At 35.3% G+C, this 60948-nt stretch overlaps 3 protein-coding genes across 3 annotated transcripts; 1 reads left to right on the top strand and 2 right to left on the bottom strand.

Annotated features, from left to right (window-relative positions):
- Positions 1-15623: 15623 nt before the first annotated feature.
- On the top strand, positions 15624-22003 carry LOC142530884 (zeta-carotene desaturase, chloroplastic/chromoplastic). Its single transcript, XM_075636782.1, has 14 exons — positions 15624-15912; positions 16306-16430; positions 16649-16783; positions 16991-17063; positions 17205-17278; positions 18171-18275; positions 18799-19043; positions 19143-19230; positions 19869-19911; positions 19994-20150; positions 20250-20378; positions 20546-20618; positions 21151-21315; positions 21661-22003. The coding sequence occupies exons 1-14, from the start codon at positions 15756-15758 to the stop codon at positions 21826-21828; spliced, it is 1737 nt and encodes a 578-aa protein (XP_075492897.1). The 5' UTR covers positions 15624-15755; the 3' UTR covers positions 21829-22003.
- A 5452-nt stretch (positions 22004-27455) lies between these two features.
- LOC142530597 (uncharacterized) lies at positions 27456-28517 on the bottom strand. Its single transcript, XM_075636421.1, has 2 exons — positions 27993-28517; positions 27456-27896 (listed from the first exon to the last, which is right to left on the bottom strand). Exons 1-2 carry the CDS (start codon positions 28515-28517, stop codon positions 27456-27458), a joined length of 966 nt encoding a protein of 321 aa, XP_075492536.1.
- A 19066-nt stretch (positions 28518-47583) lies between these two features.
- LOC142531282 (DNA damage-repair/toleration protein DRT102) lies at positions 47584-48920 on the bottom strand. The gene has a single exon (XM_075637378.1). The coding sequence runs from the start codon at positions 48854-48856 to the stop codon at positions 47912-47914; it is 945 nt and encodes a 314-aa protein (XP_075493493.1). The 5' UTR covers positions 48857-48920; the 3' UTR covers positions 47584-47911.
- Positions 48921-60948: the final 12028 nt, after the last annotated feature.

Below are 60948 nucleotides of genomic sequence, written 5' to 3'. Positions count from 1 at the left end.
TAGTTATCCTTCTTCTTTTATAATTTTCAAAATTTCAAAAATATAGGGGGAGAACTCATTGTAATTTTAATGGAGTTATTATTTTTAAATATTGAGGGGGAGAAAATTTTGTTTAAAATGTTTTGAAAATATGACTTTTTGATTCACACAAAAAGGGGGAGAAATATGTTAGTTGAGTTGATTGTTTATCCAAGTTTTGTGATCATCAAAAAGGGGGAGATTGTTGGAACTTTTCAAGTTCGCAATCTTGATTTTGATGTTAACAAAACTTGTTATTGTGTTTCTAACATATTTACTCAAGTGTGAAGTTGCAAACACAAGAAGCAAGCTGAAACTGAATTTTGCACAAACTGAATTTCTGGCGAGCTTCGGTATTTTGATGATATTTCTCAACTGGATTATCCAAATGACAATCCGCCAACTGGACTGATTAGAAACTCAATTTGGAACAAATCGTATCTCCCGTCAGTTGGGCAAAATCGGATGTTATCATGATCTAACTGATCGCTCAATTACCGAACTGATCACACGAAAACAGCAATAAGTTGAGTTTGAGCAGCTGCGGTATTTTGGTCATATCTCTCAGCTCGGTTATCGAAATGAAGCGATTCAGTATGCGTTGGAAAGATAAGACGATGATCTACAAATCATCTTCAGAAGTCAAAGTCTGAATCAGAGCTTAAGATGCTGATAAATGACGATGAAGTTACTGGTTCTGCACAAACTGAAATCAGCTAGGCTGATTTCAGCACACCAGCTGCTGACCAACTGCTGACCAGCTGACCAACCAACTGAACTGAACCAGCTGCTGACCAACTGAAACTGAACCAAACCAGCTGAAGACCAGCTGAACCTGACCAGCTGAACTGAACTAGCTGAAACTAAACCAGACCAGCTGAAGACCAGTTGAACCAGTCCAGCTGAACCAGTTGAACTGAACCAGACCAACTGAACCAGTTGAATTGATTGACCAGTTGACCAGAGTTGACCAGTCGAGAAAATGTCCAGCAAGATGAATTTGACCATTGCAATTCCAGAAACAGTACAGAAACTTTCCAACGGTCATATTCTTGTGTCTAACATATATATCAATGTTGGAGCCTATAAATACAACATATTGAAGATCAAACAATAGCTTTTGAAGTGGATTCAAAGCATGGGCAGTTAGCATGAAGATATCAGCTAGTTGAGAGCACAAGCCCTTGTGTGAGGATACATTTGATATATACACTGTAAATGATAAATTTCTCACACACAATCACTCACACATATACAAGAGAGTTGAACTTCAAAGATTAGTTGAGTGAGTCTTGCACAAAGACAATAAACTTGTGTATGTAGTCTTTGCATATGAGACATTAATCAATATGCTGATTGTGAGGTGCTGCCTACAATCTTGAGTGCTAGGAATTCTAGTTGGGTGCTGCCCTTCCGGAATGGGTTTGTACAAGTAGTTGTATAAATCAAAGTCTTCTAGTGGATCCTTCCCAAGGGGAAGAAGGGGTGACGTAGGAGTGTTTGAAATCTCCGAACATCCATAAAAAAATTCGTGTCTATTTGTTTATTGCATTTACTTATCATTTTCACTGTTTTTAAAGATGCATTGTTGAAGTATTTTATGTCTTCTTCAAATACCAAAATATTGTATACCAAGTATTTGATAAAATGCTTCAACTGAATATTTTAACTCATTCAACGTGCATATATTTTAAATGGTTTACAAAATATTTATTCGGTTTCTACGAAGGATTATTTCGAATATTTTTCGCTTGGTTTGAACACCAAACTCGATTTAATTCATCGGTGTTCAATATTTCAAGAACCGAGCTATTGTAGCTCAACGATTACCCCCCTAATCGATCCTATCATACTTCAATTTATAGCCAAAACATTTTGGATAAGAAATCTAGATCAATGGTTTAAATTAAATGATATCTGATCTGATAGTAGAGATTTAAAATTAGATTGATTTGTTCTGGGATACGAAATTTGACTGAAACGTGTCAACCCACCCTTAGTTGGATTTTAGTGGAAATACATAGCTTATGACAGCTGGTATATAGACAAGAGTTGACAAATGAGTCGTCTCTGATTGCAACTAGACACCCGTGCCAGCTGACTGCAACGTGACAACCCTTCAGTTGGCTTTTAGTGGAAATGCATAGCCCGTGACAGCTGGTATATAGACAAGAGCTGACAGATGAGTTGTCTCTGATTGCAACTAGACTACATGTGACAGCTGACTGCAACTAGACATCCCTTAGTTGGCTTTTAGTGGAAATGCATAGCCTGTGACAAAAAATGTGGAAATGTATAGCCCGTGGCTTTATTGAAATGCTTTTAATGGAAATGCTTTCAATGGAAATGCATAGCCCGTGGCTTTATTGAAATGCTTTTATTGAAATGCTTTTAGTGGAAATACATAGTCCGTGGCTTTATTGAAATGCTTTTAGTGGAAATGCATAGCCCGTGGCTTTATTGAAATACACAACCCGTGACAAAAAAAATGAGTTGGCTTTTATTCTATATAATATTTAAAAGAAATTAAAATATCTAAAATAACTAAAATAAAAAATGTCATCACTTATTTAAAGACCAATGGATTCTTCATAATTTACTCATCTTGCTCAAAAATGAATTTTCATGAGGGAGGTCCTTCAAGTTTTTCTTTCTACGCATCTTCGTCGTCATCTGACGGCGAAGATCAACCTAGTGCCAACATAAAGAATGAGTTAAATCGCATTGACGAACAACAAACTATTTTAAGCCAACTCATAAACAGTGCTACCGTTGTCTCCAATTACTTCCAAGAATGTGATAATTTGCACCGTCGAGGCTCGATCCCTGGCCATGTTGTGATTAATCGAGACAGATTAGCCGCTGAACAACGCTTGTACAATGAATATTTTTCTGAGTCTCCAATGTACAATGAATCAATGTTCAAGCGACGTTTTTGAATGTCTCGTCGGCTATTCTTGCGAATTATGGAATCAATTCAACAACATGATAATTACTTCGTACAGAAAGTAGATGCGTTGGGAAGGCCCGGGTTGTCCCCATACCAGAAGATAACATCCGCAATGCGTATCTTAGCATACGGTGTGGCGGCAGATTCAACGGATGAATATATTAAAATAGGGGAATCTACTGCGATTGAAAGTTTAAAAAGATTTTGCCGGGCTGTGGTGGAGGTGTTTGGTGACTGGTATCTTCGGTCTCCCAATGTTGAGGACATTAAAAAGATTCTCCTTATTGGAAAACAACGTGGATTCCCGGGGATGTTGGGAAGCCTAGATTGTATGCATTGGAAGTGAAAAAACTGTCCAACAGGTTGGGCTGGACAATATGCTGGTCGTAGCGGAAAACCAACAATCATTTTGGAGGCCGTAGCAGATTACGAGTTGTGAATATGGCATGCATACTTCGGTTTGCCAGGTTCAAACAATGACATTAACGTGTTGTCAAAATCTCATCTCTCTAAAATTTAGCCAATGGGGTAGCTCCCACCGCTAACTATGTCATACAAGGAAAAGAATACACCATGGGATACTACCTGGCAGATGGTATATATCCAAAGCGGGTCACTCTAGTGCAAACAATTCACAATCCACAAGGTCCAAAGAAGAAATATTTTGCAGAACGCCAAAAAAGTTGCAGAAAAGATGTTGAACGAGCATTTGGAGTATTGCAATCAAAGTGAGCGATAATCACCGGACCTGCACGAGTTTGGAGCAAACAAGTGCTGCATGATATCATGACAACATGCATTACAATGCATAATATGATTATTGAAGATGAAAGGGAATTGAATGTGCCAGTCACAGATTATCGCGAGGCACTCATCCCAGATGTTGAAATGGCACGTGATGAGCATGCCCGATTTCAAGAGTTTCTTGCACGCCATCAAAAAATAAAAGATAAATCGGCTCACTATGCACTCCGAGATGCTCTTATTGACCATTTGTGGGAGGAGTACAGTGATTCAGAATATTAATAATGTTAATGGTCAATTGTGTGTTGTTCTTTAAATCATATGTGTCGTTTATGTTTGTCTTGATATCTATTTTATGTCCGTATGATGAATGTTGTCTCTTGTTTGCAATTTGATGAAAAAATAAATGTATTGTTTTAAATATATCGAGTCGAATACACATGTAGTTGTGTCATGTTTAGCGAATTAATTAAGTTTAGTTAAATAATTTATTATGAAATTAATTAATTATATGTGTGTGTATGTGTATTCGAAAATGAAATAAATTAAAAAAAAAGTATTTGGTAATATTTAGAGGATATGGATTGAAAATGAAATGAATTAAAGAAATAGAGTATTTGGTAATATTTAGAGGATATGTGTTGAAAATGAAATAAATTAAATAAATAGAGTATTTGGTAATATTTAGAGGATATGGGTTGGAGAAGGTTTTTGAAAGTAGAGATCATGAATCTCTATTTTGGATGATAGAGGATGAAAAATAGAGAATATAGATTGGAGATGGCCTAATAAAAAAACTCCCCATTCTAATTTCTACTTCTTCAAGCAACTATGATCCAACACTTGCCCCAATTATCGCTCTCAACTCCCGGTATTTTTTTTACTTATATGACTCCTCAGCCAACTAGATGCCGATTACACCCTCTATTCGCCTTTTCTGGTAGATTCGAATCATACACTTCACTCTTATGTCAACTGTGTACCACCTACCCGGTTGTTCGTGGCCCCCAATGCTACCACATATTTATTTGTTTGTGCCAACAAAGTCACATTTGAGACACCACTTCAACAAACTTGCTCCCACCATTTTCGATTGACTTGCTTCTCTTTCAAAAACGACGAACTTCCATCCTGCTTGTTCATGTTCTTTATTCTCAACTTATGGGACATCGTTTTCTCTTGGGATTTCTATCCATGCGTCATATGTGTTATGTCCAGTAAAACGATAAGTTCTCACATTTTTCTAGAGTCTTCTTTGGCCAATTCCATCTCTGCTATGATTTTCCATCCAGTTGCTACCCTTACTGTTGTTATTCCAGCAGCCAAGCGACTCCCCTTGCTAATTCTGTTGTGTCGGTGCTATGTACAGCAATTTGAGATAATAAAGATTAAAATGAAATATAAAACTGGACACCGAGATTTACGTGAAAAACTCCTAAAATTTATTAAGGTAAAAAACACGGGCAAGATGAAAAGAATTTCACTATAGTATTTTATGGTGTACAATCACTCACTATGTTTCCAAAGAGAATACATACTCTCTTAATATAAAAGAACAAACACTTCATAAATATTATAGAACTAAGCACTCAAATGCTATAAAATGAGAGAGAATTCGATGAAGGGATGATTTCAGAATGAGTAGAAGGAGCTTTATTTATAGAGCTCTCCCCGTCAGTGTGAAGTCTTCCGTCTGAGAATTCTGCTGCATCCAAATTTGACTAACATATGCCCACATTTGTTGACTAAATGAATGCATTAATTTTGCCAACTTTGTGCAAATTTCAACAAAGCCTGCCTTCCGCCATTAATGCATTTAATGCGTGTGTGTTGTCATTCTTTGCCGACATTTCTCTCGCTTGGAGATTTGATTGAGAATCAAACGCATCTTCACGCATCATTTCAATCTTGTCATTCTCAGCTGGTTACGTTTCCACTAGAACTCTTGAGAATATACTCCACTCAAACTTCTCAATATTCATTTGCTTGATCAGAACATCAGTTATGTTATTTTTTATATGGATTTTCTGCATATCAACACTTCTTACTTCTACTACTCCTTGAACAAAATGAAATTGAACTCCAATGTTTTTAGTCCTGGAATGAAAGACTTGATTTCTTGCGATGTGCAAGGCACTTTGACTGTCACAAAATAAAGGAACATTCTCATGTTTGTGCTCGATCTCCTCCGATAACTTTTTAATCCATATTGCCTCCTTACATGCTTGAATAGCTGCCATATATTCTACTTCCGTCGTAGATAATGTCACAACTATTTTCAGTTTTGAAACTCAACTTATTACTCCCTCTGCTAGTGTAAACACATAACCAGTAGTAGATTTTCTCTTATCAGGATCACCTACATAATCAGTATCGACATAACTTTTGAGTGTAAAATCTGATCATCCATAACATAATGCAGCATTTAAGATACTCTTAATGTATCTAAGGATCCTCTTAGTCGTACTCCAATGCTCTCTTCCAGAATTCTCCATATACCGACTAACTGTTCCCACTGCTTGAGCAATGTCCGGTCTTGTACAGATCATAGCGAACATCAAACTTCCCATTGCCGATGTATATGGTACTCGAGATATCTCCATCATCTTTGCTTCACTGCTAGGACACATCTTGGAGGATAACTTGAAGTTAACAGGAAGATGGGTCGAAAATGGCTTACTATCTTGCATGTTGAAGTGTTGCAAGACTTTCTTCAAATAATTTTTCTGTTACTTCTGTCTCGGTGAACTTGTATCCCTGATACATCATATTTAAACCAGTCGTTCATGTCAGACTATTTCATAACCATATCACACAACAAAGAACAAGAACCCCATTGTGTTTCATCCTCCTGTGTTTATGATGTTTGATTGTGGGCTTGGCTTTTGTCGGTCTCTGCTCTATTCTGATGCAATATTTTTTCTTTATTTTCAACTGTGTCAACTAGTGCAAAAATTCCATAGCTTCTCATATTGCTACACTTCTTTCTTGAAACTAGAGAAGCACCGAAAAAACCACTGACCAAAATTTCTTGGCCTAAAAGATGACTACCAAACATGGATTAAGAACTTTCAAGATGTCGAGACGACCCAGAGTGTCTAGCTAACTGGGAGAAGCTTTGTGGCCTTTTGTTGATGTTTGTGGACTTTACTTGTTGACTATAAATAGTGCATTTTGCATCAACTTGAGTCCCCTTCCTAGAATGCATGCTTGTTCATTTCATTTGGTCCCCTTGCCTAACATCCATAGTTGTGTATTTTGCTTGACTTGGGTCGTTTTCCAAATACATGTTATGTGCATTATACTTCACTTGCGTCTCTTTCCAACATAAATTTATGTGCATTACATGAGCTGTGGTGGCTTCTCTTTATATATTATGATTGTGGGTATTACTTATAACATTTTGTCGAGTTGGATGTTGGAATATTTTGTTGTTGGACATTGTTTGGGAATCGATGATGAATTTGTCTATGGTGTTTGATGATTAGGGAGTGTTGATAAGATATTTGTGCTCATTTCTTTAGAGCTAACCAAATAGCTCAACTCCCTGCATCTTTAATCTGATGCCATGTCCTTAAGTGGCCTGTAAGCCTATTTTACACAAATTTTGGATTTTCAAAACTCCACCGAGTATTAATTTTCCTAGATTTTTTACACTCCATGCCAGCTATCTTTAATTTGTGATGATGCCATCACCAACTCCGCATTTTGTATTTTATCATTTTTAGTCTTCTCCTAAAATACATTTTTAGCACCATCTGTATTGAACTCATGTCCCTTTTATTTTTTCCAAACTTGATGCACATGACCTTTCAACATGCCGGAGCAGCTACCACCAATTCAATTGTAATATCTTTACCAATAAATTCTATTGATGGCCGGTCCATGAGGCGCAATGACCATTTTTTGATAAAATTCGAAAATACCATAGTATCACAATCAACAGAGATTAAGATCTGCCCAATTTTTAAAGTGATATTACTTTCTATATTAGCTTCATTTTCAGCTGATAAATCATCATATTTTTTTTTATCTTCAATGACCAATCTCCCTCCCAAACTTTATCTTGCATTCTTTCTTGCTATTAAATTATTCTCTTTTCATGGCTGCTTGCCATCTCAACACTATTCTTTTCTGATTTTTGGTAAGTGGCTTTGAAATTTTTTGTGTCCAGCCACTTGTTATTCGTCACCAATTTCACCTCTAGGGGAAATTAAAAAAATTTGTTATTCGCTCCATGTTTTTCTTGCATTCTTTTCTCTAGCAGATTATTATTCACATGCCCAAGATCTCTGCCCAAATATGATGACCTTCTCAAGTGTTCTGATCTTTTAGACCCGGAGTAAAATGGATCCCTGTTGTAAGAATAACTCCCAAGTTTCTGGTGAGATGACTCTCTGGAGAACCATTGTTTCTTTTTTACTGGAAAAATGGTCTAACACCCATTAGTTATGAACTTACTGTTCTCTTTGAAAAATGTTGGTTCTTTGGTCCTAAGACAACAGACTCGCTCGTGTAAAGATGATTATTTAAGCCCTCGCAAGACAACACTCAAAACACCATTTACTCTCTTTAATTTGATAAGATGATTTAATAGTGAAAAATTTGATTCCTTGACCGTGAAGAAACCAATCATTTTTGGAATTGTTGGTTCCTCGGCTCAAAGGTCGTGCACTCCCTACATCTCTATAGTGACTCCCTTTGTTTTGGTATTTATTCCGCCATTCTGTTGAGCCAACCTCGGGTTTCCCAGTTTAAAATGAGATTACTCCCCGAGGCACAAATGATATCCAATTCTGGTGAGTTAACATCCCGGGGTAACGTCGACTTCCCTTGGTTTGCTAAGAGGATCTTATAGAAACATCTTGTGTCCCATTTGCTTGGAATTCACCATATTTTATAGACTAGAAGACATGTACGTGCGTTGCACGTGTGGAACATACAACAACCGTAATTTCTGAATTTCTCATTATATATTTTAAAATTATAAAGTTCTATACATAAATCATATTATTGAAAAAGTAGCTACAAGTTCAACAAGTATTCATCGAATCGAAAGAAAAAAATTAAGATAATTGTAATATTTTTTAAAAAATTTATTTTTCGAGCCAAAAAAATATTTAAAAAACATAAGAAAAATTTTAAAATCTTATAAAATTATTTTAAGTAACTATAGATATAAGACTAATTTGTTTCACATAAAAAAAAATATGAATTCATTCTTATTCCTCATTTTCTATCACTTTGATGTATATAAGAGTAATTATTACACGTCAAACCAATTTAAACTCATTTTCATTCTTTTGAAGTGTTCTCTCATGGCACCAAACAATTATTTGGGTTTGACATGCATAAATTTTTACAGTTTGGCCCATTGACACCCACGCCAGTGCAATTCTCATTATGTTCATAATTAGCTTTGCATATGGCACGATGTATCACAATTATAAGAAATAAAAGTCTTGTCTTGGGTAACAAATATAACATTTGACTTGAAGATCAAGAAATGTTTGAATTAAAAGATTAATCTTTCACTATCATTCAGTTTTGTTAGATTAAGCGTGCATGACTGAGAGTAATACTGAGATTGATGAACTCTTAGGAAGTTCTTGTGCGTACTCCTGGCATCATGTCGCTTATTTTAAATTCCATTAAAGATATAATTTTTTCTAAAAAAATGGACTGTAAATTTTATTCCAAAATAAAATTTTTTTTTTCTTTTATTTATTGTAAAATTCATTAATACCCGAAAAACAAAAAATAACGTGTATTTATTAATACTATTTAACAAAAATAAGGACATACATGTAAATTCACATAATTTACGTTATTCATGGATGTTAATTTACTTAAGTTAAAAATAAAAATTGGCACAAAAACTCATTTGAGGCTGTTTCACAGGTCAAATTTGTGAAACATGTCTCCTACCGACTCGAATCGTGAAAAACATTGTTTTTCACTCCGAAAACGGACCGGGTCAACATATCTCAGATATATATCCATGATACCAGCTCACAAAATACCTACTCAAAAATTAGAAAACTATAAAATTTTGAACAAAAGTGTATACTTCATTTTCATTTGATTTATTTTAAATTCATTAATTAATGAAAAAATCAAACAAAGATGACATCCAAAAATAATTAAGATAGAGTTCATAAATCAAAAACAAGAAGAGAAAAATCAAACAAAAAGAATTATTTTTTAAATAGGATATAATTCATTTTTAAAAAATAGAGCATAAATTTTATTATTCTTTTATTTATTTTAAATACTATTAAATATATAGTTTTTCTTAAAAATAGAGTATAAATTCTATTTCAAAAAATGTTGTTAAGTTTATTTTTTCAAATTATATTAGAATTCATTAATAGCTTAGAAAAACAAACAATAAAGCATGTATTTATTTTTATTATTTTAAATTTCATTATTTATATATTTAACGAAATAGAGTGTAAATTTCATTCCAAAAAATGAAAGCTAAATTTAAATTTCATTCCAAAAAATGGTTGATAAATTTCATTTTTCTTCAATTTATTTTAGAATTTATTAATTAATTGATGTAAAAAAAAAACAAATAAACAAACAAATAGATATGTATTAATTAATATTATTATTTACATTATTCATGGATGTTAATTTACTCAAGTTAAAAATAAATTAGCACAGAAACTCTTATGAGGCTGTTTCGTGAGCAATTTTGTGAAACATGTTTCATATCCAACCCGAATTATGAAAAACCATTGTTTTTCAATATGGCAATGACTGGATCAACCCGTATCAAGGATATATATCTATGAAACCGTCTCACAAAAGACTTACTAAAAAATTAGAGAAGTATAAAATTTTGACAAGTGTATAAACTTCATTTTTCTTTGATTTATTTTAAATGAATTAACATTAACTAATAAAAAATATCAACTCATCTTTGAGATATATTTACTTGATACCGTCTTACAAAAGACTGTTGGGTGTGCAATAATTGTCCCTGCTGGAAGAACGATCGAACCGTTGTGCTTGAGCTGCATTACGGTTTAAAAGATTTGAGTTGCACCATTAACACCAGCTATAGCTTTTGGTAAAGCAATAAGCACTCGGTCCTACAATTGGTATCAGAGCCAAGGTCATGGGTTCGATTCCCATTGATTGCAAGGAGTGCAATTATTGGGAGGGAGATTGTTGGGTGCAATAATTGTCCCTGCTGGAAGGGCGATCGAACCGTGGTACTTGAGCAGCTGTGCGGTTTAAAAGATTTGAGTTGCACCATTACCATCAGTTATAAATTTTGGTAAAGCGATAAGCACTCGGTCCTACAAAGACCTGCTAAAATATTGGAGAATTATAAAATTTTGAACAAAAACGTAAACTTCAATTTTATTCTAACAAAAAAAATGAGATAATATAGGACCGAGCGTTTGTCGCTTTACGAAAAGCTATAGCTAGTGGTAATGGTGCAACTCAAATCTTTTTAAACCGCACAGCAGCTCAAGCACCACGGTTCGATGGCTCTACCAAGCAAGGACAATTATTGCACCCAACAATCTTCCTCCCAATAATTGTACTTATTGCAATCAATGGGAATCGAACCCGTGACCTTAGCTATGATACCAATTGTAGGACCGAGCGCTCGCCATTTATCAAAAGCTATAGCTAGTGGTAATAGTGCAACTCAAATCTTTTTAAACCGCACAGCAGCTCAAGCACCATGTTTCGATGGCTCTACCAAGTAGGGACAATTATTGCACCCAACAGATAAATAGAACAAAAATAATTATTTTTAAAATAAGAAAATAGTTCGTTTTTTTTTAATGGAATGTAAATTTCATTATTGTTTTATTTATTTTAAATTTCATTAAAGATTAAAGATATAGTTTTTTTTTAAAAAAAATAAAACATAGAGTGTAAATTTCATTCCAATAAGTGGTGGTTTGATTTTATTTTTCTTCAATTTATTTTAAAATCCAATAATAGATGGGAAAAAACCAAAACATATATTTATTATTCCTATTATTTTAAATTTTATTAAAGATATATATTTTTTATAAAAAAATTTAGTGCAAATTTCATTCCAAAAATAGAAGATAAATTTAAATTTCATTCTAAAAAATGATAGTCAAATTTTTCATTCTAAAAAATGGCAGCTAAATTTCATTTTTTTCAATTTATTTTAGGATTCAAGAATAGCTAGGAAAAAAACAAACAAAAAACATATATTTATTATTGTTATCATTTTGAATTTCATTAAAGGTATAAATTTTTTTTAAAAATGGTGTGCAAATTTCATCACAAAATTTTATACATTATCATATAAGATTTTTTATGCATCTTAAGATCGATAAATTCACTAAAAATTTATTGATTTATATTTTAATTATGGTTACCACATAATTCTGGTTTCACCCCAGACTTTATGTATTCGTTTGCTTGAATTTATTGTTCCTCATTTGGCCAAGACTCATAACATGTCAAAAATGAAAGTGAATATCAATTTAAAGAGAGGATAATATTTATATATTGTAATAAATGTGTTTATCCCTCACGATACTGAAAAAATAAATTAAAAATAATATGTTGACAAACATATTTTCAGGAATCCAAAAACACAATTCAAATGTTTCAATTTTCAGTGATTACCAAAATATCTCAATAACAATAATTTGTGTACAAGATAGTAACATCACAATTTAAAAAAACAAATAAAAAACATATATTTATTATTGTTATCATTTCGAATTTAATTAAAGAGAGCAGAACTGACTCAGACCAAAACTGAAGTATCTCTTATCAGTTTATCAGTTTTTATCATTCGGTTTAAATAACATCACGTTGCAGCAAAGGGCTAAACTAATTTTTGGATAAGTTTTTATGTACCTCACTGACACATCCAAAATAGACATTCGTAGGGATGTAAAGAATGATGACCTGGACAAAAGACGCAGTGTTGGGTGCAATAATTGTCCCTGCTTGGTAGAATGATCGAACTGTGGTGCTTGAGCTGCTGTGTGGTTTAAAATATTTGAGTTGCACCATTACCATCAGCTATAGCTTTTGGTAAAGCGACAAGTGCTCGGTCCTAAAATTGGTATAAGAGCCAAGGTCGCGGGTTCGATTCCCATTGATTACAAGGAGTACAATTATTGGAAGGGAGATTGTTGAGTGCAATAATTGTCCCTACTTTGTAGAACGATCGAACCGTAGTGGTTGAGCTGCTGTGCGGTTTAAAAAATTTGAGTTGTACCATTACCACCAGTTATAGCTTTTGGTAAAGCGGCAAGCGCTCGGTCCTACACGCAACAACAACTACATTATTTGGAACTAATATTTTTTAAGTTTGTGACAGTTGTAGTTCAAAAACTATAAATAAAGATGCAGTTCAGTTGGCAAGCAGTTACCCAGTCACAAGGTTATTAGTTACGAAGTTACAACCAAGTTTCTAGCTTCAAGTTCAAGCAAAAACTGCTCATAAACTAAGACACTCTTTACAAAATATTGTATCTGATCATGGAAGATCATTAAGTGCTAGGAATTATTTGTAATTCATTGTATTCGAAAACAGTTCATATATTGTTTCTTCGTTCAATTGTGTAGACTAAGAGTTTCAGTTTTGACGGTGTTAAGTCCAAACTGAACTGGGTTTTTGCATATTGCTTGTAAAGATCAAACTCTTCTACTGTGAGCCTTCCTAAAAAGAAGTGGTGACATAGAAGCTTGAGTTACTTCCAATTTACCATTCAGTTTACATAATCTAGCCATTATTTGAAGTGTTCTGATATGTTAGTTTGGTTTCTTTCCGTACATATTTTGTTAGTCAACTAACATCCACAAAAGAGAATGTCTAATTCAGTTTCTAACCAGACTGAATTATTTTTGAACAAAGAAATTTTAGAAAGTGCTTATTCAACTCTCTTCTAAACATTTCAACCAATCATATTACTTCGACACATTCTTTTCAATTATATTTTGAATAGAAAATTATTGTGCAGTTTTTTCAATAATCTCTTCTTCAAAGTTCGGTAGAACTTATGCTCCACTTCCTTTCTCAAAATTTATTCTGGTCTTTGGCGGCATGTTTCTCAATGTGCGGGCCAAATTTTTTTGCACAAAATTTAGTAGATTGTGGGAGTGCTACGTGTAGTAAGTACACTGAATTTTGTAATACATACACCAAATTATGTAAAAATAGTGAAAATCTAACTTTTAAAAACAAAACGATAGTGAATTTTAATTTGATCGTTATTTATGATCTCTTAAGTTAATATGCACACACAAAAAATGAAAAAAAATGTTGAAAATTTAACAAATTCCTAAACACGATTTATATATATACCAAACCATTAGGAATTCTAAAAACATAAAAATTTCATTCGTCGTTGGTCATTCTCACTGACCAATCTCTGTTCAACATATGCCGAACCAATTTCACATTTCATATATTTTAACTTTAAATTAAATATTATGCTACATTGCACTTAATCCATCTATACTATTCAATTTATTGATTGATTTTGAATATTTAACATTCGTTCTAAAGTATTTTTTAAAGTTTGATTCTACTCTACAATGGTGTATTGTCTTCATTGCTGATCCAAAGAGCCACACTCATATAAAAAATAATATACGTGCCTCATTATGGATCATTGGATTGCCCCACTATCCGTTTACTTATTGTGAGATCTGTGAATGCTTCCACATCTTTTCCAAAACTACCATTCAAATTTAAAAAAAATTCAGCATCTTTAAGGGAAAAAATATAAAACAAAGATCGCAAAAATAGACAAAAAAAATAAAAAAATCTATCTTTAAAATCCTTATTTAATAAAGAATAGAAACACTAAATAAACTTGCAAAGTCTAATTTATTAACTATAAAAAAAACCATTATTCTAATTTTTTTTTAAAAAAACAAAAACTTGTGTGAGACGGGTCGTATTTTGTGAGTCGAATTTCTTATTTGGGTCATCCATGAAAAAATATTACTTTTTATACTAAAGAATAGTTTGGTAATAAGAGAGTGATTGATAAATAATACTCATTATCCCACGTTTGATACCTTTTTAGAAAGCCAATTATACATTTTTAGAAAGCCCATGATATTGATAAATAATTTTATACAGGGATAAAATATCTATTTTATGAGATTTGATAATTTTAATTTAATGATGAAAAACACCACAAATGACTTAATTACCCTCAATATATAAAAATCTAAAATATTTCATATATATCTCATTATTTCCAATAAAAACATATGATATTGTCCTATTTTTGCCATATATCAATAATTTAGTTTTTTTTTTTTTAAAAAAAAGAAACATCTAGGTCAATTTATCAAATTTGACGATTCATAATGGAAATTTTATCTAACTCCCACAATTTTATATTTTATATAATATACTTATAATAAGTGTACATTAATTTTAATTAATTCAGTAACTCTATCTAATACATAACTTGACATGAAATATATTTAGTGTTTTTTATGTTAAATAATATTAATAAACCTATATTTTTTATTCCAGGTTATGACATATTTAATTTTTTTACTTTCAAAATTATAATTGACTACAAGTTTTATGCTTTTGAATTTAAAAAAAAAATATTTTAAAATTCGAAGTATTGCATAAATCTGTCTTGTTTATATTTAATTTTTTTTATATTTAATTAGATTTGGACAATCTAATTTTGAAAATATTTAAAAAAATATTTATAAAATCTGAAAATAACTCAAACAACAACTTTGAAATTATAAAATTTATTATGATAATGTTAATTTTTTCATTACAATCTAATATATAAATTCATTCACTGTTATTAAAACCATACCAAATATTAAATATAATATCTTAAATCTTATTTAAATAAAATAATAATATTATGATTAGTGCTTGTTGGAATGCGATGAAATTGATAAAATTCCGGCCAAACAAACAAATTTGGCACGCTCAGCATCTCTTTGCTGCAGATACCCCCTCTTCACTATCTTCTTCTTCTTCTTCTCATGTCCTGATTCTACAATTTTCACAGCCGAAATTGGAGCTGCCTGCATGGCTGCTTCTGCTTCTCTTTGTTTCCCGGCCTACAGCAACCGAGGTGGGCTTGCGGGATTCAGCAGTGGCCGCCGTGTGTCGACTCAGATGACACCTCGGGGACTCACAGTTCGTTCGGATTTGGATTCGAATGTCTCTGACATGAGTGTCAATGGTAATTTTGCTAACAACTTCATTGATAGGCGTGGTTCCTGTCTTTCTTTTTTGTTGTTTTACCTGCGCATGTTTCTTGAGTTCTTGAGTTTTTAATCCGAAAGTCGGATGAACTTTTATTGATTGAATTGATTTAAGTTGCTTTATATTTCGAATTGTTACGTTCTGCGGCTTTGTCAGGGTGTTTACTAGGATTGTAACTGGGGGGCCAGGGAGACGGATTAAATGTATTTGTTGTTTTTTCCCATTTGAGTTTAGTGCCCCCTTCGCCCATGACTACTATGATAGTTCATCAGAGATCATTCAGTTTTCAAACTGAAAAGGGGCCTTTTTGTTTGGTTTGCTTGAAATCCGTTGTGGGTTTTTCAATATAAATGAATTATCTGCGTTGCAGCCCCAAAGGGTTTGTTTCCACCGGAACCAGAACACTATCGTGGACCCAAGCTGAAGGTGGCCATCATAGGAGCTGGGCTCGCAGGCATGTCCACGGCAGTCGAGCTTCTGGATCAAGGCCACGAGGTAACTAGTGCTTTTGTTTCTTGACATCCAGAGTATTATAACTATGATTTATTTACCAAATGATCGATGCATTGGTTCTCTCTTTCCTGAAATGGTGTTGATTGGCAGGTCTGAATTGTAAATTTATTTTCTTTATTCATCTATTTCTGGTGAGGATGAGTCCTTTTTATCGTTCAGCATGTGAAAATGTATGATGTTCATCGCTTTGGTGCTTGCAGGTTGATATCTATGAATCGAGGTCATTCATTGGTGGAAAAGTAGGTTCCTTTGTTGACAGGAAGGGAAACCACATTGAGATGGGGCTGCATGTTTTTTTTGGTTGCTATAATAATCTCTTTCGCTTGATGAAAAAGGTAGAAATTTTTTTATTAAAAATTTCAGATTATAATTTGTATATGTCAGCATCTAGAGAATATTTTCCTAATATCAGAATAGTTTAATAAGTCAATTTCTCTGTTTTTTCTCATGAATTGCTGAGATATGGCATGATACTTTATGAATTCGGCTGATTTTGGAATGTAAATTATGTCTAATTATTTTCTGCACTCTACCAAATCCAGGTGGGCGCTGATAAAAATCTCCTTGTGAAGGAACATTCTCACACTTTTGTTAACAAAGGGGGTGAAATTGGCGGTATGATGAATACTTGATTTGAAAGTTCTCTGAAGAATGTCTGCTAATTGCTTTTGGCATAACGCTTGAACAAAAATGTTGTTTGTGAAGAGTTGATTTAATCAACAGTGAATACCTATTGACATCTTTATTTAATTCCAGAACTTGATTTTCGTTTTCCGGTCGGAGCACCACTACATGGAATCCGTGCATTTCTGACAACAAATCAGCTCAAGGTACTTATAATTTTACTCTTTATTTACTTATGCATGCTGCTAAGTTATTATTTCTTTATTTTCGTTTGATGATGGATACAAGAACCAGAGCGATTCAACTTCTGTTTTGCCCTTCAAGCATGCTGATTTCATCAATGAAGTGATTTTTCGAACTGCAGTTTGATTATCTTGCAACCTGAGAAAGACTGAAAGAAAATGCAGTCCTCGGTCTTGGTCATAATGTTATACTTTCAGTGACTTGAATTAATTCTTTTTATTTGAATGGGCATTTTATTTCATTTTCATTTTGGATTATTCTTTTGTATTCATTGTTCAAGGCGAAAGCCTTTACTAGCTATAGCATGTTTTTTGGGTTTTATCACGACATAGTTATGAGTTACTTATTTTTGTTCAACTTTTTTCTGATTCACTTCGTCAACTTGTTTGAGCTTTTGAGATTGTGATGATGTTAACTTTCAATAAAATTATAAATTTGCATTAGCTAGTATGTGAATAAAGTATGGACCTTCCACCACCGCTGCAACTATTTGAAACCTTGGACAGGGATTTTGGAGAAAGCTAACATCCTCTCTTTTCATTGTCCGCAGTGAATCTATTTTTGCAGCGAAAAATTGAAATGCTGATTCTTGTGCTATGAAAGAATAAATTGCGGCTAAGTCCATAATCTCACCCCATTTTTTGTGTTCATAGAATCATAATCTTTGTAATAAATTTGTTTTTGACATTATAACATATTTTCAAGATTAATTTGTTATTTCGCGTGATGTAGAAGAAATAAAAGTTGAGCACTATCTCTCTATTATAGTTGTCTATTTTGATGTTTAAACCGGCTAAAAGATTAATACTTAAAAGAATTAGATTTTCTGAATGCATTCTACTTTGTTGTTTGCAGACTTATGATAAAGCAAGAAACGCTGTGGCTCTTGCTCTTAGTCCCGTTGTGAGGGCCCTTGTTGATCCCAATGGAGCAATGAATGACATACGTAACCTGGATAATGTTTGTGTTCTCTCTCATATTTTCTTTCTTCCGTTCCAGTTTATCACTGAATCTAAATTGGTAGCGGAGCCGAGTGGACAGATAAAATGTTTTGGAGATCATGGTACTTTTAGTACCACCTAAAAATGGAATGCCTTTACCTGTACTTGTAGCAAACCCCGTCTTTAAATACTCTTATTTCCATGATTACCTTTATTGAACAAATCTTATGAAATTTCTCCTAGATCCATTTCAAAGACGTCTTGTCAATTCAACCGGACCCACCTCCTTCTATCATGCTTTTTATCTCAATTCTCAACAATCAGCCCACTTCTAAGATTTATATCATGATTTGAGACTAACTAAAGTGACTTTAAGACCTTGAGCGGATTCTCTCTTAGAATAATGGGTTGCTCGTTGAGTATGAAAACACCTTGCAACCAGCTAAGTGTGCTAGTTTGTGATGTACTTTAATGAGGAAAATGACCTGTGCTTTATGTAAGATGTTTTCTTGTGTTAATAACATTTTCTGTATTTGCAACAGATAAGCTTCTCTGATTGGTTCTTGTCCAAAGGAGGGACACGCATGAGTATCCAGAGGATGTGGGATCCTGTTGCTTATGCTTTGGGTTTCATCGACTGTGATAATATTAGTGCTCGTTGTATGCTGACTATATTTTCCCTTTTTGCTACTAAGACTGAGGCTTCCCTACTACGCATGCTTAAAGGTTCCCCAGATGTTTATTTGAGTGGCCCCATCAAAAAGTATATCATGGACAAGGGAGGAAGGTATGACAAATTATGGGATGAACTGTACATGAAAATATGTTTATATTTCACTTGACATGGAGATTAATTTATATTTCTTTTTTATCTTTGCTAGCACAGGTTCCATCTAAGATGGGGGTGCAGGGAAGTTCTTTATGATAGATTGCCTGATGAAGGTGTCTATGTAACAGGCCTTGCCGTGTCTAAGGTACTTGTCCCAACTACTTTCTCTGTGACGATTCATGTCTTGCCGTGATGAAAATTGGCCGCAAGCTCAGCCTATTTGTTTACACAATATTTATATTTGGGGCTTGGTATCCTACATTTGTGATGTTAATGTCTTTGAAGGCTACGGATGTGTTCGTTCACCTTTAATATCAAAGCATTTTCCAACCACAGCCTCTTGCGTTGCTTCCTCATACAAAATTTTCCTCAGTGTCTATTCAGAGTCTTTTCTTTTGTCAAAATACATCAAGTTTGAGGGAGATTTTTGTTCACCGTTGATCACCCACCACTTGTACATTAGATAGAAATATGGCTTAATAATTGTCTTGTGAACGGAAAAGATAGAAATGAAGTGATTCATGGTTTAAATCTTTGTGGGTTTGTGGTGCATACGCCTAAGAAGTGTTTGAATTTTTTTCCACCTTTTAATTATAATATATTTGAAGTAAAAGATCATACTTTCATGCATTTGGAACTCTGAAATCAATATCTGGTTGTTGTAAGGAACTATTACTCGGTGATTCTATGTATATTTGTTTTCAAATTTATATTTGTTTGTTAATGTGATAATAGCAGACCAGCAGGCAGTCATGAGAACTAATGATGAGTGCTATTTTTCAGGCTACTCAAAAGAAAATTGTAAAAGCTGATGCTTATGTTGTAGGTTTGTGACTTAAAATTACCTGCACATTTTCTCCTTCCCTCCCAAATGATTGACTCAAAGTTCTGCATATATGTGATTGTAGCTTGTGATGTCCCTGGAATTAAAAGATTAGTTCCTCGGAATTGGAGGGAATGGGAATTCTTTGATAATATCTTTAAACTGGTTGGAGTGCCTGTCGTCACAGTTCAGCTTCGATATAATGGATGGGTTACAGAGTTGAGGGACTTGGAACGTGCAAGGTTAGCAGGCACTATCTTAGCATAGGGAGTTTTGCTCCAATCTTTTAACTCAGGCAACTCTGCTCGAGTATCGAATTACAGTCACTCTTTGATGGTCAGGCAACTAAGGCAAGCAGCAGGATTGGACAATCTCCTTTACACTCCAGATGCAGACTTCTCTTGCTTTGCAGACCTTGCACTCACATCTCCTGAAGATTATTATCTTGAGGGCCAAGGATCGTTGCTCCAGTGAGAAATTTTTTTCTTGTTTTCATTTGTTCTTTTTCACCTTTCGACCATTAAGGATACGTCGTTTAGTGAATGACCTTTCACTTACGAGGTGGAAAACAAGCATAAAATGCACGATTCCCTATTTTGTTTCTATCTGAACATTCTTGTTTTGTGGTCTTTCACAGATGTGTACTCACACCTGGGGATCCTTACATGCCCCTGCTAAATGATGAAATTATAAAAAGGGTTTCAAAGCAGGTTAGTTTGGCTTCTGCACACCTTGGCTCTTCAATAAAACTCTTGCGGTATAAATTGAAGCGACAATTTCAGCAACCAGAGATCTTGATTAAAGTTGATACGCACTAAAGAAATAGAAAAGGTCATCACTATCTGCCTAGAAAATAAAATAAGACCAGGAAGGTGATCTTAACATTCCTAGCATAAAACTCCTGATATTGAACCAATTGCGTGATAAATATATTCTCTGAGATCGTGTTAATCTGTATCTGGTGACAATCATTTACAATCTGTAGAAAAGGCTTGCGAAAAATCAGCTAGCAAATGAACTAGCTATAGTAGACACTTGTATCGTCGTAGAGAGGAGAACAAAAGGCAATGTATTGTTGGAAGGACATTGAGTGAACAAAAAGCAATGAAATTACTATTCGAAGCATCAGTTGCTAATGAATACATCCGATAAATCCATCTGGCAAAATTTTCATGCATGTCTTGTCCCATTGTTGTTGACTTTTTTATCTTGTTTTCATATTACTGACGATTCTGGTATCAGGTTTTGTCTCTTTTTCCATCTTCCCAAGGTCTCGAAGTCACGTGGTCATCAGTAGTCAAAATCGGACAGTCTTTATATCGTGAAGGACCCGGTAAAGATCCATTCAGGCCTGACCAGAAGACTCCAGTAAAAAACTTCTTCCTCGCTGGCTCCTTCACAAAACAGGTCTTACTTGCATTTGAGATGATCCCAAACTCTAGTGATTATGCTTTAATCTGAATGTACGAATTGACAGAATTATAGTGTGTTTGTGGCTGATAAGACGATAATTTGATTGATTAGCGCATACTCAATCCACACAACAGACACAATATAATTAATCATACTACATAAATCACTTATAATTATCTATTTTTTATCATTCATATTACACATTCACACATTTGATTATCTTATACTACGAATCAAATGGTGAGATGTTTTACTCCTACTATCATCCTTATCAATTTACCATATCTGAACCGTAGTGATTAGACTACTTAACTGGTTTCATTGCCTTTTCATTACCAGGATTACATAGACAGCATGGAAGGAGCCACCTTGTCTGGCAGACAAGCTTCTGCTTATATATGCGGTGCAGGGGAAGAGTTGACAGCATTACGAAAGGCTATTGCCGTCGTCGAAATGGAAAAGGCTGGAGCTGCTACTATTGCATCTGATGAGTTGACCCTTGCATAATTTTCATATGATATTGATTCATGCAAGTACGGAAAAAAGAACAGGAAAACTGATTTAAGTTCAGAGGAGCTAATACGAGGGATTATCATAATTGTAGTTGTTTTGTAATTCATGGTGTAAATTGATTCATTAGATGTTTACTTTCATTTAAATATAATATAATAAAGTTGTGAAAGGGCACATTTTTTTATTAAATGATAAATATGAACAAAAGGAGGAGCCAAAATCACCTTGTACCAAATACATGTTTGGAAAATTGGTCAAATTTTAATATTTATTCTTAAATTGCATATTTTATATTGTAATTATAGTTATTGGATTATAAAATGTGTCTTTATCTAAATTCTATATTAAATAGACTACTTTGACGTGAATCAATTTTCATTTTTGAGTTAAAAGATAAAATTATGTTACTGTATACAACTGTATACGCATGTATGAAGCACTTTCTCCAAATTTAATATATATTTTATTGCAATATTATATATTGAAAATTAACTTGACAAATTTTCATTTGATGTATTATTTATATCCACTTATAAAACTTGTCATTTGACATGAATTTGAATTGGGTAAGATTCTGCAGTAATCCCTTAAATAAAGGCCAACCAACGAAATATCAAGAAAGGTGAGGTTCTGTAATAAGAAAATCCCCACAAAGTAGTGATGCCAACCAATTGCTACACTTTGCAACTATAAAATATTCAACAAAACAACAGACTTCTCCAGGAAATTAAACTCCTAGACGAACGATAGTCCTTATCCAAATGGTTTAACAAAGGTGGTTGCTTGCTTTGTTGTTGTGCTGCTGGTCGTGGGGAGTGAGGTGAGCGCAGATTGCTTGGATGACAGCTACATCAGCCGCATCGGTTACGATTGGAGCACCTGTGTGTTCGAGTGCTACGTCAAATGTAAATGTAGGAAAATTTAGAAAAATAGACCTCCTCACAATCCCATTTTAAAAAATAGCCCTTGTTTGTCAAATTCCCAATTTACCCTTTTCTTAACTAATTTAAAACCATTATTTAAGTAATAAAAAATACTTAAACGCTTAAACAGAATATCTCATCCCCTTCCTTCAACAGCTCACGTTCCCTCCAACAGACGTGCCAGTTTTCTCAGTTTTTTTCTTAGACTGTCCTTTCTTCTCAAAAGCACAGAAGACGATGGATTGGGCGGATTGATTTCTCGATTGCGTGTGAATTCCTCAGTCATAAACCATATATTTGAATGGTAAACACTAGGTCAAACTCTCATTTTTGTTGCATAGTTGTGATCTTTTTGTGTTAGAAATCTTTTCAAAATTTATTATTATAATATCTTCCTCATTTATCCAAAAAAATATCATCACTTGAAAAAGAGAAAAATAGTTGAGCTACTGCTTGTCATTTTTGAAATGAATGTTTGCGTAAAATAATTTTAAACATCTATTGGGCTAGTGAGTTAAAGTTGGAATTGTTTGAGAATTGAAAATTCAAGTTTTATGGATTTGTTTTCCTACTTCTTTAGATAGTTGAGAATTTACAATGCTAAATTTACATATATGTTTTTCTACCTCACCATCATAATGCTTCAGAAAATGTTAGGAGCTAAATGTATCCATTAATGGTGATAGATAGAAGCTTGAACTTCGAAACACTTGATAGGTAATTGATGGTTATTCCGTTTTTTATTTTATTTGTTTATGGATGAATTGGAATCTTGTAGGAGATGAATTTCCTAACCTTTCAACTTCTTTTATATCAAATATTTCATTCCTCCATCAATTTTGAAGTTGATTTTAATTTTTTTTTTTTATCAAGATCTCTTGTCTTTGAAACTTGTTGATAGAAGAAAGAATATCAGAGATGGTTGCACAAAATATTTGGGAGAAAATTTAGGAAAATATACTCCATAAAAAGTCATTTACGAAAATAGTCCTCTCACTACAAATGTCATTCTTGCCCCTCTTTAAATTATTATTTTAAATAATAAAAAACCTAATATATCACTTAATCGGTAATCTCTATCACTTAATCGGTAATCTCCTCCTCAGCCCCTCTTCTCTTTCCATTCGTTCTCGACCATTTCATCTTCCTTCATCTTCCTCTGCTTTCATTTCTAGGAAGTAAAGAAACCCTTCTTCAGGCCCGCCAAAGATGACACCAAACCACTGCGGCTGCCTCCTTTGCCAGATTTTTTCAGGTCCAAATACCAGGTCCCATGATTTATAATCTTGCATGTTCTCTATCTTTCTGTGTTGGTTTGCCTCAGTTAATTTTCTTTATTCTGCTGCAATCATAACCACAGGCAGCCGCACAAAAAGGTACTTGTACGCATTGTATTGCATAAATATCTCGTTTGTTCTGTTGTGATATTTTTTATCTCACAAATGTTTGATTTGTTAGGATATTGTACAAGATTGTAGAAAAAGATATATTTAAATAAATTAGGCATATGCTTTAGTTGTATATTATTTTATAATTATGAGGCAAGCATTATTTATTTTTCGGTGTTGATTGAGAATTTTTAGGAAGTGAGGTAGCAAAGAAAGCCTGTTGCATTGAAATTGAATGATGTTCTTTCTGTTTTTCGATGATTCGATTATTTAGGTGGCGATTTTTCTTAATAGTGAGTGGTTTTGAGTTAGTAAGAAAAAAATATTTCATAACACGTTTGATGGGTTGCTGAGGTGATTGAGTTCATAAATTTCCCAATTTGAACTTGACAGCTCCAGAAAAGAAGAAATAAGAGAGAATGGATACTATAAGAGAGAATGAACTTGATACAGTATCAATAGCAATTCATATTAGTTAAATTCTTATTTTTTTGGAATTATGATTTGACGATATGTACTAGTATCTAAAACACATGCATTACATATGTAGATGCTCGGAAGAGTACGAAATCTCAATTTTGTTGCTCTCCATATGTACAGCTACCCGAGACACCTGCTTTGGCAGCACTTGGTTATACCGGTCCTTACATGGTTCATTTGAACCGGTGCAATATGTTTCCATTAAGAAAGTATTGCCAACTGTTACTAAAAGATTGAATGATCTATTTAAAGCAGATGTGCTTGGATCATATTACAAGTCGTGGTTTACGGACCTTCTCAATCCGAGGCACTGGCTCGATCAAAGCGTGAGTAGGATTTTGTGTTCTATTTATGTTCTAATCATAATATTATATATATAACATGCTTCCAACATGTGCAGCACATACAAGAGAGCATGTACGGTCTATTTGTGTTGCAGAAGACATACCCACCATGGGCAAATGCATCTTTCATATTGATTCCATTAAATTTGCCTATACATTGGGTAGCAGTTGTAGTGAACGTGAAAGATGGAATCATTACTATGTATGATTGCAATCATAGTTGCTACACAGATGCTGAAATGAATGTTTATATTAAGCCGGTAGAAGATGTAGTTCAACATCTTCTACATTATTGCAAGGTCAAGATTCCAGACATTTAGACAGTAGCACGGCCCAAAGATTTTCCGCAAAATGCCAGCAGGTATGTTTTTGAATTTTTTGATTTTTTTAAAAAAGAATACACGATCTACTATATAATTTGATCTCGATATATTTTTATGAGTTTAAAATAATTTATTTTACAGTTCTGATTGCGATGCATGGATGATCAAGACAGTTGAGGTGGAGTTGTCTCAGCAGTCTCCATATTCATTGAATGATCAGATTGTGAATTCATATAGAAAATATTTAGCAACATCTATATGGTATGGTGAATGGATTTTATAAAGTTGCAATGATTTTGTATGGTGTGAGTCTCTCGGATTTATGTTGATGTGATGGTCTCTCAAATGTAATAGATTTGAAATGGGTTTGTCGAAGTGATGTATGGTTGAATGATGTTTTTTATGAATGATTTTGTGGGTGTGTTGGATTTTGTGGGTGTTGGACAGACTGAAATGCATGTTGCACCAACTGAAATAATTTATTAACCGACTGATAAAACCCATTGAACCAACTGAAATATTTTATTAATCGACTGAAACATATGAATTAACCAACTGATAAAACCCACTGAACCAACTGAAATATTTTTTTAACTGACTGAAACATATGCAATAACCGACCGATTAAACCCATTGAACTTACTGAAATATCATCTTTTTTTTTTTTTGGGAAAATTGAACATACACGGACCCTGGGTAAGGGTCCGTGCCATTACGGCTGCCAAAAATTAAATACACGGACCCCGGGTAAGGAAAGTTGTAGTATTATATCTTAGCTATCTAATGGAAGAAACCTCGTATCATTGGAATCAATATCCAAATATTTATGCTAAAACCCGTAACTACCGCCACAATTCGAACCAACCAAACAAACAAATACTTCAACAAACTTTCATTCCATGTTCTCATAACCATAATCATGCTTTTAAACATCATTAACATAACATAACACACATACAAGCCATTTGAAATATTCGGGGTGTTACAGTCTTCCCTACTTATAAAAATTTCGTCCTCGAAATTTCAACTGAAATATATTCATTAACTGACTGATTAAACACATTGAACCAACTGAAATCTTTTAACAACCGACTGAAACATATGCTTTGACCGACTGGTTAAACACATTTAGTAACTATACTCTATATATGATTGATTTGTTATGATCAATCGATGAGAATGTCATTTCAACTTTATAAATCATCTGACTCTCTGATAGACCATTAGAGTTATCTGGTATTTAATAACTATACTCTACATGTGATTGATTTAGTAACTATACTCGATCATACAGCTTTGATGGTGATTGAAGACGGAGTATTAAGTATATTCAAGCGATTAGATGAGTTCAAGAATCCAAATGTCCAAATATATTTTTTAACAAACTAAAATATATTAATTAACTGACTAATTAAACATATTGAACCAACTGAAATCTTTTAATAACTGACAGAAACATATGCTTTGACCGACTGATTAAAAACCTAAACCAACTAAAGTTTCATTAACCGACTAAAATATGACATTTAGTAACTATACTCTATATATGATTGATTTTTTATGACCAATTGATGAGAATGTCATTTCAACTTTATAAATCATCTGACTCTCTGATAGACCGTTAGAGTTATCTGATATTTAATAACTATACTCTATATGTGATTGATTTAGTAACTATACTCGATCGTAAAGCTTTGATGGTGATTGAAGACGGAGTATTAAGTATGTTCAAATATAACATCGTAAAAAAAAATTGAACAACTCGCCTACACATCAGTCTGTCTCTTAGGCATTTTTTCGGCAATGGCCAGATTCATGACATACACCACATTTTTTAGTTCGCTTCCGACCAAACTCCCTAATAGAAAGAATTCTTTCATTTTGTGCTCTACCACGTTTCCTCTTGACATCCGGGGGAAGTACATTGTATTTAAAATGATCTGAAATGTTCCATTCATTTGCAATGGGCACCGGATATATGGTATCGGCATAAGCGAGGGCCCATATTTGTGATGAGTAATAGGGCGAGCAAAAGTCATACAAATCTAATTTTGCCCCATAAATTGCTACAATTGCATGAGCGCATGGAATTTTATCAATTTTAAACACTCGACAATTACAAGATCTATCAGATAAATTAACAACTTCATCCTTCCCATCACCTTATACTTGATACTCAAATGCATTGAGTTGAGATGCTTTTAACCGTTGTGACAATGTAAAATTAGCTCTCAAGATAGCCTCTGTCGATGGAGTAAGTGTCGTCGTAGCTGAACCTGCTGCATTTCGATGCTTGTTGAACAACTTTGAAGTTAATTTATGAATTGCATCCAACAATGCTACAATAGGCATCTCTCTTTCAGTCTTAAGTTTTGCATTTATTGACTCTACCCCATTTGTCGTCATTATATTGTATCTAGCACCAGGGGAATAAGCTCTAGACCATTTTTCAGGAGATGAATGTATTTCAAAATACGATGCAATGTTGGGATATCTCTCTTTCGAGCATCCATACAACTCATCAAAGTCAGACACTTTGTATGCATATGCTGTTTTCATAAACAAATCAATCCCACCTTTTCCGCCAGACACTCTTTTAAGGTTCTGTAAAAGATGTCACGAGCAATGTACATGTGATGCATGCTCATATACAGTACGAACAACATTAATAATAGATATATGTCTGTCAAAAATGATTACCAAGTTATGATCATCATTAATAAACTCCTTCAACTTCTGCAAAAACCAAGTCCATGAATCATCATTCTCAGAGTCAACAATGGCCCATGCTATAGGAAATTGATGAAAGTCACCATCTTGGGCTGTAGCAACAAGTGAACAACCTCTATATTTGCATTTTAAAAATGTTCCATCGACAGATATAACTTTTCTCATTCTACGAAATCCATCAATGCATGTCCTGTATGCTAGAAACATATATTTAAATCTACTTGTTGAATCTGTCACCAAATCAGTTTTCGAGCCTCTGTTCACTTGTTCAATCATGTACAAATATGAAGGAATAATTCGATAACTTTCTTCAGAACTGCCAAGTAACTTATCCAAAGCAAGTTGTCTTCCCCTCCATGCTTTGAAGTAACTAATTTCAACACCTTTATTTTGCATCATTGTAATTATGGTTTTTGGTTCAGGCAAACTGAGTTGTCCTTTAAAATTTTCAACCAAAATCTTTGCTACAAAGTCTGATGTTGCTTGTTGATGCATTTTCCTCCGATATGAAAGGTCACAAGTATGTGTGTTATGATAAACACGTATAGAGAATCGTGATGAATTCTCTATTTGTGATGCACGTATTTTCCAACTGCAACTCGGTGTAACACATCTAACATCTTGGATTTTCGAACATCTATTTCAAAGGACACATTTAAACAAATCTTAAACAATTCTGTTTGAAATTCAACTTTACTCTCAAACTCTTGACCGACAAAAAAATTAGACAAATCATTAAAAGAATAAGTCACATTCCCTTCAGCATCTCCTACTGTGGCTAATAATGTAGAATCTTTCACATCTTGTTCAGGAAAAGAAAATTCAGCTTGTGTATTATGTGTTGTACACAATGTAAGCTCTTCAACGTGATTCTCTTCAACATGATTCTCTTCATTCTTAACAAATTCATTCTCAACAATTTCTGTTACCACATTATCAATACTTGTTATTTCATCCACCCCATTCTCATACTCATTCATTTCATTGTCTAAGTCATTCTCAAAAAATACTCCATCAAAATATTCATCATATGTTCTCTCATTACCACTATATACTTCAGTTTCACAATTGTCAACCATCTCATCATTATGATCTCTACAAACTTCAAGATCTTTAGCATTGTCAGTTTTTTCATAACTTGTTTCAAAGCCACTTGTTTTGATAATTTCAACATGAAGCAAATGTCTAACATTTGAAACGCCAAAAGACAGATAGGTTTTCAATGCTCTTGAGTTTTTTTATATATATATTGGCCTTGGATTACATGCCTCAAATTTCGGCAGGTAACTTAGCTTCAATACCATATCATGTCTATCCAAATGAAGTGTCTCAAAAATTGCATCTTCAACATCTTCAATACTTACATTACTATCATCAATAGATATAGCATGCCATCCCGAATTACTTCCATAACACCATTAATATTTATGTTCACCGTCAACCTTCCATTCACCATCAAAATTAATTAAGATTTGAATCATATCGCTGTCCACACAATCTGAAAAAAAGTATAAATAATGGATGTAAGGGAGTTGGAAATATATAACTATAACCGACTAATTGAATGATATTGACCGACTGCAATGTATAACTTAACCTACGGAAATAAATGTTTCAACCTACTGAATATGAACCGACTGACTGAATGATATTAAGCGACTGTGATATATGATTTAACCGACCGACTGACTGTAATATATGATTTAACCGACCGACTGAATGCTATTAACCGACTGAAATATATAATTTAACCGACTGAAATAACAAACTGAATGAGAAATCAAATTACTTGAGTGGCTGATAATCCACACACATGAAAACATAAATGGCCAAATAAAATACCTTATACTGATGTTCCAATGATCCTATGAAAACACGTATTGCATGAGAATGAAAATGTCATTAATCTTTGATTCTAATTTATATTTTTTGGAGAAGAGAAAATGAAGAGGTTAAAAAAGTTAGAAATGAAATGAAGATGGAGAATGATAAAAATGGGAGAAAAATGGGCAAGAAGCGACGGAAGGAAGAAATGAAGAGAAGAGAGGAAGAGAGATATGAGAACCTTACGTTGATTTGGGTGGTGTTTCTCAATTGACCGACGAACCCTATTAATTAATATTTAGATTAACTATTAATTAATATTTTGATTAACTTTTAACTAAAGTAAGGCCTATTGACAAAAAAAAAAAAACTATATGAGTTCTTTGACCTTAAAATTTTGTTGTGGGGGAGGCCACATTTGCAAATGCCCCAATGAATGTATGCATCCATTTCTCCATATTTATGTTTTAGTCCTAATCTTTGCCCATATATAGACTTGGTGTTTCATGAATCTTGAACGTCAACTATAAAAAAAAACTTGCAACGACGGTTTTAACAATGGTGTTGACTTTCATCACTACATCGGTTGTCGTTGACCATTAAAAAATGTCGTTAATTATAGTGACGAGACACTGTCGCTAAATATTTGGAAAAATTTTACACAATCCGTCGCAAAATTATTTATTTTAAACAATTTTTTAATGAAATTATAATATTTAAAATTTTATTAATCAATAAATTTTTACTTTTTATATTTAAAATTTTATGTATCAAATTGTTTTTTTATAAATGTTTTTATAATGTATTTGAATATTTATCAAACATAATAAATTAAATTAAAATTGATCCAAAGAAGAACATTAAACTAATATACATCCAACTGAATCTGAATGATATTATATATAAAAAATCAAATTCGACTGATATTTAACCTAAAAGGTGCAATAAATATCATCAACAAATATAATAAAATCATACGGTGTCTCGGTCCCGTCATCGTCGTCATCGTCGTGGTCGTCGCCATCACCATCCTCGTGTCCATCATCATCGTCATCCAAGTCATGTGATGATCCGATATACTCTCTGAGTAACCACGTCCATGTAAGGATCTACGCTCGTGTGATGGTCTGGTGACAAAGCGGCCACTGTGGCGGTCGCGGTGAAAGGAGCTGCGTGGGCGAAAGACACTGTTGTATGGCTGCAAGGGTGGCTGCATAGATGCTCCTTGAGACATGCTAGTGACCAGTAGACGTACTTGCCCTTCCAAAGAGGACATTCGAGTCCTTAACAACTCCTCTTTTTGGACTCCTGGAACTCTATCTCTAGTACATCAGACCGTGCATTTGTTGCTGCTAAATCCTCTCTCAATTTTCGAGTCTCCTCAGTCATAGCTGCCATAGAACCCCTAGCTACTAGAACCTCCACGTTGACGTAGAGTCATCTCCTCCTGATAAATAGTGGAAGTCATGGAACCACAATCATACATCCTCCCTCTTTTTGGGCTCACCTATCACCGACTTGAACACTGTTGACCTCATGCGCACTAGGAGCTTCCGTAATCGTCTCATCCTTGTATGGCATCAACGACTCAGCTATATATGTCTCCATAGCTTTCTGCGAGGAAGAATATAATTTATATTACTTCTTTGAATTATAATTATCTTTAAGAATTATTACATAAAATTTCTTCAATAAATTTTGAAAATGAAACTTACATTCACACGTCATGATCGCTCGTCAATGAACGTCCCATCTGAATGCCTATATGTGTGGACGTACAACTCCCATTATGTAGGGTCTCGCCCATGCTGTTGACGCTATATTAATAATAGTATCACTTACCGTAATAAGTATGATTATACGATATACGTCCGATATATAACGTTGAAAATAAACAAGTTATTTACCAGAGTATCTCCATGTTCAGCATATGGCTTCGATCCTGCAATATGCTTGGTTGTGCCTGTCCTTGGGCCTCCAGGATCGCTGTTTCTGTTGTCCTTGTTCTTTGAAGCCTCTATCTTCCAATTTTCATGTTCCCAAACAACATTCCAACTCGCCCATTGTTCCTCGCTCACTGTCTGAGGATACCGACCAGAATTTCTCCACGTGTGTATGTTGTGGCGATAAAGATTACCACACTGCCTAAACCATAGATTTTTGATCAACTCGTCATTTTCTTCGGCCCACTTATAATTTTCTGCAAATTTTGAAGTAGCATTTATAATTAATTTAAATTAAAATTAACAAAAATTAAAAATTTAAAAATAACAAAGCAAAGTTTCAATATTATAGTATTTACGACGAACTCATCCCAGTACTACTACCTCTGCTCAGGTGTGACATACTTCTACGAATGCCCACTAAGGCAGGTATGTTACAATTAATTGAATTAAGTCTTATAATAAAGTAACAAACTCCAACATATATACTAACATAATACTGTTTATTTTAATAAATTATTTAATATAATAAAAACTTACACATCATCATGTACCGATAAAGCTATATGGTTATCCACATGGAAGCTACCCGGCTGCTGTGAAGCCATACGTACTATATACCTATAAATGGAAAGTAAACAAACTATGTCATGCCCCGTGTCCAAAGCGTCGGTGACATTCGACATTGTTTAACAATTACTTGAAAACAATTAAGCCTCGTATCAAAAACAAACCAGTCTTTTTCATAAAACAATATTGTCTTTACAATGACAATGAAATGAAATTTACATCAGAGTTTCATAAGCGGAAACGAAAGAAAAGTAAAAATCTTGAGTCTTGATCTCGATCATCGATTCACCAACCCCAGAGAGCTTCTTGCTCCTCCTCATTTATTTGCTCTTCGTTTTTTTCTGAAATTTGTAAGGGGGTGAGTGTTTTGGGAAACACTCAACAAGTGGGGGTCGATCGATTTCCAATGATACATATAGAGCTTAGTCTTTAAAGCATTTATTTAGCAATCTTTCAAATCGTATTATTCTTACTTATCATAATAGAAACTGAATCGACTATGAGACAGAAGTTATCAGATGATTCATAGCAATTCGGAAACAAATCAGATCATTCAGAACAATTCACAAACAGACACAACACTGTTATTCATCTCATTTCCACGGTCAATTTGTCCCCAATATGTTAGTCCTCTAAGGGGTGAGGCCAGAACACAAGTTTATACCCACTGATGGGGGCCAGACAGAACATGGTTATATACCCACCAATGGGGGCCAGACAGAATCACAATTCTCGTCCATTTCAAATCAATTCGTAACAGTGCAACACAAAAATTTAGATTTCCAGACAGAACTTATCAGAATTTCAGACGGATACACCGGAATCGAGGAAATTCGAAGAACAGAAGAAAACATATAATCGATCGAAATTTTAAACAGAGCAGACTGACTTTTTCGAAAAAATGGGACACACATACCAGCATGTCATTTTATTTATATGCAAGATTTAAAAATACAAACAAACATACATATCAAAAACCCACTTACAGTGTTTTGGAGGCACGGTACGAATATGCAGATTCTTGAACGAAGTTTTTCTCTCGAAAGTTGAACAGCACTTCGACGTAACTTTACCAAATGATGTCTTCAATCCAGCAGCACTCCGACGCAGAATTTTAGCATTCGACAGCACGAAGCTTCTCCTTGCCTTGGCCAATTTTTTTTGGAACGATTTTGTGGGGGGAAAGGAACCGATTTTCTTGCTGAATTTTTGAGTGTATTTTCTTTCATCCATGTGGTAGTATTTATAGAGGAATTTGAGACCCTTTCACTAGCCTTGGCCGAAATCTTGGGCTCCAAGGAAGCCATAATTGTGGTCAAAGCATCTCAAGCACCAAAGGTCACTTCCTGCACCATTAATGTGTCCTAGCCCCTTAGCTCCTCCCTTATCTCCTTCATTGGTTAACTCAAAGGTTATTTCTTGCACAATTAACTTGTCCAATCCCTTAGCTCCTCCTTTAGCTCCCTCTTTGGTCCTTTTAGGACAAGCATGGTTGAGCTTCTTTGAGCTGAGAGATCGAGTCCTTGAGCTGGGGTTTTACTCCTCCAGTGATAATTCTTCAGTGGATGCGGTTACTTGCAGCTTGGCCTCCCGTTGAGCTATTCCCCGAGCTTTGAAACTACTTCCTTGAGTTAAATTTGTTGAAAATCTAAGTTAATATTCGAGTTTTATAGTTAGAATGAAAGTTGTTGAGCTTAGACTAAGCTAAATTTCAAGTTTGTATTTCTTACATGATTCGATTCGGATCAAAATTCTCGGGTTCTCACATCCGTCCCTCCTTATTGAAAGTTTCGTCCTCGAAACTTGGATCAGCTCGAGCTTTTAAATAGATGAGGCTATTGCGTGCGTATCTTCTCTTCTAATTCTCAAGTGGCCTCTTTTTCGATATGATTTGACCACTGTACTTTGACATATGGGATTGTCCGATGTCTCAATACTTGATCTTTTGTGTCCACTATTTAAAGGGACCTCTTCATATTTGAGTTCTTCATTCAGATGTCATTCAATCATCAGTGGTGCCACTTTGAGTACATGACTCGGGTCTGGGACATATTTCCTCAATTGTGAGATATAGAAAACATTATGTATTCTGGACATATCAGGTGGTAAAGCCAGTCGGTAGGCTAGAGTTCCCACTTTTTCCAGTATGTCGAACGGTCCCACATACCTTGGGTTTAACTTTCCGGATTTACTGAACCGAACCACCCCTTTCATTGGTAAGACCTTGACATAAGCCTTTTCGCCGATTTCTAATTCCAACGGTCTTCTTTTCAAATCGGCCCAGCTCTTTTGTCTATCTTGGGCCACCTTGAGTCTTTCTTTGATTAAAGCGACCTTGTCAATGGTTATTTGAACAAGCTCTGGTCTAGTGACAGCTTATTCTCCGACTTCATTCCAGTATTGAGGCGACCTACACTTCCGATCATACAATGCCTCATACGGAGCCATTGCAATGTTGTTGTGATAGCTGTTGTTATAGGCGAATTCTATCAGGGATAACTGTTCACTCCAGTTTCCAGGAAAATCCAGAGTACATGCCCTCAGCATGTCCTCGAGGGTTTGAATTGTCCTCTCGGTTTGGCCATCAGTTTGTGGATGATAGGCCGTGCTAAGAGTTACTTTGGTTCCCATGGCTTTTTGAAAACTCTTCCAAAATCGAGATACATACCTTGGATCTCTGTCAGATAATATACTTGCCGGAACCCCGTGTAGTCTCACTATGTTGTCCATATACAAGGTTAGCTAGTTTATCCAGGTTGTAATTCATCCGCACCGGCAGGAAGTGTGCAGACTTGGTCAATCTGTCAACGATTACCCAGATCGCATCGTGACCTTGCTTTGATCTTGGTAGTCCTACCACAAAGTCCATGGATATGTTATCCCACTTCGACTCTGGTATTTCCAATGGTTTTAGAAGTCCTACAGGCCGTTGATGTTCCGCCTTGACTTGTTGACAGGTTAAGCACTTGGAAAGAAAGACAGCCACATCTCTCTTCATCCCATTCCACCAGTAATTATTCTTCAAATCCCGATACATTTTGGTGCTTCCCGGATGGACTGAAAACTTTGATTTATGTGCTTCGGTCATTACTTCTTCACGAATCCCATCGATGTCTGGCACATACAACCATCCTTTCATCCAAATAATACCATTTTAATAAATCTGAAATTCTGGGATCTTTCCTTCTTGGATTTGTTCCTTAATTTTAAGGATGGATGAGTCTTGACTCTGTTTCGATTTGATGGTTTCTCGAAGTCCTGTTGCGCTGATAGTGAAGATAAGCTTACTTTTTCAAAATTTCTTCGGCTCAATGCATCTGCTACCTTATTCGCTTTACCCGGATGATAATTGATTACCAAATCATAATCCTTTAGAAGTTCTATTCACCTTCTTTGCCTCATGCTTAATTCTTTTTGTGTGAAAATGTACTTGAGGCTCTGGTGGTCAGTAAACACTTCACATTTCACTCCATAAAGGTAGTGCCTCCAGATTTTTAGCGCAAACACAACCGCCGCTAACTCAAGGTCATGAATTGGGTAATTCTGCTCATACGGTTTTAATTTCCGTGAAGCTTAAGCAATTACTTGACCTTCTTGCATAAGCACACACCCTAAGCCTCCTATTGAAGCGTCACTATATATAGTGAAGTTTTTGCCATCTTCGGGAAGAATTAGTACTGGTGTAGATGAGAGTTTTGTCTTCAGAGTTTCGAAACTTCTCTCACATGCTTCATTCCAAATAAATTTTGAATTCTTCTGAGTGAGTTTGGTGAGAGGAATGGCTATCGAAGAAAATCCTTCCACAAATTTCCTATAGTAGCCAGCTAAACCCTAAAACTTATTACTTCAGTCAATGTTCTTGGTTGTGGCCAATCCTTGATTGCCTCCACTTTATTAGGGTCTGCTGACACCCCTAATTCAGAAATTATATGACCTAGGAACGCTACATTTTTTAACCAAAATTCACACTTCTTGAATTTGGCATATAGTTTCTTTTCTCGCAGTGTTTGCAAAGTGAGACGCAGATGTTCTCTGTGTTCTTCCTGACTTGGTGAGTACACAAGGATGTCATCTATGAAAACAACCACAAACTTGTCGAGATATGGTTTGAATGCACGATTCATAAGGACCATGAATGCTGCAGGAGCATTTGTTAGACAAAAAGGCATTACTGTGAATTCGTAATGTCCATATCTTGTCCTAAACGCGGTTTTAGGTATATCATCTGCTTTGTGCTTCAACTGATGATAACCAGATCTTAAATCGAGTTTTGAGAAAACATTGGCTCCTTTTAGCTGATTGAAAAGATCATCTATTCTCGGGAGTGGGTACCTATTCTTTATGGTGATCTTATTTAACTCCCGGTAATCAATGCTTAGCCTCATGCTTCCGTTCTTTTTCTTTACGAATAGTACTGGGGGCTCCCCACGGGGATACACTAGGGCGGATCTGCTTCTTGCCTAGTAATTCATGTAGTTGCTCCTTTAACTCCTTTAGTTCTTCTGGAGCCATTCTGTATGGTGCTTTTGAAATTGGTGCAAGCACCAGGGACCAAATTGATTTCAAATTCTACTTCCCTATCGGGTATCTCACTCGGTAATTCCTCGGGGAAGACATCTGGAAACTCTTGAAAATTTTGAATAACTTCCAACTTTGGGACTTTTTCTTCTTTGATCTCATTGATTACTGCCAGATAAATTTCTTCTCCACCTTTTATGGCCTTCCAGGCTTGTGAGGCAGATAACAGAGATTTTCGTTCTTTGGATTTCCCGTGATATATGAATTCCTCTTTAGTCGGAGTCTGAAGTCTAATATCTTTTTTTTGACAGTCTACTATGGCATGGTTTTTAGCTAACCAGTCCATTCCAAGAATGATGTCAAACTCAATCATACTGAGTTGAATCAATTCCGCCTCGAAAGGTTTGTTTGCTGATACAAATTTTACAGTTTCGATACACTTTGTGGGTCTCAATTATTTTGCTTGCCAGTGTTGCCACACTTAACGGTTCACTAAGAATATTATGCTCAAGTTTAAGCTTCTTAGCAAATCTCCTAGACACAAATGAGTGCATAGCACCACAATCAAACAAGATATATACAGGTATTTCATTGAGTAAAACAGTACCTGCCAACACTTCGTTGGTGTTATTAGCTTCCTCCTGGTTATTGCATACACCCGAGCATTAGTCTTGTTTTCATTTGGTTTGTTGGGTCCCGTCCCTTTGTCTTTGTTGTCTGGACAATCCTTAATCCGGTGACCCACTTTACCGCATTTGAAACAAGCACTTGTTTTCCGATAACATTCTCCCACGTGCTTCTGTCGACACGTATCGCACCACTTTCCTTCTGTACTGCCAGCACTGTTAAAGTTTCCTCTTGAAGGGCCACTTGAATAATTTGGCTTCTTGAATTTGGGACCATTTTGAGCAGATTGGCCAACCAACGATCTCTTGTTCTTGTTTTCTTCTTCACGGCGTTTGATATCCGTTTCCGCGCTCATTGCAGCGCCCATCAAATCTGCAAAGTTGTTTGGCTTGAATACTGCTAAAGCCGATTGAATCAGGCTGTTAAGTCTCTTTTTAAAACAATGCATTTTCAACGTTTCATCAGACATGATCGTTGGGACATAGTTTCCAAATCGTTGAACCTTGAAGTATATTCCATCACTGTCATGTCTGGTGTTTGTTTTAAGTTTTCAAATTCGCTCAACTTCTGTAGACGAAATTCGGCTAGGGTAGTATTGTTTCAAAAATTCTCGCCTGAATGATTGCCATGTGACTTGTTCTTCTTCGGCCAAAGATGGTGACACAGTTTCTCACCAATTTCTTGCTTGATCTTCCAAAAACGGTGTCACAACCTCCACTCTCAGTTCTTCGAGTACTTCCAGTAGGTGTAGTTGTGTTTCGACATTCTTGAGCCAGTTATGGCTGACTTCTGGATCGGAGTTTCCAACAAAAGTTGGGACTCGATTTCTTCTCAGGGATTCGTAATGATATTTGATCCCATGTGGTTGTGGTGCCGGTGGCGGTTGAATGGCGTTGGCGAGAGGGTTCACAATTCCTTGCAACGTGGCGGCTACAATTGTCGCTATAGCCATCATATCTTCCTGGCTGAGATTTACTCTTGGGGGATTCTCATCCTCGTTTTGATTAACTCTTCTGGCATTTCGATTGTTTCTGGGTGGTCTGCCTGCCATTTCCTATAAACATATATTTTATTAATTTATTTATTTTGAAACCATGCATAATCAAAGGAATATTTCATAAATAGTTGAAATTCTTACAATCAGTCTTTTTAAAAAAAACAATTAATCCTAAGGGTTCTGAATACAATCGATGCCTATACTAGGAGTCATCACCCTACTCATCTATAACTTCACCTGTCTCCTATTGCCTCATTAATCTCTTCTTCTTCAATAGGATTTTCTTCTTGGTTAGCTTCGAGTTCTTCCAAGAGCTCCTCCATATTTATCATGTTATTCTGTAGTTGATCAATATGATTTTGCAACTGTGTTTTGTGGTGGTCAAGGTTGTTAACTTGATCTTTAAGTTCCTGTATTGTTGATTAGCTTACTTTTTCATCGATTTCTTGTTCTTAGATTCGTTCCTCAAGACGACGTTGTGTTTTGAGGAGACTATCATCCCGGATTTGGAGCGTAAAAATCCTATCACGAGCTTTGTTCAATTCTTTCTTGGTGATTTCGTGCTGTCGTTCTGACTCTAGGTGGTAGGCAGTGTGAGAACCCGAGATTTTACGATCCGAAGCAAATCAAGTAAGTAATACGAACTTGAAACTTTACTCAAACTAAGCTCAAAAATGTTTGTTCCAACTAAATAACTTGAATATTAACTTGGAGTTTCATTAAATTTAACTCGAGGAAGTAACTTCAAAGCTCGGGAATGAGCTCAACAGGAGGCCAAGCTACAAGTAACCGCATCCATCGAAGTATTGTCACGGGAGAAGTAAAACCCCAGCTCAAGGACTCGATCCTTCAGCTCGAAGAAGCTCAATCAAGCTTGTCCTAACAAGACCAAAAAGGAAGCTATAAGTTGAGCCAGGGGTTTGGACAAGTTAAGCTTTGAGTAAACCCATGAAGAAGCTAAGGGGGGGAAGCTAAAGGACTAAGACATATTGATGATGCAAGAAATGACCCTATAGAAAACCAAGGTGACTCTTGAAGCATGCATGGGATTTTGGACTACAATTATGACTAGTCTTGGATTTGAGGAATGCATGGAATTTTGAGACTACAATTATTACTTTCTTGGGCATCAAGATTTCGGCCATGAGGTATCTTGAAGGGCAAAAATTACTCTATAAATAGCACTCAATGGTTGAAGGAAAAATGCTTCCAAAACCCAACCAAAATTTCGGCCCTTCCCCTCACTCTCCAAGAATTCGGCCAAGCAAGCAAGGAAGGAAGAAGGAAATTTCGTGCAGTCCAGTACAAGAACCTTGCGTCGAAGAGCTGCTCGATCAACCACAGCATTCGTTAAAGTTACGCCGAAGTGCTGCCCGATTTTTGAGAAGACGTGTTGTGCAAAAATCTGTAAGTGGGCTTTTGTTATGTACTTCGTTTGTATTTTTAAACCTTGATATCAATAACATGACATACATGTTGGTGTGTCCTTATTTTCGAAGAACCAGCATGTTCTATTTTAAAGTTTCGATCGATTATGTGTTCTCGTCTGTGCTTCGAATTTCTTGATTCTGCTGTGTCATTATGAAAACTCTGAAATCTAAATATCTGAAAAGTTCTGTCTGTTACTTCTGAATTCTGTTTGCACTGTTACTGAGTTGATTTGAAATGGGACGAGAATTGTAATTCTTTCTGGCCCCCATTGGTGGGTATAAAACCATGTTCTGTTCTGGCCCCCATTGGTGGGTATAAAACCATGTTCTGGCATCACCCCTTAGAGGACTAACATATTGGGGACAATTTGACCATGGAAATGAGATGAGTAACAGTGTTCTGTCTGTTCTGATATATTATGTTCTGAATTGAGTAATCGGTTTCTGAATTGTTCTGAATCATCTGATGAATTCTGTCATTTATTCGATTTGTCTCTGTCCTGATAAGTTAAGAATATTAAGTTTTGAAAATCTGTTAAAAGAACGTTTTAAGAAAACTAAGTTCTATATGTATCTTTGGAATCGATCGACCCCCACTTGCTGAGTGTTTCCCAAAACACTCACCCCTTACAAATTTCAGATAAAAATGAGGAGCAACTGGATGAGGAAGAGCAAGATGCTTTCTGGGGTTGGTAAACCGGAGATCAAGATCAGAACTCAAGATTTTACTTTTCTTTCGTTTCCGCTATTTGAAACTCTGATGTATTTTATTCCATTGTCATTGTAAGACAATACTTTGTTTATGAAAAAGACTGGTTTGATTTGATACAAGGCTTTATTGTTTTCAATTTAATTGTTAAACAATGCCGGATGTCACCGATGCTTCGGACTCGGGGCGTGACAGGCAGCATAGCGCCTAACGTCGTCGCACAATCTTTTCTCTTCCTTTCTTGCCTCACGAAGATCTTCCATCATGCATACGTTATTCCCATCCAACTGGTAATTATCCCTCTCGAGTTTTTCATTTTTTTCTTTCAATATTTTAATCTCTGTCTCCTTTTCCCGGAGCTATTTTTGAAGTTCAGTTATAATGCTTTGAATATCCATGTTTGTTTTCCTATAAAGATAAAAAAAAACATTTTTATTTATAATATGCTTATCAAATTTTAAATATGCAAAAATTTAAAGATAATAGAATTTTCATTTAGAAATAAATTGATACACTTAATAATTTTTCAATCACAATTTTTATTACAATCCTGGTACTAATCTAATCTATCATCTCTCCATCGTCACTGTCGTTGTCGTCACCGACCACCTCCATCGGTGCTTCCTCTTCTTCCTCCATGTTCTCCACCACTAGATGCAAGTAGTTGTTCTGGTCCTGAAGTTTGTCCATGGTGGCGTGAAGCTTTGAAATATGCCGCTCTTGCTTGGTGTTGAACTGGTCTTGCTGCTGTCGAGCCCGAGTAGTGCATTCTCTCTCCGTCTCTACTCTCTCCAGCAGATCCTTGTTGAGTGAAGCTAAGTGCGCGATGCAAGCTGAATCAATCAGTATCTATAGAAGTTGGCTCTCAGCCAAATCCAAATGGTGAGTAAGTCGTTGTACGTCTGTCTCCAGTATGTGTCTAATCTCGTTAAGCTCCTGCTTTTCCAATTTCTCCCTAGCAAGTTGCGCCTTCAGAGTCGCAATCTCCCTAGCCTGATTATCTATCGTGAGCTGGCGCATACGAAGGGCAGCCTGAGCGCAAGTACGTGGAGTAGCCATTTCATAGGATAAAAAAATCGAGGTAAAACATCAGAATCGTATAAAGGATAGAAAGGCACAAAAATAGAAACAAAGTTGTCGTGGAAAATTTTCGATACTAAGAGTTTGCGGAACGATTGAAGGGATATATTTTTGGAGTTGTTCGAAAATTTGGGAACATATGAAAGTTGGACTCAGATTGGGATGCATTAGGCTTTTGCCAAAATTTGACTTCCAGGTTCATAATCCCGCTGGGATTTTGACAGTCAAAATTTGACTTTGTCAAATTTTGTCTGTCAAAATCCCAGCGGGATTATGAACCTGGCGGCTCTGATACCACTTAAATGTCACGCCCCGTGTACGAAGCGTCGGTGACATTCGGCATTATTTAACAATTACTTGAAAACAATTAAGCCTCGTATAAAAAACAAACCAGTCTTTTTCATAAAACAATATTGTCTTTACAATGACAATGAAATGAAATTTACATCAGAGTTTCATAAGCGGAAACGAAAGGAAAGTAAAAATCTTGAGTCTTGATCTCGATCATCGATTCACCAACCCCAGAAAGTCTTGCTCTTCCTCATTTATTTGCTCTTCATTTTTATCTGAAATTTGTAAGAGGGTGAGTGTTTTGGGAAACACTCAGCAAGTGGGGGTCGATCGATTTCCAATGATACATATAGAGCTTAGTCTTAAAGCATTTCTTTAGCAATCTTTCAAATCGTATTACTCTTACTTATCATAACAGAAACGAATCGAATATGAAACAGAAGTTATCAGATGATTCATAGCAATTCGGAAACAAATCAGATCATTCAGAACAATTCACAAACAGACACAACACTGTTATTCATCTCATTTCCACGGTCAATTTGTCCCCAATATGTTAGTCCTCTAAGGGGTGAGGCCAGAACACAAGTTTATACCCACTGATGGGGGCCAGACAGAACATGGTTTTATACCCACCAATGGGGGCCAGACAGAATCACAATTCTCGTCCATTTCAAATCAATTCGTAACAGTGCAACACAAAAATTTAGATTTCCAGACAGAACTTATCAGAATTTCAGACGGATACACCGGAATCGAGGAAATTCGAAGAACAGAAGAAAACATATAATCGATCGAAATTTTAAACAGAGCAGACTGACTTTTTCGAAAAAATGGGACACACATACCAGCATGTCATTTTATTTATATGCAAGATTTAAAAATACAAACAAACATACATATCAAAAGCCCACTTACAGTGTTTTGGAGGCATGGTACGAATATGCAGATTCTTGAAGGAAGTTTTTCTCTCGAAAGTCGAGCAGCACTTCGACGTAACTTTACCATATGATGTCTTCAATCCAGCAGCACTCCGACGCAGAATTTTAGCATTCGACAGCACGAAGCTTTTCCTTGCCTTGGCCAATTTTTTTTGGAACGATTTTGTGGGGGGAAAGGAACCGATTTTCTTGCTGAATTTTTGAGTGTATTTTCTTTCATCCATGTGGTAGTATTTATAGAGGAATTTGAGACCCTTTCACTAGCCTTGGCCGAAATCTTGGGCTCCAAGGAAGCCATAATTGTGGTCAAAGCATCTCAAGCACCAAAGGTCACTTCCTGCACCATTAATGTGTCCTAGCCCCTTAGCTCCTCCCTTATCTCCTTCATTGGTTAACTCAAAGGTTATTTCTTGCACAATTAACTTGTCCAATCCCTTAGCTCCTCCTTTAGCTTCCTCTTTGGTCCTTTTAGGACAAGCATGGTTGAGCTTCTTTGAGCTGAGAGATCGAGTCCTTGAGCTGGGGTTTTACTCCTCCAGTGATAATTCTTCAGTGGATGCGGTTACTTGCAGCTTGGCCTCCCGTTGAGCTATTCCCCGAGCTTTGAAACTACTTCCTCGAGTTAAATTTGTTGAAAATCTAAGTTAATATTCGAGTTTTATAGTTAGAATGAAAGTTGTTGAGCTTAGACTAAGCTAAATTTCAAGTTTGTATTTCTTATATGATTCGATTCGGATCGAAATTCTCGTGTTCTCACAAACTACATGAAAAAATATGTGGTATTTCAAGCATCAAACTGATATGTCAATATTGAAAATGAAATCTTTACATCTAAAATATTACATTAAGTAATTTAAACAGAGAAAACCACATAAGAAGAGCATTATATTACACTAAGAAATAAATGATATGTTGAACAAAAACAAGCAAAGGTAAAGAAAACATGCACTAATAACTCTAATCATTGTCACTGTCATTGTGCAAGATATCGTCGCTTGAAACTCGAATAATCTATATCACTGTCACTGCTGTTCACATCAAGATCATTACAGAATCATGACATCGACCAGATCTTGCGATGTCAACAAGAATTGATTTTCGATGGCATGATTTTGACTTTCATTGTTTTGAAAAGCATATGTCAACTGCATTTACAGTTGATTCCATATATGTAACATATGCTTTTTTCTTAAACTGCTCTCGAACAACCAATCTGAATTTGCTCTTTTACTTGTTAGGTAAGTCAAGTACATAACTTGTGAAGCTTGTGTAGCAAACACAAATGGTTCGTAAAAACTTAAACTTCTTTTCTGATTAACATCAACAATGTCATACTCTTGTGTACACATGTCCCTAACCTAGGATGAGTATCAAACTAAGAACATTTAAAAAGTATGGTTTGTTTCAGTGGTAAACTTGAATACTCAACCTCAATTATATCTTCGAGGTGACCATAAAATTTGGTACACTCACCATGACTTGAATGACCTGCAAACTTGAACCCCTGAATTATTGGTGGCCTTGTAGGATGTATCATTAACAGTGTGGAGATTAAACTCATTGACACAATAACATCGATAAGTATTCACTTTCTGCAACGACCCGAATGCAACTTGATTAATAATAGGAGAATTGAATTTAGTGTTTTGCAATGTTTCCTACGAGCAAAATGAAGTTAGTTGATGTATATATGGTTCAATGATTAATAAAATTAATCATATAATCTTACATAGCATTTGAACCAGGAAAAAAATTTGTCTGCAATAAATCCTCAACACCAGGATCACTTATATTTGGTATTTGTACACGCATTATATTTTCGTACATACTATAAAATATTAAATTTCATTATGAAATTGTATACAAACGTTGGAACTTATAATTGTTAATTAAAAAAAATGAATCTACTTATTAATTTACTTTTCATACTTGACAAAGGGCTTGATTTCAACCCAATTTAGTATAACTACACCATATTATTCCTCATTCTTAAGCCATCTAAATTTTGCAGCGCCAATCGGTCGATCACGATGTCGAAATATGGCTAAAATATTTGAGTTTAATCGTTAATGTCATGAAATTCTTGTTGCCTAGTTTTTCTTTCCCTAGTCATTAATGAATCACTAAAGTAATGTTAACAAAATGTAGATGCCTCTCTAACCAAGTACGTATTGCATATGGATCCCTCAACTCGTGATGAACGCATTGTATATGGATCTCTCAACTCGTGCCTTGTCACGTACTGTGTTCTTCAACTTGCGCAAAAATCTTTCAAAAGGATACACTAATATGAATTGCACGGGTCTCGCAAGGCGGGCTTTGCAAGGAAGATGTAAAGATAGATATTCCATGGAGTCGAAGAAATTGGGTGGAAATATCTTCTCCAACTTACACAAAATGATAGGGATCTGTTCATTTAGGCGCATAATACCACTTTGTTTAATATTCCTAGATCTTAGATTTGCAAAGAAAAGACTTAACTCAGTCAAAATCTCCCACACATATATCACTTGATAACTCTCTTAACACAATAGGTATTAAACGTTACATAAATACATGACAATCATGACTCTTCATACCAAACATGTGCAACTTGTTCATGTCCACACAGCGAGACATTTTCGAAACATAAGCATCAAAGAATCGAACATCCTTCAACCATCTAAATAAAACTTTTCTTGCTTGCTTGTCTAGTGTGTATCTTGCTTTAGGATATCTTCTCGTAACCTCGTCAGGATGTAACTCTGGTCTTATACCCATTCAACTCTTCTCATCAGGATGTAGCTTTAGGATATCTTGCTTTAGTGTGTATCGTCAGCAAATAAGTTCTGTTTTGACATTTTTTGCGGTTACACAGGCAACACACTTTGTCATTTAATAAGTACTCTAGATGATTCAAGGTAAACGCAACAAATGACTCTACACCAGTACAATACTACTGAGTTAAGAACTCATTCTTCAACCTACAACACATTCAATATATATCGTTGCTATCCATTTTAGCCTACAATAAAGTGACATTACATTCTGTGATTTTGGTAGTTAGATTTTACATACAATAAAATAGTACATAAATTAAACACTTAGTTAAATCACACGCTCATCTATATTTTGCCAATCCTAACCCAGTTGCATGGATTTATAATCTACTTAGACGCAAAATGAAATAGTGCGTCCGTGAATGTGTCTACAGGGAAACAAGGGAAGGAACTCGAAGCGTTGGTATCGCCAGAAATGAAAGCCAAGCTACATGAAATTGAAGAGAAGGCCGAAAAAGGGGCAGGATCGACAACACCTAGGAAGCCGCAAACTGCCACAAGATTCTAAAATGTCATTGTTCTGTTTGCCCTTGTTTTACATGGACAGACAAATGAAAAAGAAAGAGAACTTTTTTTTATGTAAATACAAGTGTATTTCTACCTTGAAATCATATCTTTATCGTGATTTTAATCCTGTAAATTGATCTATTACGGGTTTTAGTTTTATAAGCATGTAACTTATTAATGTTTGATTTAATCCAATAACTTATTTTTTCCTTTTTGGTCATATAACTAAAAATAAAAAAAAACGATAAGTTTTTCATCTCATATTGCAATATTCGGTGTCGTGTTGCTTTTATTTTTATCCTTTGTTTTTGTTTAAATTTATGTTAATGTGTACAATATATATTTATTCTCGCTACATCAGTTACCTAAAAAAACATCAATACCAAATAAAGAATATCCCATGAGTTTAATGGCTTTTGACGAAAAAATTATCAAAAAAAAAAATTATTTAATGAAAACCAAACATTAATAAGTTACGTGACAACTAAAATTGCAATTTTCCCAAAATGCACCAAAATTCAAGTTTACAGCCAAGATATGAGTTGAACTAAACAGGGGTAGAAACAACTTCTCTCCCAATCCAAATGCTCCAAAAGAAAATCGAAAAATCCCGAAATGCTTCAATCATGTAACACAATCTTTCATTTTTAAAGAATTATGATTTATCCAGACGCGAACAAAAATGGAGACTAGACTCTAGAGCTAATTAGCTATACAGACGATGAGTTAAGAACATTTGTTTAAAAGCCTTCGTTGCCAAATGAGAGCATGAGACACATACATGAAGTAAAACTTATGGCAGTATTGGTATTAGATAGTACCATATATGTACTTTACAAACTGTTAAAAAATTATTAAGCTAGATATTCATTGGTAAATACTCGACATGTTTAATGAAAAAAAATTCTTTTTCTTGCTCGACTATATCAACGACTAGACAACTATCGATCACCAAACTCTTCTTTTCTTCCTCGACCATATCATCATTATTTCAACAAATTTCAGATTTTATCCTTCTAAACATTCATCAGTTTCATCAAGAATGACTGTCCTCAATAAAATGACATGTAGGTGAGCCAGCCGCAAGGCGTTTAATGATATTATGAACAGAGCTATATTTAGATGTAATTTTCTTTGCTCAATAATACAATTCACGACTCGTTATCAACTGGTTCGAGCAGGACGAAAGCATCGACCAAATACTTACATATCATCTAGCTTTGACTACATGATAGTTTTCCATAATCCAACACCTCTTCCTTTTTCTTGTTTCTTGGGATCTTGTTTCTGGAGCAAACAACTTCATGAAACAAAACACAAAAAGCTTTGGCCATTTCCACTATCTCATCACAAAACATAGTCGTTTGTCTCAGTCTAAACCAGAAAACTAACTAGTTGGTCACTTGTAGTTGAAGCACTAGACTCAATTTCAAGATTCATACCAATAAAGCAGTTCAATCCTAATCATTTACTGTAGAATTGCATCAAACGAACTCAAGTTCGGTAAAATCAAGAGAAAATTGGCTTTCAAACATAAAGAGAAGCAACTTTAACTTAAAAGATAACACCAAATTAATCACACGTCAAGCACCACAATAGAGTACAAAACACACCAGACACTGCAATTCTTTCATCATTTGTTCTCACTTTCTATGGCTGCATTGGCGGCGGCAAGATCCTCATCCAAGAACAAATCCCAAAGCCCATCCCACTTGATAAAAAACTCAGTATCCTCAAAATACTTCACTCTATGCACATCCCCTGCAGGTGTAAACAGATAATCCCCCACACCCAAATCATACTTCTCACCCTTACTCAGGTTCCACACACATTTACTCCCTCTCATGACCACCAAATCATGCCCAAAAGTATGGTGATGTGCCGGCTCTACGCTCCCGGCCTTAAACCTCACAATAGCAGAAGTGGGTGTCTCCCTTAAAAGCTTCATAGATCCACCGGGCATCACATCGACGGGGGTAAAATCTTTATCCTGCCGAGATTTAGCCAACGAGCAAATGAAACATGGCGGATCGACAACAGAGACATTGTTGTCTCCAATTTTCGACATTTCTTCAACAGATCGGTCTAAAAAGGACTGGATTTCCTCCGGCCAGGGCTCTGAACCGGAGGCTGGACATGGAGACTTAAAAGGGGTGTCGAGGAACGTAGAAAGGATTTCAATGGCCACCGTGGTGGGGGTGGACATTCCCGACACGGCGAGGACGTTGCAGTTATTGATCGAACGAGCATTCTGAGCGTCCCCGGGGGTTAGACATATCGCAGCGTAAACTCCCGGGAATTTGTTTGCGAAGATCGAGACGCCAGTGCCGGTTCCACAGGCAACCAAGCCACGGGTTTCAGTGCCATCAGTGTCCTTCGCAGCTCGGTGGACGCGACTGCCAACTTCTTCGCCGATTGAGTAGTATTTGGATGTGCCCAGATCTTCGACTTCGATGTTGAGGGAGCGGAGGTGGGTGACAAGTTCGTCTTTGAGGCCGCAGCCGAATTCATCGGCTCCGGCTATGATTTTCATCCGGCGGCGCGTAGAAGGGGGGACGGTTTGTTGCAGCTGCTCCATTTGATTGATTAATCGGTGGAAGCTGCCAAGAATACTTTTCAGCTAAATATATTGTAATTTTTTTGTTCACTCAAATTAACTTAGATATTATTCAATTTTTTTACTAGATTCTCAATGGATATCACTATTTAATTATTGTTTGTGACGTGATATGAGATAATCGAACTATCTGGATATGTAATATAAATTGATAACAAAATTTGAGAGAGAATAATAATTTTGTAATATGATTCATTATGTTGGTTTTGGTGTTTTGTTAAAATTGTTGTCTTTATATCGATCGTCGTTGTTCATCAACGATGGATTTTCAAAAAATTTCGTTAATTCTGTCGCTATATTTATCATGATTTTTTTAAAAATCGTCGCTAAAATTAACAACATTTTTTGAAAATTCGTTGCTACTTTAGTGACGAAATTATTATCTGTCTCTATAATTAGCAACTATTTTTAAACAAACTGTCGCTACAAAGTTTATTTAATTTAAATTGTTTTTTTAATGAAATTATATTATTTAAATTTTTATAATTAATAAAAGTAGTGACGGTTTTTTAAAACTGTCGATAAGTTATTTATTTTAAATAATTTATTAATGAAATTAAAATATTTAAATTTTTTATGATCAATAAATTTTTTTATATTTAAAATTTTAAGTATCAATATGTTTTTATTTGAAAAAAAATTTATAAAATCATTGGATATTTATCAAACATAATAAATTAAATAAAATTGAACCAAAAAGAACACTAAACTAATATATATCAAATTGAATCCGATTGATATTGTATATATATATGTATAAATTCAAATTCGACTGATAGTTAAACTAAAATGTTCAATAAATATCATCAACAAAATATAATAAAATTCTACGGTATCTGGTTCTCGTCATTGTCGTAATCGTAGTGCAAAATAGTGCAAAACATTAAAATCGCAAACCGTCAAACCAAACTTAAAACTAACATTTTTCAAAATAGCATAATCATCTTAAATCCTCTCAAAACCACTCAAAAGCATCAAAAGTCATAGACGTCATAAAATCTTTATAGTAATCTTAAATCATATAAGTGCGGAAAAACTAGCAAAGGTCATCAGATTATGTGCACCATCAGTCCAGCTAGTTCAACCATCAAGTACTCACATATCATCATAAACATTATGCTCACTGCATCATTTACATCTAGTGAGTCTATTGACTCAACAGACCTTAACCGTTGTAACAAATAATACATATACATTCACAAGCAATAGCGAAAGATACTTTTAATAAAATAGCTTTTCATGAATATGCATAACTTTAAATTTTTCTTCCTTTCTCATCAGAGACATATACATATACATTTCCTTTAAGGTGAATTCTGTTCATTAATTGTGACCATCATTTCATCCTTTGGTCGATTAATCAATCTTAACTGTAACCATAGTACCAGGCGGCGAGAGAACATTAACCACTTTTCCGTTATGTGCATTGGCCTATAGTCTGCGGAGACATCAGCGATACTCTCACCCGTCAACTGAACACTGGCATTATATATCATCATATTCTTTCGATGGAAATTCGATCGTCCGGCTCCCTCCAAGGCCTTCTCCCATAAATGGGCTCCCTCTAGGGCCTTGTCCCTCACGAATTCTCATTTCCTTACCATCACAATTAAATAACTTATTTCAAAACATTTTTCCTCGTTTCCATCACTTTAGAAAAATACATGCAATAATATCTTTTTTTCTTTTAAATCAAACATGAAACACGTCTTTTAGTATTATCGTTAATCATAAAATTCCATAAAATTTCAAAAGAAAATTTTATCATTCATTACAGCATTCAAGGCACTGACCGGACGTCTAACATTTTTCAGGTTTAAAATGACCGTTTTGCCCTTGAAACTCTAACTTTTCAAATTTATCCTTAGACATTAAAACGACGACCCATATACATCCAAACTTAAATTAACACCTTAAAATAACTCATAAACATTTCCTATACATAAACTTAAGCTCCTCGACTAATTTTTCAATTCGTTTTACAACTTCAACCTACGTCCCGGTTTTAACCCGAATCAACTCGCAACTTAATCAAACTTTACCAATCTTGAACCATAGCTTAACAACACCTAACCATACTGTAACGTCCTAAAATCAGTCCACGTAAACCGCATGCATGAAAATTATTAAATTTCTAAAATATTTTAATTAAATGATTTTTGATGCATGTATGATATATTTTGAGTGAATAAATGATTAATTGTGTAATTTTTTTTGATTTTATGATTTCAAGATTTTCAGACAAATATCGGTGGTTGGCAGAAATGGAGGACCAGAGACTATTAAGGTGCTAAATATTTAAATGTTAAAATTTTATTTTAACATAAGACAATATTTATTTTGAATATTTTAAGAATTATTGCATTTTTAAGGACATGTATAAATTAATTAGTAGGAGCAAGTGATTTTATATATTTTATAAGGGATTTTTTTGTAAAAAGATATTTTTAAATCTTTTAATTTGAGGCCAATAATTATATAAATCTTAATGGGCTTAATTTATTATTTAAAAAGCTAGGCTTAATTAAGTTCATTAATTAAGTGATTAAAGAAGTCTTTTATTATTATTATTTTTTTAAAAAGATAATAAATAAATCAATAAGAATCCTAGTACTTCACACACACCCCCGAAACACACACACACAAAAAAAGTTACGGGAATTGAAGGAGAGAATCGGCCGTAACTTGGGTTCCTTGGCAAGTGAAGTTTTCAACTTTTTTTTCCTTCGTTCTTTGATTATGTTCCTCGTTCTTCCTTCCAACAACGATCATGCGACTCCCGTGCATCCCAAGATGGGTCTTGGTGGGGTTTTGACAAGAGAGAAGGGTAGAAAATAATAGAAATCGTCCTCCGTTCGTCTCCAACATTTCACCGCTACGATATTTGTATTTCGAGCGTTTTAAAAGCAAAGACACGTTTTTAAACCTTATTTTTGCACCATTTAAATCATATTATGTGTGTTTAATCATGTTTGCATGGAACATATGATACACTTTGTATATTTTCGTTTTTATGGCATAACATGAACAAAACTTGAGTTTTTGTGTTTCTAAACTCATGATTATGATGCATAAAGGGGCTTAAATGGTAGGACTGTGAGAAGGGACGATTTTCAACATGTTTAAGGGTCCATATAAGCTTGGCTAAGGGCTGGAACAAGTGAGGGCAAGGGCTGAACGAAAATTTGGTTGATAGAGAAATTAGGGTTCGGTCTTGAGGGCTAGGAAAGAGCAAGCCATGTGCTGCTGCTGGGACATGTTCATGGGTCCTAGTAGGGTCTATTCATGGTCCTAGATGGCTTGGAGGAAGGATGGTGCAAGGCTTAGGTCTGTAGCTTGAAGTGTGGGTCAGTAAAGCTATGGTTGACGGGTTGAGGGTTGTGGTCGCGCGTGGGCTGTAGGGCTTGGTCCAGTAGCTAGTCTAGGGTTCGGTCTAGGTTCTAGGATGGTTGTTTAGGGGCTGAACATGATGGTTAGGGCCTAGGCTTGAAGGAACTCAAGGTTGTGTAAGCTAGGTTTTCGAAAATGAGCAGAATTTTTAAGTATGGTTCTAGGCTTTTTCAAGGGTTGTTTTTGTTCGATTTGGGATGAAAAAGGGTTAGTAAGCTATGGTTCAAGTTTGGTAAAATTTGGTTAAGTGTTGAGTCGATACGGGTTAAAATCGGCACGTACAGTTAAGTTTTAAAAATAATTGGGAAATTAGTTGAGGAGCTAAATTTTACGTCTAAGAAATGTTTATGGATGTATTTTGAGGTGTCATGTTAAGTTTAGGGATGAAAAGTTTATATTTAAAATTTGGGAAGAAAATATTAAGTTTTGAATTTATTCGGGTTAAAAACGTTTCATGGTTTAGTCATTAAGTTATTAAATCGAAAGGCTCGGGTTTACATCTAAGAAAAATATTATAGGACAAATTTAAGCTTATATGATGATTTGGGATAGACTCGAGTCAATAAAATAAGAAAAAGCCAAAATCGGGAATTTTTAAGTCCAAGGGTAAAACGGTCATTTTGCCTCCCGGATAGTACGAAAGGTCTGACAGTGTCCCGAAGAATAATAACGCATGCTAAATGATATTTTAAAACGTTTATGATGAAAATATGGAATTTTGTGATTTATGATAAAGCTGTGCAATTTTTACTGTTAAAATGCCATTTTTCGAATGTGGAAGGACACGATATTTTATGATTAAAAAAAAGAAAAATATTTTGAAGGATGTGAATTAACTGTAACCAAAAAGATATGATATATGATTTTTGGGAATATCGTGAGGGAGAAGGCCCAGAGGGAGCCTGTTTACGGGAGAATGTCTCAGAGGAAGCCCAACGATTGTATTTCAATTTTAGTCGGTGCCTAGTGCCCGTCCCATGCGCAATGATGATTGATAAGGCCAAATCTTACAAAGATTTTAGGGATTTGATTTGATAATATTTGCCCTTATCTAGACTTTTTATCCTAATTATGTGCTTAATTTAATTAATAATTGTAGATTTGAATAAAAGGTGAAAAGTGTTTAAATTAGGAGATAAAATAAATTTGCTAGATTTCAAAGGAAATAAAATATTCTTATTCCTTGATGATATTGAATTTTTGGAGAAATCTATGTAAATCTTGACAAATATCTTATCTACAATTTCTTTACTTGATATGGGCTTAAAAAGAAAAAAGGAGAGGCCCATTGAGGAGAATAAAAGGGCAGAAGCGTACAAGAGAAGAAAAGCAGCCGAGAACAGAAGTACTGAAGGAGACGGAATAGGAGAACAACGCGGAAGAAGAAAAAAGGGGAGGAAGAAGGAAGGCAAAACCAGCGAGGAATTCCTCACACGCTACAAATTACAGAGAATCTCTTTCCATTCCTTCTTAATCATGTTTTCTGCATTGAATTTAAACAGTGAATTGCAATTTTGTTTTAAGTTTATGGAGTAGATTTTTATAGACTAAGGCCATGATAGGGCCGAGACATATTATTTTTTGATGTTTTGAGTTTGATTCAATTAGATTATTTATTTTATTCATTGATTGATGTCGTTTATCACGTGTTCTTTTAATCTGGCCAATTAAATAAAATATTTGTTGGTTAATCTAAAACCGGAAGGCGATAGATTAATATTTGCTTCACACATCAATCAACACATGGTTAAATTGACTAGAAATAGTATTCGATTTCAGTGTACGACTTTAGGTTGAAAAACTGAAATTTCACAGCGATCTAATGCGGTTGAATCTAATTAAATTCAGTTAGGAATAATTGGACTGTTAGATTTTATTAGGTTTATTAATTCGAGGAATCGTTTAATAAATTATTTTGGGAATTCCGTCGTGAATTAAATAATTAATTTATTGAATTTAAATTTGACACGTAGATTATAAGTTTGTCTCGGTACCGTTGTGCGCCTTAGTCGTTTTTAAATAATTTGAATTTTCGTCTAAATTAATAGTTTGGATTAGTTTTGCTTTAGTTAATTTATTTAAATCGTGTTATTTAGTTTTAATTAATTTATCTCCCCTCAATTGACTTTATTAGCCTAAATCAGGAAAAATAATTCATATTCTAGTAATTAAACGTCGATCTCTGTGGGTACGATACCTGGACTCATCTCCAAATACTATTACTTGACCTAGTCCGCTTGCTAGATTTATTCCCAACCGAAATCGTCGGTCAAGTTTTTGGCGCCGTTGCCGGGGATTGAATTGTTTAATATTAGGATTTATTATTTTCTTGAGATTAGGTTTTTATTTTATTTTGTCGATTCTACGCATATTAGTACGTTTGAAGTTTGTTATTTATTTTCAGGGATTATCTTACTGTGCATGAGCCCTGCTAAAGGAAGGACAGAATTGGAGCCATTTGATCCAGAGATTGAGAATACTTTTCGACGGAGACGTAGAGCACAAAGGGAGAAATCCTCAGACTTTGACGTGGAAGAACAATTAAAACAAGAGGAGAAAGTTGAAACAGCAGGGATGGAAGTAATGGACAACGAGGAAGATGATCGAACTGTCTATGATCTCACTAGACAAACCACTGGAGGTTATGGTTCTAGCATCACTCGCCCTACTGTGGAAGCAAATAATTTTGAGTAGAAGCCATCCATCATTCAAATGATACAATATCAAGTGAGATTTGGAGGATCGCAGACCGAGGATCCTAATGCACATCTGGAGGGATTTCTATCTATCTGTGACACAATCAAGTTCAATGGAGTGAGCACGGATGCCATAAGATTGAGACTATTCCCCTTCTCTTGGCATGGTGAAGCAGCAGAATGGCTTAGAGATCTACCAGCTGGTTCTATTACTACATGGAATGGTTTGGTGGAAATGTTCATGAATCAATATTTTTCACCCACCAAGCTAGCACAACTGCGTATGGATATATCATCTTTTCGCCAGAAGGATGGGGAGACATTACATACAGCTTGGGGAAGATTTAGAAAGATGTTGAGGAGGTGTCCTCAACATGGTTTCTCTGCATCTGAACAAGTTCAGATTTTCTATAACGGAGTAGATCCTTCTGTGCTTTCCATGCTAGATGCGGCAGCCAGTGGTAGCTTATACAGGAAGACTCCACGAGTTGCACTTGAAATAATTTCAAATATGGCTGAAAATAGTGCGGGTTGGATAGATATTAAACGAGAAAAGAAGGCTGGAGTTCTTGAAATGGATGTGTTGAATGCACTTACTGCTAAGATTGATGGGTTGGCCCATCAATTCTCTCAGCTGAAATCAAATCAAGCAAATCAGGTCCAAGGAATAGTCATCGAGGAACAACCCATTTTTGATGAAGAAGAAGTGAATTTTGTGGGGAATCAATGGAGACAACAATCAAATCCATACAGTTCCACGTATAATCCAGGATGGAGGAATCACCCTAATTTATCTTGGAAGAATACGGAGAATTCCCTTAATCCAACACATATTCCTCCACTGCCCATTCCTCAACAAGTGAGACAACAAGGATTATTGGTACCTGCAGCACCTCCAAGATTCAAGCAAGAAGATCAACGACCAATTTATGAGGATTTTATGATGAAACATATTGTGGGAATGGAGACGAGACTGCAGAATCATGATGCTATCTTACGAAGGTTGGATGCTCAAATGGGTCAAATAGCCAATCAATTAGCAAATCGACCCCTTGGAACACTACCAAGTGATACTGAGAAAAATCCGAAAGGAGTGAATGCAGTGAGTACAGTGATCAAGGCCGAGGAAGAGGAACCAAAGAGGCAGAATTCTACAGATATGGAGGCAAAGAATGATGGAGGAATGAAACCAAAAATGGAAGATGCTAAGGAACAGAACACTCAGACTACACGGAAGACAGGTAAGAAAGGTAAGGAGTTTGATTCTAATGATAATATTGATACTAATACACTTCCTTTCCCTCAAAGAGCAAGGCAACTACAATTGGATCAACAATTTTCAAAATTTCTTGAAGTTTTTAAGAAATTGCACATAAATATTCCTGTTGTAGAGGCTTTGGCTCAAATGCCTTCTTATGCTAAATTCTTGAAAGATATTTTGACTAAAAAGAGGAAACTTGTTGATTTTGAAACTGTTAAGCTTTCTGAGGAATGTTCAGCTATTTTGCAAAATAAATTACCTCCAAAGCTTAAGGATCCAGATAGTTTCTCCATTCCTTGCACTATAGGTAATTCTAATTTTAACAAAGCATTGTGTGATCTTGGTGCTAGCATAAATCTTATGCCTTATTCCTGCTTTGAGAAATTGGGGATTGGAGAAGTTAAACCAACCACTATTTCCCTTCAACTTGCTGATAGATCTATTAAATATCCTAGAGGGGTAATAGAGGATGTTTTGGTTAAGGTTGATAAATTTATATTTCCAGTTGACTTTGTTGTGCTAGACATGGAGGAGGATCGTGAGATCCCCCTAATTTTAGGTCGTCCTTTCTTAGCTACTGGAAGAGCTCTCATAGATGTGCAAAAAGGTGAGTTAGTTTTGAGGTTGAATGATGAGAAGGTAACTTTTAATGTCTTTCGTAGTATGAAATATCCTGGATCTTCTGATTGTTATAGAATAGATGATATTGATGATATTGTTGAGTGTAGTGTGCATGATACTTTGATTGAAGACCCACTGGAAAAGCTTTTGGTTAGCCCAAAGTCCACAGAATCCAGCAGAGAAGAAGTGGAGGAATGTATGAACTACTTGGAGGGATCAAAGCCTTTGCCAAGATCGGTGAATTCGAAGATTGGGGAGCTTGGACATATTCCAAAATCATTTAAACCTTCCATAGAAGAACCCCCATTCCTCGAACTCAAACCACTTCCTCCTCATTTAAAATATTTATTTTTGAAGGAAGAACATAAACTGCCAGTAATTGTTTCTTCTTCCTTGACAGGTGATGAGGAAGATAAGCTCTTGAGAGTGCTGAAGCATCACATATATGCCATTGGATGGAGCATAGCTGACATCAAGGGAATAAATCCATCCATGTGCATGCACAAAATTTTAATGGAGAAGGAGCACTCTCCCACCACTCAACCTCAAAGGAGATTGAATCCAGCCATGCAAGAGGTCGTCAAAAAGGAGGTAATCAAACTCCTTGATGTAGGTATGATCTTTCCTATATCCGATAGCAAGTGGGTAAGTCCTGTGCATGTTGTTCCTAAGAAAGGGGGAATCACTGTTGTTGAAAATGAAAATAACGAATTAATCCCCACTAGAACTGTGACTGGGTGGCGTGTTTGTATTGATTATCGCAAATTGAATGATGCCACAAGAAAAGATCACTTCCCCTTACCTTTTGTTGATCAAATGTTAGAGCGTTTGGCAGGTCATGCTTTCTATTGTTTTTTAGATGGTTATTCTGGATATATGCAAATCCCCATAGACCCCGAAGATCAAGATAAGACCACTTTTACTTGTCCCTATGGTACATTTGCTTATAAAAGAATGCCATTTGATTTGTGTAATGCTCCCGCTACTTTTCAACGTTGTATGATGTCAATTTTTCATGATATGGTTGAAAAGCATATTGAGGTCTTCATGGATGACTTTTCTGTTTTTGGTTATTCCTTCGACTCTTATTTGATTAATTTGTCAAAAGTGCTAAAGAGATGTGAAGAAACGAATCTTGTACTTAACTGGGAGAAATGTCATTTCATGGTAAAGGAAGGAATTGTCCTTGGTCACAAAATTTCTGAAAAAGGTATTGAAGTGGATAGAGCTAAGGTAGAGATCATAGAAAAGCTTCCTCCTCCCACTAATGTCAAAGGAATTCGTAGCTTTATTGGGCATGCAGGTTTTTATAGGCGATTTATCAAGGATTTCTCGAGTATTACTAAGCCTTTAACTAATTTGCTAATGAAAGATGTTCCTTTTGTTTTTTCTGAGGATTGTTTACAAGATTTTCAGGTATTAAAGCAAAAGTTGACCACCACGCCAATCATTGTCACACCAGATTGGAATCTACCTTTTGAACTCATGTGTGACGCAAGTGATATTGCTTTAGGGGCTGTTTTGGGGTAAAAGAGAGACAAATTCTTGCATGTAATCTACTATGTAAGCATGACACTTTCAGGAGCTCAATTGAACTACTCCACCACAGAAAAAGAGTTGCTGGCTGTTGTTTTTTCTTTGGACAAGTTTCGGCCATACCTTGTAGGGAGTAAAGTGATAGTCCACACGGATCATTCAGCTTTGAAGTATCTCTTAAACAAGAAGGATGCCAAGCCAAGATTGATAAGATGGATCCTTCTACTGCAAGAATTTGACATAGAGATCGTGGATCGCAAGGGGACTGAAAACCAAGTTGCTGATCATCTATCGAGATTGGAGAAGCCCAAGGAAGGTAAGTATGTAATTAGAAATGAATTCCCTGACGAGAAACTTTGTGGCATCTCTAATTTACCATGGTATGCTGATTTTGTCAATTATTTGTCATGCAAATTTATTCCTTCTCATCTTACATATCAGCAGAAAAAGAAGTTCTTTTCAGATTTAAAATATTATCTTTGGGAAGATCCTCTTTTGTTTAGAATTTGTGCAGATGGCATTATTCGTAGGTGTATTCCAGCGGAAGAGGTAAGTTCTATACTTTCTCATTGTCATAGTGGTCCAACTGGAGGACATTTTGGGGCAAGTAAAACGGCCACAAAAATCCTTCAAGCTGGATTCTACTGGCCTACACTGTTCAAGGATGCACACACTTATGTTTTGAATTGCAATGAATGCCAACGTGTTGGTAATATTTCAAGTAGACACGAAATGCCATTGAATAATATTTTAGTCTGTGAATTGTTTGATGTGTGGGGAATTGATTTCATGGGGCCATTTCCAGATTCCTTAGGAAATAAATATATTTTGGTGGCTGTGGATTACGTATCCAAGTGGGTGGAAGCAAGTGCTTGTAGAACCAATGACTCTAAGGTTGTGATCCAATTTTTAAAGAAAAATATTTTTGCAAGATTTGACACACCTAGAGCCATTATTAGCGATGGGGGAAAACACTTTTGTAATCGTTATTTTGAGTCTCTGTTAACTAAGTATGGGGTCACGCACAAGGTGACAACACCTTATCATCCTCAAACTAGTGGTCAAGTAGAAGTGTCAAATAGGGAGATTAAGAAAATTCTTGAAAAGACCGTTGGATCTTCGAGGAAAGAATGGGCTAGTAAATTGGATGATGCATTATGGGCATATAGAACAACAATTAAAACCCCTATAGGACTTCCCCTTTTCGTTTGGTCTATGGAAAAGCTTGTCACATCCCTGTTGAACTAGAGCATAGGGCATTATGGGCTACCAAATTTTTGAACTTTGATGTGCAAGTTACAGGTTATCATCGTCTTCTACAACTCAATGAGCTGGAGGAATTTCGTCTTGATGCATATGAGAATGCGAAAATCTACAAGGAAAAGACAAAGAAGTGGCATGATGCAAGGATCATGCACAGGGAATTTGAGTCTGGACAAAAAGTTCTTCTTTATAACTCTCGTTTGAAACTCATGCCAGGTAAACTTCGCTCCAAATGGTCCGGGCCTTTTACTGTTACTGAAGTTTTTCCCTTTGGTGTTGTAGAAATCCGTGGAGATTCTGGAATCCCTTTAAGGTGAATGGACATCGACTGAAAATTTTTCATGAAGGAATTGTGGAGCAAGAGGAGCCGAGTACTCCTTTGCACGATCCAACCTAATCTATAAAGGGAGTTGTCTAGCTATAAAGACTGATCAGTCGACCTGAGGATAAAGGTTTCAAGGATCAAACTTCACCCAAAAAGATAAATGATTGACAGCTTTACAATTTTATGCTTTATGATTACAAGCTTATTTTAAATAAAATATGATTTTAATGCATGTTCTTGTATATGTATTATTTGTTACTAATGTTTAGAACGTGCTGAGTCATTAGACTCACTAGGTTTGGATGATTGTAGGTGAGGATGATTTTGATGGAAGCGACGCTTCTTGAGTGGATCGAGTCTGGCAGTACACTCCCGAGAGACATTTATTTTCCGCACATATTAGTATTTAAAATTTTTACGAAAATGTTTTGAGGATTTTCTATTTAGAGATTTATTCTTTACTTTGAAGTTCAATTTTGAATTATTTTTAAATGCTGATGTATGATGTTGGTGGTTGACGATTTGTAGAATTTTTATGCATTTAAGACTTTTGGAAAGTTGTGTTATTTTTAATTAAATGTTTCAAATTTTATAAAGAAAAAAAATTTAGTAGGATTTTAAAGTTAAAAAGTAGTGGATGTTTCACATACCCTTTACAACCCAAATCAATCCAATAGAAACCCTTGAACAAGCCTAAATAGCTACTGAAAATTATGCACTCATTTATTGGAAACCCTAGCTTAACCAACCATGCACCCTTCGGCCCTAGCCCTCAACCAGCAAGACCAGCCCCTATGGACCCTTCCTAGAACCCATACAAAGCTACTGGAACAGCCCTACAACAACTAGTCTTGCAAACCCATAAACTGTGCCCTTAAAGATTGCACACCAAGGAAACTCGCCTATAGCCCTTCCCTCTTCAAACCAGACCTTCTCTAATCCATCTAGGACCATGACTAGA

The sequence above is a fragment of the Primulina tabacum genome, chromosome 17 (genome assembly GCF_025594145.1).
Source record: "Primulina tabacum isolate GXHZ01 chromosome 17, ASM2559414v2, whole genome shotgun sequence".
In the NCBI taxonomy this organism is placed as follows: domain Eukaryota; kingdom Viridiplantae; phylum Streptophyta; class Magnoliopsida; order Lamiales; family Gesneriaceae; genus Primulina; species Primulina tabacum.
The sequence above is the reverse complement of the archived record's forward strand: the minus strand, read 5'-3'. Positions and strand labels throughout refer to the sequence as shown.

What these genes read in the sequence shown, in the direction of transcription:
- LOC142530884 (XM_075636782.1), top strand. Translation starts at nt 15,756, where the DNA reads ATGGCTGCTTCTGCTTCTCTTTGTTTCCCGGCCTACAGCAACCGAGGT. An exon ending in ACATACGTAACCTGGATAAT is followed by an intron (nt 18,276 to 18,798) that starts GTTTGTGTTCTC and finishes TATTTGCAACAG; the next exon opens with ATAAGCTTCTCTGATTGGTT. An exon ending in ATCATGGACAAGGGAGGAAG is followed by an intron (nt 19,044 to 19,142) that starts GTATGACAAATT and finishes TTGCTAGCACAG; the next exon opens with GTTCCATCTAAGATGGGGGT.
- LOC142530597 (XM_075636421.1), bottom strand. Translation starts at nt 28,517, where the DNA reads ATGCATCAACAAGCAACATCAGACTTTGTAGCAAAGATTTTGGTTGAA. An exon ending in TTAATGATGATCATAACTTG is followed by an intron (nt 27,897 to 27,992) that starts GTAATCATTTTT and finishes CATCTTTTACAG; the next exon opens with AACCTTAAAAGAGTGTCTGG.
- LOC142531282 (XM_075637378.1), bottom strand. Translation starts at nt 48,856, where the DNA reads ATGGAGCAGCTGCAACAAACCGTCCCCCCTTCTACGCGCCGCCGGATG.